Source organism: Haliotis rubra, unplaced genomic scaffold (assembly GCF_003918875.1).
Source record: "Haliotis rubra isolate DU_JTF1 unplaced genomic scaffold, ASM391887v1 Scf323, whole genome shotgun sequence".
Classification (NCBI taxonomy): Eukaryota; Metazoa; Mollusca; class Gastropoda; order Lepetellida; family Haliotidae; genus Haliotis; species Haliotis rubra.
The window spans coordinates 1-72,089 of NW_025766995.1; the positions used below are offsets into that span (position 1 = coordinate 1).

A 72,089-nucleotide genomic window follows, 5' to 3' on the forward strand; every position below is an offset into this window, starting at 1 on the left:
TTCTTCCATTTCCTTCCATTCTTCATTCCATTCATTCCATTCTTCTTCTTCCTTCCTTCACTGTCACTATTGTCTTGTCCTTGGTCCCGTCTCCTCCTGCCCATCCAAACTGTTCCATGTCCTTCCTTCATTCCACTACTACTATTCCATATTAACAAGTCTTCTTTCCTTCCCACCCCTAATTCGTTAGATGTGTGTGGTGTCTCATTCCTTTCCACCTCCATTCCGTCCATATCCACCCTCCATGCTATCCATTTCCATTGTCATCTTCCACTATTTATCCATCCTTTCCTTCCTTGTTCCTTCCATTCCTATATACTATTTCTTTCATTCCTCCATTCCATTCCATGTCTTCCTTCATTCCATTCGTGTGTGTCCATGTCTTTCCATTCCTTTTCCTTTTTATATCCATTTCCATAGGCTTCCATGCCCACAAGATATTTCTTTCCATTATCTATTCCATTCTTTTCTTCCATCTTTTCTTCTTCATATCTCCTTTCCCTTCCGTTGTTCTTCCTTCCTCAAATACCATCTTCCTTCATCCATCATCTATACTATTCCACCTTCCAGTCCTTCCTGTCCTACTCCATTCCTTTCTCATCTATTGGCTTCCACTACCATTACAAGTGTCTCCATATTCCATTCCCTAGTCCTTCTTCCATCCTCCTTCCTTGGCTTGGTCTCCATTTTTATTTTATTCTTTTTCCTTCATGTCTCCACATTCCTTGTTCTCCATATTCCTCCGTTTCCATGTCCATTTATATTCATGTCCATGCTTTCCATTTCCATTCATTACCACTTTCCTTTCATTCTATCTTTCGTTCTTCAGACCTTTTCCTTTTCATTCCATTCCTGTTATTTTCCTCAAGTCCTTTTTCGTCGTGTTCTTTGTTGTCCATTGTGTTTATACCACTTCTCTGTCAGTGGTGTGTGTGTTTCCTCCGTGTAATTATCCATTCCGTTCATGTGTCCTTCTGTGTTCCTCCTGCCTGGGCCTGTGTGTTCGTGTGTGTCTCCATGTCTGTCGTTGGTCATCCGTGTCCTTTTCCATTCTGTGTCAGTGGGGATCCTGGTGTGTGTGTGTGGTCTGTGTCATTCCGTGGTGTGTCCATGTTTTCCTCTCGGGTCCATCTCCTGTCTGTCCATTTCTTGTTGGGTCCATGTCTTCGGTCTGTGGGGATTCCTTCCATGTGTGGTCCTGTGTGGTCCTGGGTCCAGTGATCCTTTCTGTCTGTTCAGTGTCCATCCTGTCCATTTCCTGTGTGTCTCTGGTCCGTTCCGTGTGTGGCCACTGGGTCGTTCCTTCCTGTTGGTCTTCCGTGTGGGGTTTCCTCCATGTCTCCTTGTCAGTGTTCGTTCAATGTCCTTGTGTGATAAGTCAGTGGCTGATCCTGGTCCTCTGTCTTCCATTGTGTGTTCACTGTCTCCGTGTGTGTGGTCAGTTCTGTCCTGGTCCACTGTGGTGTGGGCAGTTCCATGTTGTGTGTCATGTGTCTCTCGGTCTTCCTGTCGTGTCAGTCCAGTGGTCAAGTTCTGGTCCTCCAGTCGTTCAGTGTGTGTTCCTGTCCTCCACTCACCTCCTTCCTCCTCCGTTTTCAGTGCCTCCATGTGTGCCTCCGGGTTGTGCCTCCTCCACTCGGTGCCTCTGTGTTCCTCCACCTCTCCTCTCCTCCTTGTCTCCATGCCTCATCTGGCTCATGCCTCTCATCCACTCCATATCTCACTCCAGTTAGGTCTTCCTCCATGCCTCATCCTGGCTGTTGCTTCCTCTACTCCTTCCACCTCTCCTCCCAGCTCATTACTTCCTCCTACTCCTTACCTCTCCTCCCAGCTCAAGTATTCCAGGTCCAGCTCGTGGGGTCTCGATGTGGTGGCTGGTGAAAGCGAAGTGAGGCACCAGCAATAAGAGTTCTTCCTGCCTCTTCGTCACCTGTGCTTTGATGGCCTGCGTCTGTCTCGAGGGCTCAGCGGCCATCGCAATGGCCCCACCTGCAAATTAGGATTTTTATGGCATCTGCACCATTTTCAGCTTCTCAGAGACTGTGAAATTTATCAGTATGGTTTATCAAATTTACCTTGGGGAATAATTCAGCTATATGGATGGTCTGAAATGCCTGATTGTGGACCAGGCAATGCAGTGATTGACTGGCTGAGAATTAGAGATTCAACACATTTATCAGAGTCCCCAGGTCTGACTGTGAGATCCTGGTAGTTTATAAGCCTACCATAGATCATGTGTTGCTGAACAATTTGTTCAAAGCAATATCTTTCATGCTATTCAATTAAAGAGAGCAGAATATTCAGGAGTGACAAATGTCTTCCAGCCCTCGAAATAGCCCGGAGTCCACGCATTGGAGTCTTATAACCCCCCACTTTGGCATTACTGTGACATGCCTACTGCCTATCATGGACTGCCATATAAGTGTAGGCCTGGCTGTGACATGCCTACTGCCTACCTTGGACTGCCACACCAGTCTGTACATGTGACCAATATGCCTACCGCAGCGACTGGTTGCCACGGCTGATCGCCAATGGATTGACTGCCACACTTGTCTGTATGGGTGACTGTGACATTACCACTGCCTGGCTTTGACCGGTTACACCAGTCGATTTACATGCTTGACATGCCTGCGGCTTACCTTGGACTGCCAAGCATTAGTCCGTACATGTGACTGTGACATGCCTATAACCTGCTGGTTTTGACCGCCACACCGAAGTGCGATGCATGTAACATGCCTATTGCTTGCAGCGGACTGCTGCACTAGTCTGTACGTGCATGTGACTGTGACATGCCTCATTTACTGCTTTGGACTGCCACACCAGTCGAGTACGCCGCTGACATGCCTGCCTGTACCTTGACCGGACTGCTGCACTGGTGTGTAGTGTTACGTGATCGTAACATGCCTACTGCTTACAGCCCGGACTGTTTCGCTACACTGGTCTGTACGTAGCTGACTGTGACTGTGCTGCACCTGCTTACACCAATGGACTGCCACACCAGTCGGTCATACAGGCGTAACCTGCTATTTACCGCTTTTACCTTTGGACTGCCACACTGAGTCTGTACTTTCGTGATCAGACGACATTATTTACTGCCTCACCTTTGACCGTTCACACTAGTCTGTACTTGTGACTGTGACATGCCTACTGCCTATCATGGACTGCCACATAAGTGCGGTCCCTGGCTGTAACTGTCACATACTGCTCTACTTTGGACTGCCACACCAGTCTGTTGTAATGCATGACTGCTTATTTATGCCTACTACCACCATGGACTGCCCGCATAAGTGCGGAAGCGGCTGTGACATGCCTACCTTGCCTACCATGGACTGCCGCACTAGTCTGCCGCCGAAGTGACAGTGCCTACTGCTCATCTTGGACCGTCACACTAGAACGTATTGATCAAAGTATGCCTACCATTGCGTTGGATCACACTGGTCGTACACATAAGTGTAGGGCTTACCAGATGATAAGTTTCACCTGCCTACGTTGGACGCCACACCAGTTCGTACACATGATCAGGAGACATTACCTACTGCTTACCTTGGATTGCCACCAGTCTTCGAAGCCAGGCATGACTGTGACCCAGGTCATCCATGACGCTGTGGTAACGCAGCTGATGCGCTTCGAGGTGCTGTATGGATTCTCCGCGATTCACAACCTGAATAACACCAAAATTGGTTGCACTGACGTATGTCGCTGCCAAAAACCCCAATAAATACTGAAAACTACCAAACTCAGCGACAGGTGTACTCAGAAAGGTGGATTAAGATGACAGCTCTAGTAAGGAAAGAATTTTTAGCACCTTGTGAATGATGAAAGGCTGTGTAGAAAGCTATTTTAAGCCACAACTTACGCCTTATTTAGGTACATACAGTGAAGAAGTTTTCACACCTTGTGAACGAGGAAAGGCACTGTAGGGAAAACTATAATCCACACAGCTACTTATATTTGGTACATACCAGTGAAGAAGTTTTCCCACCTGAAATCGAATGAGGAAAGGCACTGTTGGGGGAAAACTATTTTCCCGCACAACTTCACTTATATTTAGTACATACAGGAAAGAAGTTTTCCGCAGCGGATGAATGAGGCACTGGGCATGTAGGAAGCCTTTTTCCACACAACTACTTATATTTAGTACATACAGGAAAGAAGTTTTCCACCTTGTGAACCAGAAAAAGGCGCAATTGAAAACTATTTGCCACACAACTTCCTTCTATTTAGTACATACAGGAAAGAAGTTTTCCCCACCCAGAATGGATATGAGGAAAGGCACCTGCTGAAACCATTGTTTGCCAATAACTACTTATGATTTAATTTTATACAGGAAAAGAAGCTTTCCCACACCCAGATGATGACAAAGGATATAAAAATTAAGGGGTCAATGTAAAGCCACAAGACAAATTGTTTATTCAGTTTCAGGTGAACATGTTAAAGCTGATGATTTTTGAGAGAGATTGTGTGACGACTAATGAGTGACTAAAAGCCTGTGTTGCACACACTGGGTGTCTTAGGTTCAGAGAGTGAGATTGTGAATGGGTCCAAATAGCACTGTTTTAAACATAATCCAAATCATTTTAAAGAACCTATCAGATTAACTAGCATCAACATTTGATTGAACTGTGAAGGACAATATTGGGTGAAACACTTGAAATCTAAGACAACAAAATGTTTATGACAGGAGACAGAAGGAGAACAATGCTCCAGCGACTATCTCTACACAATCCTTACCTTTAAATTGGCGGAGGGCAGTGAATACACGGGGGAGGAGAAGAGAATAGAATAACAATGAATGGGCGAGGAGCGACTATCTCTACACAATCCTTACCTTTAAGGGCAGTGAATGGGCGGAGAGAAGAGAATAACAATGTCGCGACTATCTAGCACAATGTCGCACAATCCCTCCTTACCTTTAAGGGCAGTGAATAACAATGTCGTGGGGAAGGGAGAATGGGCGGAGAGAATAACAATGTAAGACCCCATCTGACTATCTGGGCTAACAATATTAGCAATACACAATCCTTACCTTTAAGGGCAGTCGCGACTATCTCTACACAATCCTTACCTTTAAGGGGCAGTGAATGGAAGAGGAGAAAGAGAATAACAATGTCATCCCTATCCTCTTCTGAGGAATCTGGCAATCCTTCGTCTCTAATGTTTTGAGCAAAAAGCCTGGAAGAAGAAGAGCGAAAAGATTTACAAAAATACTTTTAGCATAAGCCTTACCTTGGTTTACCTAAGTGAGTCAGTATGATTTTCGCCACTTTTAGAGTCTTTATTGCTGACCCGGCTGTATTTCAGCAATATCCGCGGCAGGAGAGATCAGAAATGGGCTTCAAACATTTTACTCAGTGGGAATCGAACCTGGGTCTTCGGTGACAAGTGAAGCGCTTTAACCATTAGGCTACCCACTGCCACTACTTTACTTGAAAGAACCTGCTTTGTTCCAACTCATTTCCTCCAGCTAGAATATTGCTAAAGGTGGCGTAAAAACTATACTCATTCACTCACTTCTCTCTGCAGGAATATCTAAAATTACAGATGCAAACTCTCCTCTCAGGCGGTCAGCACAAAGACTTCAAAGTCTCAGAAAACCTGATCACAACATTCAAAACATCATGTTTGATTTCTGTATCTTAAAATGAGTGTAAATGGGCAGTTCAGATGCACATTGCCAGAGCCATTCTTCACAACACCCTAAAATATGTCCAGTTTATTTTTACACGTTTTGTACTTTGGTATTTACCGTGTGAGACAAACTTTCAGAAACCAGGGGTGTGAGGTGAGGGAGTGAGTATGGTTTACGCCGCTTTTAGCAATAGTCCAGGAATATCCGGCATGGAAGACCAGAAATAGGCTTCACACAATTTACTTGCGTCGGGGAATCGAACCCGGGTCTTCAGCATGCCAACCAATGCACTGACCACTGAACCCTAGGACTGAGGTTGTGAAGAACTATGGCCATTTTGGTCTGAGAGTGAGAATGGTTTTCGCTGCTTTTTAGCAGTACTTCAGTATTACCACATCAGAAGTTTTACTCCTTTTTCACTTGCGACAAATTCAACACTGGGTTTCAGTGTGATAAGAGAATGAATAAATCATCAGCCAACCCAACTGCCCTTTCAGCTGACACCTGACGGTTCAGATACAATACACCCTTTCGCATTGATTGAGGAGTCAAGAGACAGCAGGATTTTCTGCTTGACGCACAAAGTTAGTGAATGGACAGCAGAAAATCCCAAACACTGCGTCTGGAGAGACAGAAAAATACCTACAGCACATCAAGAGAAGTTATCTGTGTCTGGTAGTGGCAGTCCGATTAACTGAAATAATCGAAGATTGGTGCAGTGACTAAAGCGACCAAGCAATCGATCATGTTTTCTCATAATCGAACACAAACAATTCTGGAACACTTTTGCATTAACAATTGTTTTCACAAGGTTGGTTTTATCAGTTACATTTCATGAGCACTACAAGCTCGTTCCAAGTCATGATTGAATTTATCTTAAAGGCCCAAAGAAAGTTATGTTCCTAACATATTAGTCATCCTTTCAAGATGTGAAATTTGAAAAAACCCACTTAAGAACTACATGTTTTTTCTTTATGTTTTTGTGCATTAACAAAATAACCAGGAAAAATCATAAATGGCCGCTAACCAATTATTTTCGATAATTGATTCGGTTGTAATGAAGCAATCATCAATTATAAGATTTTAACCAATTTCCAACACTAGTGTCTGGTATTCCACCCATCAGTCCACATGACCACTGTCTATATGATCATTGATTCATTCCAGGCTCTAAGTAAGTATCTGAATGTACAGTACACTACAACATTTCTATACTTTACAGTACCCTCACATTACCAACAAGGACCTGTAAAATGTATTGATGGGGTCCCCTGGACCTGCGCTCCAGTTCAAGGTAAAACCCTGGTTAGAGTGAGCTCTTATAAACGACTTGTCAGACCTTGATGCAGGGGGATACTCATCAAAGAGTAAGATACAGTTGTAATGCAGTTGAACACACACATGGGCAAATATTTACCAAAGGGAGATAATCCATGTTTTTATCAAATTACCTCCCTTTGATGGTCGCCTGAAGGTTTGACTACATTAAGTTCAGAATCAGTTGTTTGGTCATCAGTTTTTGTGGAGATGATTGAATACAGATTTAGAAATCAGGCAGCTGTGAGTGAGTGAGTGAGTGAGTGAGTGAGTGAGTGAATATGGTTTTACGCCGCTTTTAGCAATATTCCAGCAAAATCACGGTGGGGTACACCAGAAATGGTCCGGCAGCTGTGACTGGATCATATTGTGTAAGTATATCCAGTAATTATTGCTAGCCATCATTTTCAAAAAAGGGGCATGCAGTGACAGATTTCCAGGTATTATGTTAAGTTATCCATGTATAGCGATTCCTGAAGCCTTAAAGTGCACTGTTATTTCACTTACCTTCAAAATGAAATAGAAACTAAAAAACACCAAGTGTTAATATCAATTATTGTATTAAAAAGGTCAGATCCATAGAGCAGAGTTATTTCACTTAACTTCAACATGAAATAGAAACTAAAAACACCAAGTGTTAATATCAAAGTATTGTATTAAAAAGGTCAGATCCTTAAAGTCTCAAAGAGCAGAGTTCTTTCACTTAACTTCAACATGAAATAGAAACGAAGATCCACAAGTTTTAAAATCAATTATTGCAATCAAGTGAAGGGCAGGGCACCAACTAATACGGGCAGGGTGCTGCCGAATGGAAACAATGACATGACATTTTTGGTAGAAGTGTGGACGGTGTGAAGCTTGAGAAAGGAAATGACTACATTCAACTAACATGTTGTATTTTTACACCTTCAAGCCCTGACTGAGTACAAGTGTAATAGCTATTGAAATGGCAAGGCATTAAAAAACAACATAACATTTTTTTAACTACTGAAATTGAAGAGAAAAGATTGATATGTATCTATACCGAAACGTCGCTATTGTACAATAAAGAAGTTGATCATCCACAAAGACTTGTCATTCCTATTACTTACAACTGCTATAATGCCTCTCAAACAGTTCAGAAAACATTTCAGTGTTGTTTAATGTTTAGGGTTCAGATTAAGTCCAGGACTTTCCTTCACTTGCACAAAAACAATCGCATCTACAATCAATTGTAGGCATTTGCAATTGAAATTACAATCGCGATCGTAACTCTTACAACTCTTGCACAAAAGCGATTGTAGCACAGTTGTAACTCATCTCATTTTACAATTGCGCGTCGTGTAGTTACAATCGTAATCTTCTGTGCTGAAATGGGGTAAACATGTGGTTAAAGTCATCAACATACTTATGAGTGTTTAGCTTTCGCCGCTTTTAGCAATATTCAAGCAATATCAATGCAAGGGACACCAGAAATAGGCTTCGCGACACTGTACACATGTGGGAAATCGAACCCAGTCCTTCACCATGACGAGCTTATCGCTTTAACCAGTAATTATTGCTAGCCATCATTTTCAAAAAAGGGGCATGCAGTGACAGATTTCCAGGTATTATGTTAAGTTATCCATGTATAGCGATTCCTGAAGCCTTAAAGTGCACTGTTATTTCACTTACCTTCAAAATGAAATAGAAACTAAAAAACACCAAGTGTTAATATCAATTATTGTATTAAAAAGGTCAGATCCATAGAGCAGAGTTATTTCACTTAACTTCAACATGAAATAGAAACTAAAAAACACCAAGTGTTAATATCAAGTATTGTATTAAAAAGGTCAGATCCTTAAAGTCTCAAAGAGCAGAGTTCTTTCACTTAACTTCAACATGAAATAGAAACGAAGATCCACAAGTTTTAAAATCAATTATTGCAATCAAGTGAAGGGCAGGGCACCAACTAATACGGGCAGGGTGCTGCCGAATGGAAACAATGACATGACATTTTTGGTAGAAGTGTGGACGGTGTGAAGCTTGAGAAAGGAAATGACTACACCAACTAACATGTTGTATTTTTACACCTTCAAGCCCTGACTGAGTACAAGTGTAATAGCTATTGAAATGGCAAGGCATTAAAAAACAACATAACATTTTTTTAACTACTGAAATTGAAGAGAAAAGATTGATATGTATCTATACGAAACGTCGCTATTGTACAATAAAGAAGTTGATCATCCACAAAGACTTGTCATTCCTATTACTTACAACTGCTATAATGCCTCTCAAACAGTTCAGAAAACATTTCAGTGTTGTTTAATGTTTAGGGTTCAGATTAAGTCCAGGACTTTCCTTCACTTGCACAAAAACAATCGCATCTACAATCAATTGTAGGCATTTGCAATTGAAATTACAATCGCGATCGTAACTCTTACAACTCTTGCACAAAAGCGATTGTAGCACAGTTGTAACTCATCTCATTTTACAATTGCGATCGTAAGTTACAATCGTAATCTTCTGTGCTGAAATGGGGGTAAACATGTGGTTAAAGTCATCAACATACTTATGAGTGTTTAGCTTTACGCCGCTTTTAGCAATATTCAAGCAATATCACGGCAAGGGACACCAGAAATAGGCTTCGCACACTGTACACATGTGGGAAATCGAACCCAGTCCTTCACCATGACGAGCGATCGCTTTAACCACTATACTACCCCAACGCCCAACATACTTTTGAATCTATGTGCAGGTGAGGTGAGGTGAGGTGAAATTGGGTTTAACGTTGTGCTTGAGAATATTTCGCTCATATGACGACGTGCATGCGTTTGTATGTGTATGTGCAGCTGCTTGTACTAGCCTAGACTGAAACTGGTTTAGTACTAGCCCACTGAGATACCATGCCGCAGTGAAGCATGAATACCCCACTCAGACACATTATACTGACTCCGAGCCGACCAGTCCTTGTTGTACCCATTAATGCCGAGAGCTAGACAGGGACCAACAAGTACCATACTTTACCGTCTTTTGGTATGACGTGGTTGGGGATCGAACCCCCGACCTTCCGCTCTCCGGGCGGACGCTCTAACCAGTACACCACGGGGTCAGTCGAAGCCATGTGTATACATGTTTGTGTGGCAGTTTGAACTAGTTGGGAATAGTACAGGTTTTATACAGCTAATGCTCTCAGGTACATGGACACCAACACACACACCTACTTGACACAGTGTACCAACACTGAGCCGACCAGTTCTGGTTTCATTTGGTTATACTTACAACCAAGTAGGGAAACAACAAACATAACCTTATAACACAGTGGGGTAGCCTAGTGGTTAAAACATACAAATGTCAAGTTGTTCAATTTCCCACACAGGTTCAATGAGCAGCTTTCACATCTTCCCATGGACCTGTGGAGATCCGAGTTAGAACTGATCTTCAGCAACCCATGCTTGTAGTAAGAGGTGACTAACAGGATCGGGTGGTCAGGTTCGCTGACTTGGTTGACACATGTCATCGTATCCCAATTGCGTAGATCGATCCTCATGCTATTGATCACTTGACTGTCTGGTCTAGACTCGATTATTTACAGACCGTCGCCATATAGCTGGAATATTGCTGAGTGTGATGTAAACTAAACTCACTCGTTCTTCTCGTATGACGAGGATGGGGATTGAACCATTGACCTGTCACCTGAAATATACCACTTACATCGCTCATGGTTTGTGCTAGAAACATCAATAAGCATACCTTAACAAGCCCTTTGTGTGTTGGCCAGCGGTCGATGACGCTCCACACCAGATTGCTGGGGCTTCGTCGTGTCATGTAGTGGCGGTAAATGGCATTCAGACTACTTCCTGTCGTAGAACAGCTGTATTGTGGGTACTGGGTGAAGGCAACAGCTCGCTCTATACCATCCCTGATGGAAACATAAAATGATGTCTAACATTTAATAAGGTGAATACAGAAACGAATTTAGTCTTAAACCAATAAATATTTTCCAACAATACACTCTCTATACATTCACTGAAAGTGTGAATGTTAACCAAAATGCTGTGATGAATATCTTCCCGATAATGGAAGAGATTTCAAACTACTAACCGCTAACTGGAGAACTATGGATGTCTTTGTCCCTCAGCGATCATAATTAAAGTGACGATGTTAAGCTGTCAAACGTTGTCGTCATGAGGTACAAATCACAAGATTCACAAAGCCACACGCACACTGAATAGTGACGGGTGTATTTGGGCGGCTGACCCCCTAAAAAACCAAGAACAGTTGTTTCCTTCTGTTCATTCAGTTAACATCAAACTTGATCCAGAACCCAGCACATAAACAGCAAAGTCGGAACCATACGAACCAGTGAGTGAGTGAGTGAGTGAGTACTTTTAGCAATATTCCAGGGATATCATGGCGGGGGACACCAGAAAATGGGCTTCACACAATTGTACCCATCTGGGGAATCGAACGCGGGTCTTCAGCGTGACGAGCCCACGCTTTACCCACTACGCTACCCCATCGCCCGGACTGAGCATGAGAATTTTCACCCTTCAGAAATGGAACTGGAGTATGAAAATATCAAATTTGATTTGATACAAGTGAAATGGGACTTTTCTTGGATTCCAGGAAGTGCAGTAACCTGGTGGTTGAAGCGTTCTAAGCTGTCTAATATAGATGGAATACTGCAGAGTGCAAATTTAAACAACAAGACACAAACAAAATAACAATTGCTCCACTCTTGAAAATATTCTAAAAGCACTTATCCCAGTGTCTGAGATGAAAATATGGTATTAAAACAATATTTTATTATCATTACTAAACTAACATTTGTATAGTGCTGACATCCAGCTCAGCTGCTCAAAGGCACTTTGTTTTTCCCTCGATCACTGGATGTCGATCTCTATGGCACGGCCTATTATCAATCTCAACTCCCTGGGGAACATACAACTCTTGCAGCCACTAGGCACACTGAGTTAGTGTGGCTTTCCCATCCTTATGAGGTACCCATTCACAGCTGGGTGGACTGGGACACATAGTCACAGTACTTTGTCCAAGTTCACTGCACGTTGCTGAACCGCAACTAGGTGTTTCCACGTATTCATGTGGCCACCATCTGGTCATTTACCAACAGATTTGTGGGTTCTTTTAAGTGCACAGGGTTGTGTACTGTACACTAGGGGTTGTGACAACACTGAAATAATCTGCACACAAAGTTGAATCCAAGGTTTTTACACTCGGTCACTGGTGGGCTCGTTCCTGTCACTTCAAGCTTGTGGGATCACTAGCCTGGCACCTTACCCAGCTCGCCCACTATGACGTGTTACATTATTTCTGAACAATAAGAACTTACTCCTCCATCTGCTCAATGGCATCTTCCGTCAGAGGGTTGGCGTATCGAAAACCCACATAGAACTTGTGAGGAGCTGAAAAAGACACGACAAATTCCAGTTCACCAGTGTGAGAAATAGCCACTGGCCCTCTAGCCCATGGCTCGAAAAAATCCAGCTGGGCCAATAAATCTCCACAGTCACTAACCCGGCTAGCAAAATTTGGAAACTATTTCGCACAATGCAGTATACAGACAGTTTGAAATACCACACTAAACATAAAATGTTTCCAAACACTTCTACATATATTCTGTATTTTGTTTTCTATAATTCTCTATACTTCCATTATATTCTATTTGCAAAATCTACTTAATTTAAGGAGGGAGTTTGTCTTCAATTTTGTACACATGCACTAGGGGCACTTACATTGTACATGCTTCTCTATATATAGACCTGTTGATCTTCAGCAACCCATGCTTGTCGTAAGAGGTGACTAAAGGGATTGGGTGGTCAGGCTCGCTGACTTGGTTGTCACATGTCATTGGTTCCCAATTGCGCAGATTGATGCTCATGCTGTTGATCACTGGATTGTCTGGTCCAGACTCGATTATTTACATACTGCCCCCATATAGCTGGAATATTGCTGAGTGCGGCGTAAAACTAAGCTCACTCACTTCTCTATAAAAATCATCATCACCTCCCCAAGCCATAAATTACGTACAGTCCCTTACCAAACGACCGCCTCCATGGTGTAGTGGTTAGAGCGTCCGCCTGGAAAGCGGAAGGTCGCAGGTTCGATCCCTGACCGCGTCATACCAAAAGACATTAAAATATGGTACTTGTTGGTCCCTTCTGGCATTAATGGGTACAACAAGGACTGGTCAACTCGGAGTCAGTATAATGTGTCTGAGTGGGGTATTCATGCTTCACTACGGCATGGTATCTCAGTGGGCTAGCACTATAAAACCAGCTGCCGCACATACACATACACACGCTTGCACGTCGTCATATGAGCGAAATATTCTCAAGCACGACGTAAAACTCAATTTCACCTCACCTCACCCTTACCAAAATATCAATTCATCAAAAGGGTAAAAGTACGAGCCAAGATTCAGTTTCCTCACGCTGTAAATTTTGTGGAACAATCCAGTTATCTACAACATGGGCATGGTTATGGTTGCACACAATTCATGACATGTAATCCCAAGCTGCCTCTTACAACAAGCACTCTAACCCATATCTTCAAAAATGGCTGCTGAAGTAGATCAAATTCAAAACAGTTGACAAACTGGTGAGACCAAGCATCGAAAACATAAGTGGTTTGTCAGTTTCCTAGGAGATGATGCTTATAATACAAGGGTATTAAGGAATGTGTGAAAACCAAATTCAGATTCAGATGGTAAATATTGTGAAAAGCAGACCAAATGAGTCGTTTACTTTAATAATTTGTCAGGTTTTAGAACAAAATACAAGTGAGTGCTACAACACTGGCAGGGAAGATGGTGGTATCAATGGCGGTATTTGCGCTACAAGCTCCTGTGATTCAGACAACGACACAAACTCACCTGTTTCTGGGCTGATTTTATCAAGGATGTCTACCATTCCTTGTCCCTGTGTCTCGGTCCATCTCTTGATGGGTGAGCCGCCTCCAATCTTACGGTACTGAGTCTGTATGCTGGGTGTTCTCCGCTTGGCGATGTAGGGGGCCAGTTTACTGTAAAACACAACCAATATTTACTGACACCTTGCGATGTAGGGGGCCAGTTTACTGTAAACACAACCAATATTTACTGACACCTTGCGATGTAGGGGGCCAGTTTACTGTAAAAACACAACCAATATTTACTGACACCTTTGCGATGTAGGGGCCAGCTTACTGTAAAAACACAACCAATATTTACTGACACCATGCGATGTAGGGGGCCAGTTTACTGTAAAACACAACCAATATTTACTGACACCTTGCGATGTAGGGGGCCAGTTTACTGTAAAACACAACCAATGTTTACTGACACCTTGCGATGTAGGGGGCCAGTTTACTGTAAAACACAACCAATCTTTACTGACACCTTGCGATGTAGGGGGCCAGTTTACTGTAAAACACAACCAATATTTACTGACACCTTGCCATGTAGGGGGCCAGTTTACTGTAAAACACAACCAATATTTACTGACACCTTGCGATGTAGGGGCCAGTTTACTGTAAAACACAACCAATATTTACTGACACCTTGCCATGTAGGGGGCCAGTTTACTGTAAAACACAACCAATATTTACTGACACCTTGCCATGTAGGGGCCAGTTTACTGTAAAACACAACCAATATTTACTGACACCTTGCATGTAGGGGCCAGTTTACTGTAAAACACAACCAATATTTACTGACACCTTGCCATGTAGGGGCCAGTTTACTGTAAAACACAACCAATATTTACTGACACCATGCGATGTAGGGGCCAGCTTACTGTAAACACAACCAATATTTACTGACACCTTGCGATGTAGGGGCCAGTTTACTGTAAAAAACACAACCAATATTTACTGACACCTTGCCATGTAGGGGCCAGTTTACTGTAAAACACAACCAATATTTACTGACACCATGCGATGTAGGGGCCAGCTTACTGTAAAACACAACCAATATTTACTGACACCTTATGATGTAGGGGCCAGTTTACTGTAAAACACAACCAATATTTACTGACACCTTGCGATGTAGGGGCCAGTTTACTGTAAAACACAACCAATATTTACTGACACCTTGACACCATGTAGGGGGCCAGTTTACTGTAAAACACAACCAATATATACTGACACCTTGCGATGTAGGGGGCCAGTTTACTGTAAAACACAACCAATATTTACTGACACCTTGCATGTAGGGGCCAGTTTACTGTAAAAACACAACCAATATTTACTGACACCTTGCGCGATTTTAGGGCCAGTTTACTGTAAACACAACCAATATTTACTGACACCATGCGATGTAGGGGGCCAGTTTACTGTAAAACACAACCAATATTTACTGACACCTTGCGATGTAGGGGGCCAGTTTACTGTAAAACACAACCAATATTTACTGACACCTTGCGATGTAGGGGCCAGTTTACTGTAAAACACAACCAATATTTACTGACACCTTGCGATGTAGGGGCCAGTTTACTGTAAAACACAACCAATATTTACTGACACCTTGCGATGTAGGGGGCCAGTTTACTGTAAAACACAACCAATATTTACTGACACCTTGCCATGTAGGGGGCCAGTTTACTGTAAAACACAACCAATATTTACTGACACCTTGTGATGTAGGGGGCCAGTTTACTGTAAAACACAACCAATATTTACTGACACCATGCCATGCCGATGTAGGGGCCAGTTTACTGTAAAACACAACCAATATTTACTGACACCTTGCGCATGTAGGGGCCAGTTTACTGTAAAACACAACCAATATTTACTGACACCTTGCGATGTAGGGGCCAGTTTACTGTAAAAACACAACCAATATTTACTGACACCTTGCCATGTAGGGGCCAGTTTACTGTAAAACACAACCAATATTTACTGACACCTTGCATGTAGGGGCCAGTTTACTGTAAAACACAACCAATATTTACTGACACCTTGCCATGTAGGGGCCAGTTTACTGTAAAACACAACCAATATTTACTGACACCTTGCGATGTAGGGGCCAGTTTACTGTAAACACAACCAATATTTACTGACACCTTGCGATGTAGGGGGCCAGTTTACTGTAAAACACAACCAATATTTACTGACACCTTGCCATGTAGGGGGCCAGTTTACTGTAAAACACAACCAATATTTACTGACACCTTGCGATGTAGGGGGCCAGTTTACTGTAAAACACAACCAATATTTACTGACACCTTGAGATGTAGGGGGCCAGTTTACTGTAAAACACAACCAATATTTACTGACACCTTGCGTTGTTGGGGGACAGCTTACTGTAAAACACCAATATGTACTGAACCCTTCAGAACTCATTCGGGGTTTAGCTATTTTCCCCCCAATATCCCAATATGTTTGTGCCGGTGTGTTTGTTTTTGTGCATGTGTTTGTGTGTGCAGGTGATTGGGTATGCAGGTGTTTGGGTGTGCAGGTGTTTGTGTGTGCAGGTGATTGGGTATGCAGGTGTTTGGGTGTGAAGGTGTTTGGGTGTGCAGGTGATTGGGTATGCAGGTGTTTGGGTGTGCAGGTGTTGGTGTTGGTTGGTGTCTATGTGTGCGAGTGTGTTAGTCTGCATGTTTCTGTGCATGAGTGTGTGTTAGTGTGAGTAAATGTGTGTGAGAGTGAGTGTTGGTGTGTGCAACACAGAGAGAGAGAGAGTGGAACACTCTCTTACAGAGAGAGAGAGAGAGAGAGAGAGAGAGAGAGAGAGAGAGAGAGAGAGAGAGAGAGAGAGAGAGAGAGAGAGAGAGAGAGAGAGAGAGAGAGAGAGAGAGAGAGAGAGAGAGAGAGAGTGTGTGTTAGCGTTGGTGGTTGGGTGTTTGTGTGTGTTAGTATGTGAGTGGGGGATTCTGCATTAGGGTGGGAGGGGTGTGGGAGAGGAGGAGGGGAAGGTTACTGAGATCACTAGTTACCTCTGTGCAGGCAGGGGAATCAGGTCCTTGTCCAGGAACAGACGCAGGAGAAAGTCGTGAACATCTTCTGTCTTCTCCGGACCGCCCAGATTCAACATGAGTATACCAGTCTTGGGCTTGCCACTGAAAGTGAGGAAACTAAAAGTAAACTAAATGTTTATTAAAGCACAACAGATAATACACACAAGAAACGCTCCATTCACTAAAAACATGAATCAAGGTATATATTTTTTATCTCCCCCTCTGAACCTTTAACATGAGTTAGATAGTCTTCATCACAATACTGATATTGTAACACAGTTTTTCACAAATCACACAAGACTAATGCATTGGTATTTTGTTGATGTCAGGGATAGAAATGTAAAATTCAGGTGTGCCCTAACACATTGAAGTGTGCCAAGGATCATGATGACACTGTAATAAAGATTTATCAATATAAACAATACAGAAAATGACTTTGATGTTCTTTTTAATTAAACACTGTCACATAAAGCTTTTGTACTCCACAGGGATTGTTAATTTTGCATCAAGTTTAGTTACTCACTGACTTGACTCTTCAACATCAATACTAGAGCTATTACTTAAGCTGACACTTCTAGCCTAGGGCCATAAGCAGGGGTCCATCTCCTTTACCCCCCTCATCCATCTTGCTATAGCCCCTCTGGGGTTGTATCCTGCAAGTGGGGTCTGGCACTGGGCAACTGTCATGAGTTGAGAGAGGGTGGAGGGCTTCAGATCTCCAGTCTGTTTTTACTCTGCTCATCATGGAGAACCCTCTCTCACACTCAGCAGAGGACACAGCAAGAACAAGAGATATCTGTACAAGGGACAGTATGTTACTGTACCTCTTGTACACTTTGTCCTGTCTCATCACTTTAGATGACCAAAGATCTATGTAGGAAATGTCTGGAGTTCTCTTGAAGAGATGAGGCCTCCATGCGAACATCTGGCATTTCAGTGAGGCATGACTCCTTGGATATATCATTCTTCATGAGGTATTCTGTGAGGTGGTTTGTGATTTGTTTTACTGCTTCCTTCCCAAACGAAGCAAACCCATCTTTATTCTGTGGCCAACTTACAGGAGTGAAGATGTGGAAGGCCTCCATCACACCAATATTGCCTTCAAACTCTGCAATCCTACCATGCAAGGCTTCAGCTGTGTTTTTGGTTAGTGTTTTGAACTCTGTCTTGACTTTTTTTATGACAGTAGCTTCAGTGGAACAGCCCCTCTTCTTGTTTTCAAGTTGTACAGTCTTGTATTTACCATCAACTACATCCTCTTTGAGAAAATCTACAGCCATCTTATCCACATCAGTTTCTGTCATCTTGGCACATGCAGCATGCATCCTGGCTGGGATGAGATCAATGAAGGTGTCATTGTCCTGGAAAACATCTGATAACATGGCACACGCAGCAAATTAAAACAGCATCATGTGCGTGAATAGGACAAACTCTAGTGACTTCAAACGATCCAATATGTGCCTTACTTTGGCTCCGGAGTCACCTCTGTTGGTCATGCTCACTTGAGTACAGTGTGTGTAGACAGCTATATAGTCAGTGTTCAATGCCATCAGGGCTCTGTGTCTATGCCCTGTCCACTTTGTACCATATATGTTCACTGGCCTAATCACCTTAATGCTAAGGGCTTCTCCTGTTTCCTGTAGTCCAGTCCAGTTTAGTGGAGAATAATGGTAGAACCTATAGACGTCCTCCATGAGCTTGTCAAGAGAACTCAACAAGGACAGATCTATCCAAGCATTCTTCATGGCCAGCTCCAATCGGTGTGCGATACATAATTGTGTCTGTACTGTCTTGTGCAATAAACTTCACAAATGTTCTTGACTGTTTATCACTACAATAGTTTTTCATAAGATCTACATCAAAATTCACGGTCTGAAGTCTCAAAAGTTCAACAAACTCTGTAAAGGTCATTTCACGTTGTGCGAGGTGGAAAGCTGTTACAAATAGTTTGCTTAATTTTGCTGTCTCTCTTTCATTAAGATGTATCATCCCCTTTTCAATTTCTGACTGGCCTGGTTTAATTTCTGAAGCATACTGGGCACTTAGTGCAAGTATGTGTTCATCATTTGCCACATGGTTTTACAGTTTACTTGTTCTAAATCCCCGTGAACCTGTCACAAAGTGATTAGGCTTTCCATCTATTCCAACCGGACGGCCAAACTCCATGCAAACTTTGCAAAATAGCAGATTCCTTTCCCTGTCACAAATAAGCCATTTACTGTATTTTGGCGGAGGCCAGCTTTGGGGAATGCCTCGTGTCTGTTTCTTGTCATCTTCGGTCTTACATGTTTGGACACATTCAGCATCGCTATCGGCAGTTTCAGTTTCATTAGTGGCAGATACGTTACACTAACTACAAAGTGCCTGTCGGCTCTGTTCAAGGCCAGTTAACACTTTCAGAGGTTTCATTTATTTTGGCCTGCCTGGGCTTGAAGAAATTTAAAATTGTTTTGTATTTCTTCTCGGACATTTTAGCTAGATCTATTGTCTGCTTCATCGCATGGTGTAAACATCCTGTCCCAGAATGCAAAGAATGACGTCATGTTACCTCCTGTCATACGCAATTGAAACCAAAATGGTGGCGCCCATGAGAATAACAAATAACAGACGCTGCAAGATTTCATTTTGGGATATGTTTTGAATGTCAGAATGTCAAAAGTAAACATTTTATCAGTTTTATTGAAAAATGAAGACAGTAAGGTGAATTTTAAGCGTGCCATTATGGCACATCTGAGTAATTGTATCCGTGCCATTTTCAAATTACCGTGCCCTCGGCACGCAAATAAGGGGAATTTCGATCCCCGGATGTTGATACTGTATTGATACAAATTTATGGATATAGCTAATACATTCAGTGTTTCCATTATCCGGTATATACCAGGCTTTGACCGGTTAGAATGTCCAGTTATTTCAAAGGTTGTCGGTCATCGTGTCAGGCGAATTTGAAATCAATTTTCTAATTACCTCTTTCAATTTTATTTCTATTAGCTATACCACAGCCCCCCACTAATTGACTAAGACCGCCTCCATGGTGTAGTGGTTAGAGCGTCTGCCCGGAGAGCGGAAGGTCGCGGGTTCGATCCCCGGCCGTGTCAAACAAAAAGACGTTAAAATATGGTACTTGTTGGTCCCTGCCTGGCGATCGGCATTAATGGGTACAAGGACTGGTTGACTCGGAGTCAGTATAATGTGTCTGAGTGGGGTATTCATGCTTCACTACGGCATGGTATCTCAGTGGGCTAGCACTATAAAACCAGCTTAAGTCTGGGCTAGTACAAGCAGCCGCACATACACATACACATGCATGCACGTCGTCATATGAGCAAAATATTCTCAAGCATGACGTAAAACCCAATTTCACCTCACCTCACTACTAATTGACTAGATTTGGCTAATTACCCTGGAATATTTTCTTTATTCGTATACTACAGAAAAACTATTGTATCCTTTTCAGTTATTTGTGATCTGAGGAATATAAGTATCTAAAACCATTATTTTACCAACAGAAATAAATTCTAACATTGTGCCATTTTAAAATTACAGGTTCTCTTGCATAATTGTAAAATATTTATAATCATAACTAAGTTTATGCGGCAGCAATTTGGTGTTATGTCGGATAGTTTTTACGCATGGAACATGTCCTGAATTAAAAAATTCGTAATTTTTTAATGTTATCGTAGTCGCGTACTTAGTGTTTATATTTCCTATCGCATCTCTGCGATACATAAGTTTCATGAATCGATACGTATCACAATACCCATGTCACAATTCGATATGTATCACGATACCCATTTTCGCTGCATTATTGTGTAAATTTAGTTACATTTTGAACATTAATATTTCATATTTTATAATTGTCCATGAAAAGATCAACATTTTTGATTCGCAGATATTAAAAAGTTCGAACTAACCTGTAGAGGTTTAAGATTCTTTGAATATATTCCTCCTTGGGGTACTTATAAGCATTTAAATGTCCATTTAAAATCCCTACGACAGTTGTAACAATATTTTGAATAAAATATTTACAAAACAAAAACTACGTTTTGTCTTGTGAGACCACCCTTACAGGGCCCTCTGGCCCCCTACAGCCAAGAGCAGGTAACTCCAGACCGTGAACCCTCAGCATCTCACTTTCCATGCTGAACGAAGTCAGACAGAATGCGGGGGAGGTGGGTGAAATTCTGGCAAGGAGGAATATATTCAAAGAATCTTAAACCTCTACAGGTTAGTTCGATTCTTTTATATATTCCTCCTTGGGGTACTTATAAGCATAAGACAGACTCCTAAAGACGGATCTCAGGAGCTGCATTCTGTCTGCTTAAACACCCCGACAAGAAGTGGAATTTCCCAAGCTAATTATAGCAGAAAAGGCACACTTACCCGTCACGGTCCACCAAAGCCAATCAGGCGGGGCATGAGCCAGGGTCAGGGGTAAACGATGCAAATTTTGTCCAGCGAAACCTCGCTAATGCAACGAACGAGACACACCTCCCTCCTTCCCGTAATCTACTCGAAGTGAAGATAAGGGTCCCATAATAAACCCAGAAACGAAATGCCGTGAACAGCAAAGTTTCCAAGGGCAGTTTAGTCTATCGCTTCTCGTTAGAAAGCAAGAGACATGGGAATAAAAAACCATCACCACATAAAACCCATCACCAAGGGGAAATGTAACAAGATTTGTAAAACCCAACACCAGTGTTAAAAAATTGGCAGATAACGGTTCACACAATAAAACCTCGAAGCTCAATCGGCAATCGGCTAGAGAGGTGGAACCATGCCCACTGGAGAGAACTGACTGACCGAACCGAGCACGCCACTGGAGAGTCTGTCAAGTTGGTAATGACGGATGAACGTACTTCCTCGGACGGCTCCAAATAGCCGCTGAGCAGATCTCCTCAATGGGCAGGGCTGCAGCGTAAGCTGTCGATGTAGCCACTGCCCTAACCGAATGAGCCTTCAACCCTACAGGCGGGATGCGCCCTGTTTGAGTATAGCTCATGTGTATGGCAGAGACAAGCCACCTAGAAATGGTTTGCTTGGTCGCCGAAGACCAGCCTGAACCCCGCCATAACAACAAAACAATTGGTTACCCTTTACGGGTACCCCTTTGTTCGTTTGATATAAGCCTTAAGTGTCTTTACGGACATCTAAGACGTGAGCACGCCGTCGGAGAGGTACCGGACAGGGAAGGCTGAGTGAAAGCTGGGAGCTCAATAGGCCGCCACATGGAAGGGACTATCCTTCTTAGGACGGTAAGTATCAGGCAGCCGTATGCTAACTCTGTCTTTGTGAAAACAGTAAGCTGGATCGGCCGACATTGCGTGAATATCGCCAACCCGCCTGCCTGAAGTCACCGCCATTAAGAAACGCCGCCTTCCACGTCAACAGCTGGAGTGAAAGAACCGACAGATTGTGAAACAGTGGACCGGACAGCCAATCAAGAACGATTGACAAGTCCCATCGGGGACTAATCCGCCCGGACAAACGGACGGATTCTGTCCACGCCTGCTAAAAAACGCTGTACCAGAGGGTGCTGCCCCAAGAGAGCACCGCCAACAGGAATGTGAAACGCAGAAATAGCTGTAGAATATCCTCGAACAGTTGAAGCAGCTAGACCGGCTTCCAACGAGACTGGAGGAATTCTAACACACAGACTAAATCTGTAGAAAAGGGATCAAGAATCCCCTGTTGACACACCAGCGAATAACAGGCCCATCTATCCTCATATTGAACGTTTGTCGAATCCCTCCGCGGGGCCAGAATTGTGTCTGCAACTGGTGCAGGAATTCGGCCGCATGGAGGCGATCCCTGATAGCGCCAAGCCACCCACTGAATCCTGGGATTCGGGTGCGCCCGCTCTGGGATAGGAGGTCCGGTCCGAAAAGGTAATAGAACAGGAGGCTGAGCCAGAAACCTGAGAATTACCGAAACCAGCTTTGTGCCCGACCAAAGGTGCCAGAAGCACAAGTAGCCGAGCTGGTTACAGCGGTCAGCCGCGACAGGACCCTGGAAATCAGTGGTATCGGGGAACGCCCACAGTACCCTGTCCGCCCAATCTAGCTGAAAGGCTGCGTTATTAACGCACCCGGATCCGAATCGGGGAGCAAAACACAGGAATCTGGTTCGTCACCCCAGACGCATGAAACAGATCCACCTGGAACGACCGAACAACTGGGAGATAATCCCGAATATCTCCCGGTCGAGCATCCACTGCGTGTGGGGCTAGTATCGCCGTGAGCAAACCCCGGGCGTCTACCCCGGGAGATAAACAGGCAAAACCGAATGTTGAACTGATCAGCACCACAGTAGAAACTGCCACCTCCTGAAGGGCGACGGAGACACTGTGCCGCCTTGCTTGAGAATGTAAGTCATGGCGCTTGATTGTCCATTTCTAGAGCGAACCACACGCCCTGCACCAACACCGAAGCTTTTCGAACACCTTGCGGACTGCTCTCAGTTCTAACACATTGATGTGTAGGCTGACCTCCCGCTCCGACCAGAGGCCGGAGGCTGAGTGTTTTCACCAGGACCCCCAACCTATGGGGGAGGTCCGTCTGAACTGAGAGGGAAGGTGTCGGGTGTCGAGGGGATCCCCTGGACAAATTCCGACTTCCGGCCCACCATCGCAAAGTGAGGGATTAACCACTCTGGCGGTATGAGCATAATCTCGTAGCCCTGCGAGTGGGACCACAGCTGAGCTAATGCTTGCTGAATTGGTCGCATCCTCAGGCAGCGACGCCAAACCACGCCCACTGTCACGCCATGTTGCCGAGGAGCAACCGAAGCCATGTTGAGGGCCGACGCAGCGGGGACTGGAGGAACTGTAACACAGTCCCTCGGACTTTGACGATGCGGTCGAGCAAGGGAAACAATCCCTAGCGCCGTGTTGAATCTGGCTCCCAAGAATATCAGATCCCGCGTCCGGAGCGAGTTCTGATTTCTTGAGATTGATAATCCAGCCCAGTGACACCAGAGTATCCAGCACGCATAGTGTGGAGGCTCTGCTTAACTGAGGCCCTAAGGCCCGTAGAAGCCAATCGTCCAGGAGGCACGGGTGACAACACCTGCCCTGAGACCTGGCTAACTGAGCTGGGATTAGCATAAGTTTGGTGAACACCCTTGGCGTGGAGATGCGAGAAGGGAACGCGAAACTGGTAGCACGCCCCGTCGAAGGAGAACCGAGGTACTTCTTGAATTCGGTGCATTGGAACATGGAGGTATCGTCTTTGAGATCGATTGGCGTAAGCCAATCCCTGTCTCGGCCGGAGGAGATCACTGACCTGAGTGTCTCCATCCTGAAGAGCGGCACCTCCAGTAATTTGTTCAGCCCTCTGAGATTCAGAATGGGTCTGAACCCTCCGGCCCTTCTTGCTCACGAGGAAGTAGGTGGAATAAAACCCCTCTTCTCGCTGACTCACAGGAACCACCTCGATGGCTGCCTTGGTCAGTAAAGACTGAACCTCGGCACGGAGGACTTCCGCCTTGTCGCGGGAGGTCGGCACAGGCGTGTGCCGAACCCCGGAGAAGGACGGAGGATCGCGCCTCCACTGTGGCAAATGGCCATCCCTGAGCGTGGACAGGACCCAGGGATTTGAGGTGGCTGCCTCCCACTCCCGGAGGAATAGGGACAGCACGGCCGCCGACAGGGGCGTGGTGGCAGAGGCAGTGCACCCCGTCGGCTGCAAGTCTCCGCTATGCGTGAGTGGGGGCAACAAAGGGCTCTGGGGCATGAATCAGTGGGAAGCGGGGCTGGCTTCCCTTGCCCCGGAAAAGACTGCTGCGCTGGCGCAGGCCTGCCCTTGCCTCTCGATCGCCTGCTCCGCTTGGACTGCAAAGGGGCAGCCCACTTAACAACATCCTTCGCCGGAGCCGAAGGGTAAGCGGATGCAAGCGGGGAGGGCCGATGGCGAGGAGCGGAGGGCTGCTCCAACAAAGGCTTTGAGTCCTTAAAAGTAGAGACAGCCTCCGCGGCCTCCCTAACCACCTGCAATGCCCCAGGGAACAGGGAAGATCCCATGGTATAGGGCAATGAAAGTAGAGCTTGCTGTGTGGCCGGCGAATACCGTGCCACAGACAGCCACAGGCGGCGCAAGCCCATGACTGCACCCATCATCTGGCTGGCACAGCACCTAATGCTGTCCCGAGCCAGATGTGAGTGTACATCCGTTAGTTGCCGCGCGAGCACCGACTCCGATGAATCGGCACCGCCAGCGCTGTGGGCCACCAGCTGTCCCTGCAATGCAGACAGGTAGGCTGAATGGACGGCCACTTTAAGCTGCTGAGCCGCGCACCGGTAACATTCTTCAAATGACCGGTAGGCAGACTTCAGCGGTAGTGATGTACTAGCCGGAAAAGGGGGGAGGCGCCTGCCCTGCCTGGCCGAGGCCAGGGAAGACGAAGACGACCCTCCTAATGTAACCGAGGCAAATACGCACTCGTCCACCACTGGTGGTTCGAAGAGCGTCTCCTCACCTAACTGGTACCGCCTGCCCACGTCAGGCAAATCAAAGCGCGAGCGAGTACCAGCAAGGAGCGGATTCACCACTTCACTGACCAGTGATGGGAGAATGCGCAGGCGAGCCTCTGCGACCCGGTTAGGTGCGAACGCCTCCCCCGGGAGCCGAAACTCCGCGGGGTCGGGTGCCGGGACGGGAACAGCCACCTGCGGCAGGACTTCGGCGATCTTATCCCGAACCTGCCGCAGGGACGAGGCAAAGGAGTACGGTACTCCCGCCTCCGGTTCCTCCGTCCCTTCCTCCTCCTCCATATCGACCTCGGCAGAATCCTCGGCCGTCATCATCTCAGACTCCTGAGAGAACGCCGAGGAGACGCCAGAGGCAGGACCAGACAAAGTAATAAGGTCCAGAGGAGCCAGGGGAAAAACATCACCCTGCCGGGAGGAACCCGCGCCAGGTCGCCGAGTAGCCCGAGAGGAACCTGCCGCAACAGGCTTCCCGGGCAGCCCAGACTGGCTGCCAGGCGCCGAGGTATCCCCGAACTGGTCGGTGCCTAAGCGACCACCAGTCGGGACACCAGGCGATGACAGGGGCAACCCTGTCACCGCCGGCACCAGGCACCTGTGACAGCCCCGGTAAAGCCAGGTCGTCAGCAGGCGCTAGGGCATGCTATCGCCCGGCGAAGCCAGGATCAAGCCCTGGGGCGTTCTCGAGCGAGCTTCGGGGCGCATTAACCCCCAGATGTCAGCTCCCCGACGACCCGGCGCTGAGCTCCTTACGGAACCCTGCTAACGCCGTATCAATCAGGGACTTGACTGACGACATCTGCTCCTGGAAAAAAATGGTTAAGGAATCAACAGGAACATTTTGCACAGGTGCTGAATCAAGAGGGGGGGTGGCGGGTACAGAGATGGAAGCAGGAGGAGGCGCCCGAAGGGCATGAGTGCGTGACGGCCGAAGCTTGGTAGCCTTAGCTTTCTTGGGAGCCCGGCTCGGCGTGGAAGCGGCTCCCGTGGACCCCTTTTCCTACTATGGGAAGCGGGACGGGGGATCCTGCGCCCAGAGATCACCGCCGAAGCAGGTTGCTGTAAAACAGCGTGTCTATCGCGCCTCGACGACGAATGGTTTGGGCGAGAACATGGCACATGCCGCATTTACCCTCTTCCTCATGTTCCTTCTGCACTAAACGGCGTAGGCAGACCTCATGGGAATCCCCGTGCAGGGGATTGCAGCAAGGCAGGAAGTACAGGGTTTAAACTGCAACAAGTAAAAACCTGTGCAGCAATCTACCCTATACCCACATACAAATACATGTAAACAGGCGCGTAGGCGACACAACTAATGCGACAACGTGAGCATGCAGTTGACCTAGTACACACTGCAGCATAACTAACAATTACACTTTTTTAGCGTAATATAGAAAATCGCGAGCAGTTGACATACACGCTACACATTACAAAGATACAAATAAAAATCACTAAAACCACCTGTAACATTGAAAAACCACATGGGAAACCAATGAACAGGAAGGCTAGCGAAGGGACCTGTCCGCCATCTTGACACGCACTAGCGAGCCGACCGCGACAGGTACCAAGTTACAACGAGAATTTATGAATGAAAAAATTCAGAAAAAACCTCCAATTCGCCCATGCAGGGAAAAAAGAGAACCATACATACAGTTGCAGTTTCTGAAACACTCATTTCTCTTTAGTCGCAAGGAAAAACCTTCTGGTATGGACCCACGTCTTGTCGGTACAACGACAGCATGGAAAGTGAGGTACGAGGTTACGGTCTGGAGTTACCTGCTCTTGGCTGTAGGGGGCCAGAGGGCCCTGTAAGGGTGGTCTCACAAGACAAAACGTAGTTTTTGTTTTGTAAATATTTTATTCAAAATATTGTTACAACTGTCGTAGGGATTTTAAATGGACATTTAAATGCTTATAAGTACCCCAAGGAGGAATATATAAAAAAGAATCTAATTTCCATCATTGTGCATGAAAAATAATCATTTACAACTCTCATAACATAAAAAAATATGACACAAATGCAAAATGTAAATGATACATAAACATATTTAAACCGATACTTTCGAAACTAAATATCGATAGTTTTGAATGTATCGATAATTGTATCGTCATAGAAAAAGTATCAGTGCATCGATGTATCGATGTTACGTTGCCTCCCTATGTTTTACCTGCGTGAACTGGAGTGCCTCCTTGTGTCGCTGCCTTGGAGGGCGGGGACAGACACAGCTGGGGACACGCCCACATTCCTGCCACCCCCACACTTCTGAAGCCATCCTGCAACAAAGGTGAACTGACTTATCCCAGCATTCAAAACAGATTTCAGGATATGCTAGTTGATGCTGCCATGTTTGTTGGCTTCCTCAAAGTGGTAAAAGTCCAAGACATGCATAACTTCAATCTTTCCTCCCGTATCAAGCTGACATTATAAAAGAAGCACTGAAACCCACTCACTCACTCACCCACAAACTAACCCACCCACTCACCAACCAACCAACCCACCCATACTCACTCACTCACACCTAAATGTCGCTCTATGCAATACTGACTGACTGACTGAGTTTGGTTTTACGCCGCTTTTAGCAATATTCCAGCAACATCACGGCAGGGGACACCAGAAATGGGCTTCACACATTGTGCCCATGTGGGGATTCGAACCCGGGTCTTCGGCGTGACGAGCCAACCTCTATGCGATAAGTTGTTATACATAAAGTTGTAACTTTAGTTCAATGTTGAACAAACTTTATAGATAACAACTATTTGGTGAAAGCGACATTTCGACACATAGAGAACCTCACCCGAGTGTCTTTTGATATGAAATATATCCCCATGAGTTCATAAAGTTACAAATATCTGAGGCTTGAAGTGTAACTTGTGTCCCTAATGTCATGAAGTTTAGGTGAGGTGAGCGAGCTGCCTAAGATGCCGAGCTAGTAAGTGAAAGGTGCCTGGATCGATCCCCACTTGTGACTGGGTGTAAAAACCTTGGAGCAAACATTACTTGCAGGCTCTTCCAGTGTTGTCACAACCCCTAGTGTGCAGTACACAACCCTGTGCACTTAAAAGAACCCACTCATCTAATGGCCTGTGACCAGATGGTGGACACACGATCATGTGCAGACACCTAGTTGCAGGTATAGTAATGTGCAGTAACATTGGACAAAATGCTGTGACTGTGTCCCAGTTCACCCAGCTGCACATGGGTACCTTGTGAGGGTGAAGCTGTGTGATAACTCGCTGCACACCTAACAGGCTGCATGAGTTGAATACTCACCAGGGAGTTGAGTAGGTTAAAAGAGGTGAGGTGAGGTGAGGTGAGGTGAGGTGAGGTGAGGTGAAATTGGGTTTAACGTCGTGCTTGAGAATATTTCGCTCATATGACGACGTGCATGCATGTGTATGTGTATGTGCGGCTGCTTGTACTAGCCCAGACTTAAGCTGGTTTTATAGTGCTAGCCCACTGAGATACCATGCCGCAGTGAAGCATGAATACCCCACTCAGACACATTATACTGACTCCGAGCCGACCAGTCCTTGTTGTACCCATTAATGCCGAGCGCCAGGCAGGGACCAACAAGTACCATATTTTAGCGTCTTTTGATATGACGCGGCCGGGGATCGAACCCACGACCTTCCGCTCTCCGGGCGGATGCTCTAACCACTACACCACGGAGGCGGTCTAGGTTAAAAGAATGCCAGAAAAAGACATCTGTTGATCAAGGGAACACTCCAGCACCTTGAGCATGTACTAGTTGGGTGGCTACGTGCGTGTAATATCCTGTAATAATAGTATAGTTGCTTACATAACAGAGCAGCCCAGACACGCACCAGCCTGTCAGATAAACACCCTACTCAGGCCTTCTTCATAAACACACACATCTACAGTCTAAAACCACTGACTGACATCCAGTTGCCTGTCAACCACAGCACTACTTCCTGAAAATAGGCGGTGGGTTGGCTGGTGGAGCATTCACTCGTCATGCCGAAGACCCGGGTTCGATTCCCCACATTTGTACGATGTGTGAAGCCCATTGAATATTGCTGGAATATTGCTAAAAGTGGCATAAAAGCATACGCACTCACTCTTCCTGAAAAGCAGCATGTACCAAATTCGCTTCTATTAGTCTGTCAATTGGGTGACACAAAAATTTCTAGACATAGGTAAGGCTACTGTTGGCCAATTGCAATCATTTTTCTGAACAGTACTTTGCAATTCACAGAAAGCAGAATACAAAACATACCAAAAATTTCATTGGTCAAACTGATTCCAGGGATTCATCAAGGATTCCACACAAATTGCCTCAGCAAACAAATTTGAAAAAATAACCAGGATACATTGTTTGGCTTAACCACAGACCTAAATAGACATAGTATGGTTTAATAATATTCAAGACTGTAATTAACATAAATTAACTTGATTATATCATAATGTCCTAACTTCTGAGAAATAGGGAAATTGTATAATTCAAACAGGGACTGTTTCTGTTATTCGCTGTAGACTTTGGCCCAAATAATTGGCCCAGGGCAGGTAACTTCTGAGAATTTAATAAATTTCATAATTCAAATTGGGAATTTTACTGTTATTTGCTGCAAACATAAGGCTAAATATTTTACCTACACCAGGTCTAGATGTCCTGGGAGGCTACAATCTGTGCCAAGGACAGCAGTGATCAGACTGAGAGATGACCTGGAGGGGGTGTGGGGTGTGTGGGGGGGGTGTGTGTGTCATGAACCAGGCCTACTACCGCAGTGAGACAGAACGTCTGCTGTAAATCAGTCTCAAGTATATATATGTAACAGTTCCAGTTTTCAGTTTAAGACGCTGGCCCCAAGCCCGAGTCTAGAAAAACTCTGTTCTGTCATGTAAGATCAGCTAATATAATACACCCGTGACCAACCATAATTTACATGTCCTAAAAATCAAGCTCTTAGAGTCAGCTTTCCACATGTAGGACCTAAAGACCTTAATAAATGACACTTGTTACCTTGTCCAGTGCTCTGCATTGAAATGAAAACCCCCCAACCCTACATGACAGGTTATTTTTGTAATTAAATATGGGATCTGTAGTCACATTTACTGCAACTGCAACTACTACTACTACTGCTACTACTACTACTACTACTACTACTACTACTACTACTACTACTACTACTACTACTACTACTACTACATGAATGAACAAATAAATTAATGAATGAACGAATAAATGATTAAATGAATGAATGAATGAATGAATGAATGAATGAATGAATGAATGAATGAATAAATTGCATTACACTGTTGATACCTTTAATTTCATGCAGGAGAATTGGTTCAAAGTATTAAGGCTATGGTTCAAAATCATGATTGGAAAAATCTTTTTTTCTAAAGTTAAATATTTACTGTTCTGCAATATTGTTAACTCAGGGCTCCAGATAAGGGCCGTATTGGCGTATGTACGGATAGAAAATATGCATGATACGGTAGGAAATAATTTAGAAAGCGTAGCAGATACGCACCACAGCAATGGTGTATGGTCTTAGAATCATTTACAGACGTATTTATCTGAAAAAGTATTGTTTTATTGTTTATTGACCTGTTTACACAAGACTGACTGACTGACTGTGTTTGGTTCCACGCCGCTTTTAGCAATATTCCAGCAACATCACGGCAGGGGACACCAGAAATGGGCTTCACACATTGTACCCATGTGGGGAATCGAACCCGGGTCTTCGGCATGAGGAACCAACGCTTTAACCATTAGGCTACCCCACCGCCCCGTTTACACAAGAGTAGTAATGTTGTTGTGCATATATAAAACAAAACACAAGATTACTGATACGCCATTATTTTCCATTCAGTACTCTAAATGTACTTCAGTACTCCTATATTGAAAAAAAAGGAGTACGTACTCCTGATGTTGAAAAATTATTTTGGAGCCCCGGTTAACTTATTAAAGTCAGGGCTCGATTTAAGAGATGTTAACCCACTTGAGCCAGGTGCAACTTAGATAAAAACCTAGTTGCACCAGCCAAATTCCAGTTGCACTGTTTTTATTGCAATATGTCATGAAAGAAATATGCTATTGAATTATTCAGATATTTTATTCAGAAGTTTATCCACTCAAAAATTGACTTGCACCTGGTGCAAGTTAGACTAATAACTAGGTTGCACTTTGTACTGACTGACTGAGTTTGGTTTTACGCCGCTTTTAGCAATATTCCAGCAACATCACGGCGGGGGACACCAGAAATGGGCTTCACACATTGTACCCATGTGGGGATTCGAACCCGGGTCTTCGGCGTGACGAGCCAACGCTTTAACCACTAGGCTACCCCAACGCCCCTTGCACTTTGTAATATTGGGTTGCACAGTGCAAGTAACCAAGCACTAAATCGAGCCCTGTAAGTTATATAAGTGCTACTTGTAATCTAACATGGTTTCCCACACTCTAAATATCATGCACCTCTTTATTTTCATAGCACTGAAGTATTCCATACATTGATTCATGACAATGTACGTCATAGATGTGAAAAGTTGGAATTGGAAGCAAAAACGAAATTTGACTAAAAAAGGCACATATAACAGAGCCAAAAAATTACAGAAACATTCAAAGCGGGACAGGTTGATAGGCATGTAGGTCCTTAAATCAGGAAACTAATTTCAACATGTGTGATATATTTCACTAACATATGTCACTCAAAGTGACAACACATGAACAACAATGGCGGACAGCTGCTCGGGTTGTGATATTATTAACAATACACCTCCATTGTAGCTCCACAAACATCCAATGTGCAGAATGTAAAGATAAACTGCTTGATTAAATCTTTATTGCTGCTAATAGTAATACCAAATCTTATTTGCCTGATTGAAAAATAGATAGCATTGATAGAACTAATATTAGATCCTGAATGTTACTGAAACACCAAGTAATTGTGATGTGCCGTGGATATAAATATTATGGATTTTAAAAATCAATACCCAACATGAAACACGTGTTCAATTGTGATCCCTTCATTAAGTCTGGTACAGTGTTTAGTCAACAATACCCTAGTTGAACACTACTGATCTGAAATTCAAGCAACATGCTCTTGTCATTTGAAACCTCTGTTCAGATACTCAGGTAGTCTGTCTCACAGTCCCTGAACCACATTAATTTCCCTACTGCCATGCCCCTCTCTGCAGTGCTAAAGCCCTAAATAAAGCAAGTCTAGATTTCCTCAGGTTCAGGTTCTGAATCTCTGGTCTCCCTAGAGCTCCTTTTCAATATAAAAGGGCTTGTTTGTTACTCTCAAAAATTATATATATTCAGAATAAGCCTTAGTCTAATACTCAGGTTGTGGTTTGAATTAAAGCCTGAAAGGCATTGGTAGTCATACAAAAGACCTTAAGTTAAAAAATGACACTTGTTGTTGCCCTGCCTGGTGCTCAGCATTACAGGCAAAAAACCCAAACAGGATTGATCATTTTTGTGTCTCTAATTTCTAAATAGGGTATTTGTAGTCCCATTTACTAAATGATAAATAACTGGGTGAGCGGATGTAAAAACCTTGGAGCAAACATTATTACTTGCAGGCTCTTTCAGTGTTGTCACAACCACTAGTATACAGTACACAACCCTGTGCACTTAAAAGAACCCACGAATCTGTTGGTATATGACCAGATGGTGTCTACACGAATACGTGCAAACACCTAGTTGCGGGTACAGCAACGTGCAGTGAACTTGGACAAAGTACTGTGACTATGTGTCCCAGTCCACCCAGCTGTGAAAGGGTGCCTCATAAGGATGAGAAAGCCACATTAAATTGGTGCACCTGAGTTGTATGCTACCCAAGGAGATTGAAAATACAATGTGCCGTTGAAATTGACATACAATGATCGAGGAAAAAAACCCAAAGCGCTTTGAGCATGCCTGTAGGTGGGATGGACTATGGCCCTATATTATATATAGTCTGTTTGCAGTGAAAACATACCGATGAATTTCACTTTAAACAAAAAAGTAGGGTGACGAGCAAATGCTTTAACCACTAGGTTACCCACTGTCTCTGCTTGGTTGTAATATTGGCAGTAGAAACAGTAAAATTACTGACTGACTGACTGAGTTTGGTTTTATGCCACTTTTAGCAATATTCCAGCAATATCACGGCGGGGGACACCAGAAATGGGCTTCACTCATTGTACCTATGTGGGGATTCGAACCCGGGTCTTTGGCGTAACGAGCTAACGCTTTAACCACTAGACTACCCCACCGCCCCCAGTAAAATGACATGGGGATGTTTTTTCAGGTCACACAGGAAAGGTGCCAAATTATCTATTTATATATCATCATTGAATGTCACTTTAAACCAAAAAGTAAAACAAATAAAGTGAAATTAAGACTGCGAATCCTCATGATTTTACCTTGCCAACTGAACATTTAAATCTCAAAATTTTATTCGACTTAGGATAAAAGTCGTTTAACAAACGATAATAGATTCAAATCGCTATTACTAGTTTGTATTACAAGGGGGTAAGCGCAGTAGTTGGAACATTGAAACAAATGCATGTGCGGTATGTGAAGAGCGTTAACTTATAACCCTTGTCGTCTTCAGTGTTTCATTTGATGCATACCCCCTTGATACCATGTTTGCAACTGAGTACACTCGTTTCCATCATAACGCAATTGAATGCATCTCATGGAATAGTAGAATAGTTTAGCCAAGAGCACAGTCCAGAATGGGGTTATCCATGTGTCTGTAATATTATTTTGGGATACATATATATGTAGTATCTTTGTCGACAATGGCTCCATCAGCCATATTTCCCACTTGACTACACAGAAATCATGAACAGATGTTGATTGTTAATGTTAAAAATAATTCCTAAAGTCTTGGATGAAACTTTAATTATCATTAATATATTATATAACTGTTTGGAATCTGTTTATTCATTCAAGTCAAAGGCCACAGGCCCATAGGACGTACATCAACCGCATATATACACATTTTGTTATACATAACTGTTATATAACTGTGGCTGTAGCTAAATTTCAACGTTTATAACGGATAGGTGATTCATGACCTTGTAAATTGTCAGGTTAAAAGAAGGACAGATTGCTTGGGTCATAATAAGGAACTCTTCAATATAACGCTGTCTGACTTGAACACATCACCACATTTTCTACTGTAGGTCATATTGTGGAACGTGTGAGCTCAACCATGACAGGTGCATGTGACGTTGTTCCCTGGGAATATGTCGACAGGATTAAATAGCAAGGCATTTACTGACCTATCTTCGGTTTGCGGTCAAAACCATGATAAGTGCCTCCTGTTCCTAAAATCAGGCAAACATAAAATTTTGCAAAATCATGTTTCACACACTCACCTGTCAACCCCCGTCTCACGTACTTCGCCATGCTCAACCGGTGTTTATGTCAACACTGCGCCCTCTGGTGAGTGTGCAAGGAACGATAATCTCGACTCACAGAGTTAGTTCCCCTACACCAAAACGCGACGAATAATTTTATTGTCTGTAAGGATTTTACTGGGGATGCAACGAATACACACGTGGGTGGGTACGATAGGTGTCATCCCAGTTGTGAGAACTCCCAGTTGTGAGACACATTAATTAATGGTTCAGTGCACATAGGTGGTGTTTCCACAATGTCATCCCTACAATGAAAGTGGGATCAGCCCAGCCTAGTACCCACAGGAGGCATAGTTCATTGATAAGTTGATTAATGAAATAGATTATCAAAGATTATAGTTACACAGAAGAAATAGTTCATTGAATATTTTATTTATGCAGAAGAATATGTAATTATGATAACACATTTTTATTGACTATTATGAAGTTTGGAAGTCATTTTTGTTTAAACATATTTAAATATTATTTATAAAAATGAATTGGGATTGGTGAAGTATTACTGCTTATGTTAACACCGCTCCCATGCAATATAAAATATAAAATGAAATGGAGGATGAGACGTCATCGATATTGACTATTGCATAAATATATCGGCGTTTGGGTCGCTAGATCCGAGCCTGAGGCAGCAATGAACGATTTGACAAAAACAAGAGCCATAATTAAGATCAATATAAATCTTGTTTTCGGTTTTTGTAATTAGGTTTTAAAATTCTTTGAGACTGCATGACTCTTTGGTATTTGGTAGGGCATTCCATAAAGTTATTGTGTCGGGTAGGAAGGGTTTGGCATAAGGGGCATTTCGACTGTAAATTTCAGAGTTATTTCTTAAACTATAGTTTGTAGTTTCGGAGACGGAGTAAATCTGAGTACTAGGTAAATTAATTTCTCTTTGATCACGAAGTTACCTACACAAAGTGTTTAATTATTAAAGACATTTACCTGAGTATGTTAATCAATTTATCTTATAAAGTTGCATTAAGTTACCTCCACAAGATTCAGTTACATAGCAAATCAGTAATTAGCTAGGGTGAATCCATTCTATCAGACAGGGGAGTATGGTGTGTTTTCGTTGTTAATTACCTACTCCACTGTCTCATAACTGAGAATCTCACAACTGGGAGTTCTCACAAATGGGAGTAGACCGTACGATATGTTCGTGCTATTGCTGGAATATTGCTAAAAGCGGCGCAAAACTAAACTAAACTCACTCATTTCGTTGCTTTCAGAAGTTAATTGCCTGCACATATTGATCGAAATTATAAAGTTGATGTTAAGTTAAAAAATTAATACAAAGGCTTACTGAATATCCCCACAGCTCCTCATGAAACAAATACAAATATACATACTAGTACAAATACAAACAACGAAAACAACTGTAAGAAACGAACGACAGCACCACCCGGCTCCGCCCTCAACACACAAATAATAGATACATTAATTAAATGAATAATTAACACACCCCCTCCCAACAACAACAACAAAACATCTCCCCTCCCCCACTCTAAAAGAAAGAAAAAAACACCTAAAACAAACCCCAGAGCAACAACTACAAAGGAAAAAAACAAAAACAAAACAACAACCCAGAAACAAAAAAACCAAAACAACCAACATTTAAGCAAAACAAAAAACAAATCGTAGATGAAAAAATTACAAAAACGAAAACAATAGTTGAAAGGAACACGCAAATTCTATCTCAGTCTTATTAGAGATGATATGACATTGTCATAAGAGAGTTGTTTTCTGATCATTTGTGTGCGTTCGTTTGATTTGTTTGATACACCGGGACGTGTACACACGTGTGTTTTTGTCCCTTTACAATTGAAACAGAACTTTCGCAATGAACGGGGGTTGTGCGACTCCATAAGTTGTGTTGAATGTTCACCCCGTATGCGTCACTTCAAAACACAAGTTGGAAGATACCACAAAAAAGCGCCAAGTCCTTGTAAACGTCTGTTCTAAAAAGAATGTCTCGGTATGACGTCATCGAGTCAATGACGTCATGAATTGAACATCTTCAAAGCATACGGAGTTGACTGTGGAGCTCCTACCTCTGAATGTCAAGTAGGTATTTATGCATGTCGAACAAATAAATTTTACTGTTCCGGAATATTAACATTAATTCAGATGAGTGACACTGTCGATATCTAATCGTTTTGACATTTCATCACATTTCATACATTTCAGTTGATGACGTCACATGTCCATGGCTAATTCACTATTCCCGCCAAATGACGATTGTGCCACATGCGGTTACTGTCTCTCGTTTGTTTTGTATCGGGTAAGTATACTGACTGACTGACTGACTGACTGACTGACTGAGTTTAGTTTTACGCCGCTTTTAGCAATATTCCAGCAACATCACGGCGGGGGACACCAGAAATGGGCTTCACACATTGTGCCCATGTGGGGATTCAAACCCGGATCTTTGGCGTGACGAGCCAACGCTTTAACCATTATTAGGCTACTTCATCATGTATACACATACACGCATGTTATTGCAATATATTGACCATATATTGAGCATAGCATACCCCTCGGTCGAGATCAAATCAAACATCATTTCTAGAATACCAGAGGGGCGGTGGGGTAGCCTTGTTGTTCAATCGTTCGCTCGTCACGCCGAAGACCCGGGTTCGATTCCCCACATGGGTACAATGTGTGAATCCCATTTCTGGTGTCTCCCGCCGTGATATTGCTGGAATATTGCTAAAAGCGGCGTAAAAACACACTCACTCACTCACTATAATACTAAAGGTGAGATTGTCTCCCTTGCAACCGAAACAAATAAAAACAAACTTATATAACCAAATATACCATATATAACCAAATATACCATATATAACCAAATATACCATATATAACCAAAGCACAACACTGCGATAATGCCAACTTCTCACCACCTCTCTTTCTCCGCTTGAGGTTGGACATGAGAAAAATAAAATAATGACCCAACAAGCAAGTAAATGGATCTTTCAGTGTTGTCACAACCCCAAGTATACAGTACACAACCCTGTGCACTTAAAAGAACCCACGAATCCTTTGGTATATGACCAGATGGTGTCTACATGAATACGTGCAAACACCTAGTTGCGGGTACAGCAACGTGCAGTGAACATGGACAAAGTACTGTGACTATGTGTCCCAGTCCACCCAGCTATGAATGGGTACTTCGTTAGGATGACAGTGCAATAACTCGGTGCGCCTAGTGGCTGCAAGAGTTGTATACTCCCCAGGGAGTTGAGATTGATAATACGACGTGCCGTAGAGATTGATATCCAATGATCGAGGGAAAAGAAATACCAGCGCCTTGAGCATGCACTAGTTGCGTGAATATGTGCGCTGTATAAATATCCAATAATAATAATAATAATAATCAGGGTGTCAGATTAGTTGACTTGTTTGAGGTCGTGTCATCGTTCGAAAACTGCGAGGGTCGTTGTTCATAATATCAATCACTGGACTAGTTACAGACTATGGTTGTAATATCGTTAGTGCGGCGTTAAACAATTGACAATCAATATCAACAAATGTTGTCATTTGGTTAACTCTTCAACATATATTTCTTTAACAGGCGTCTCTCTCTGCTTCACTGATACTCGAAGACCACTGATGAATTTGTTTGGTAAGTGATTAAATTGGTTTAACATAGCTTTGAATGGATTACCACCTGATTGTCTGGGGGCTGTGGGGTAGCCTAGTGGTTAAAGCGTTCGCTCGTCACGCCGAAGACCCGGGTTCGATTCCCCACGTGGGTTCAATGTGTTAAGCCCATTTCTGGTGTCCCCCCGCCGTGATATTGCTGGAATATTGCTAAAAGCGGCGTAAAACTAAAGTCACTCACTCACCTGATTGTCTGATATTTGAGGAAAGTTCGATGTGATGACTGCCTTCCACGTTCAACAGCTTTGGTAAACTCCGGAATGGTGCTAAAAAAACCTGGAAACACAACTAAGGCTACCCAGATTCGAACCGCCACCTTACACCACTTGCCCACCAATGCCCCATGTTAAGCCGTGCACATGCACGAATATTTTGTTCATGCATCTCACATTGAAACTTTCGGAAATATTTTTCGGATGATCTTTTCTCGCGTGAGATGTACTCGATTTTGAATAACATTTTGTTTGATCGAAATATTTATTATTTTATTAAAAGATGTACCGTCGTAAATGGGTCATGGATCCTTATGATGGATCATGGTATATATTGTTATAGAATTGAGGTCTTGCATCTTCTGTTTATATATATTTATGTTACAAGAGGTGAGGTGAAATTGGATTTAACGTCGTGCTTGAGAATATTTCGCTCATATGACGAGGTGCATGCGTGTGTATGTGTGTAGGTGCGGCTGCTTGTACTAGCCCAGACTGAAGCTGGTTTTATAGTGCTAGCCCACTGAGATACCATGCCGCAGTGAAGCATGGATACCCCACTCAGACACATTATACTGACTCCGAGCCGACCAGTCCTTGATGTACCCATTAATGCCGAGCGCCAGGCAGGGACCAACAAGTACCATATTTTAACGTCTTTTGGTATGACGCGGTCGGGCATCGAACCCGCGACCTTCCACTCTCCGGGCGGACGCTCTAGCCACTACACCACGGAGGCGGTCCTGTGTGATTTAGTATGGCAACATACGTGGTGTAGTGGTTAGAGCGTCCGCCCGGAGAGCGGAAGGTCGCGGGTTCGATCCCCGACCGCGTCATACCAATAGACGTTAAAATATGGTACTTGTGGGTCACTGCCTGGCGCTCGGCATTAATGGGTACAAGAAGAACTGGTCGGCTCGGGAGTCGGTATAATGTGTCTGAGTGGGGTATTTATGCTTCACTGCGGCATGGTATCTCAGTGGGCTAGCACTATAAAAATACCAGCTTCAGTCTGGGCTAGTACAAGCAGCCGCACATACACATACACACGCATGTACGTCGTCATATGAGCCAAATATTCTCAAGCACGACATTAAACCCAATTTCACCTCACCTCACTGCGCGTACCCCCTTGAAATACAATGCTGACATTACTTAGCTAAATAATTGCAAAATAGTGTACGATTATGGCAGACATAATTTGGGTGAATATGGGATTAAAACTCTATATCAGCGCATCTGTCTTCAGGAAAAACAGTTTGAGACCCCATGTCAAATAATGGTTGATTGCTGCCTTGAGTTTATCGGCACCGGATAAAACCAAAACAAAATGCAGATCATTCACAGTAAAGGTTTTGAAAAGCATGTGTTTGATCGTTTGTTTGCCCGTTACCACAAATAACGGCGAATGTCGGGACTCTTGTGAAGATCAGTCGGTTTGCATGTCATCGCATCCTTCTTGCGTCGATGTTCATGATGTCAGTCACTGGATTGTGTGCTGTAGTTTACTTGCAGACGACTTTAAGCATTGCTGAAATATTCTGTTCATGAACACTTCATAGGTTCATGTACGGCTATTGATCTATATATCCAGGCGTTAACATTTCTAGATAAAAAATTAAAATGTTTATTTTATCAGGACCTACTGACCAATCAGCGAGACATGAAACGCCACTCACACAGCAGCCGAGGAACATGCGCAGTAAGAGAAGTGCACATCTTCAAGGCTTGGCAAACAAAGATTGGGAGGTGTCGTGGACATCGCCGACGCCTAAAGCTTCGGATTCATCAGACTCATACGATATTGACGACTTTCAGGTGCCAGTTTGAATTTGTTAACACGCCATGCCAAATGCCAGAGGAATTACGATCTAATTTAAACATCAAACTTCTACGTAAATACAATGAACCAAAATACGGAATAGTTAGGTAATTTCTTATCATTAAGTTTAAAAACATAAACGACATCCTCTTCTTAACTTGCCTTTGGCATATTGGTCTTGAGAATCCGCTGTCAAAACTATGAGCCTGAACATTGTTTTAGGTCACTTCAAGTAGTATTCAGTTACATTTGCGCTGAACACCAAACCGGGTTGCATACATATTACCTAAGCTAGAATCGAACCCGGGCCTCCTGCGGGATGAACGAGCTCTTGGAAATCAAGGCTATCCCACTACACCAACACCCGTGAGGTGAAATTGGGTTTAACGTCGTGCTTGAGAATATTTCGCTCATATGACGACGTGCATGCGTGTGTATGTGTATGTGCGGCTGCTTGTACTAGCCCTGACTGAAGCTGGTTTTATAGTGCTAGCCCACTGAGATACCATGCCGCAGTGAAGCATGAATACCCCACTCAGACACATTATACTGACTCCGAGCCGACCAGTCCTTGTTGGACCCATTAATGCCGAGCGCCAGGCAGGGACCAACGCCCTTACAATGATGTAATGAAAATTATGAAATGTTGTGTGTTTGTATGTGGCATACATGTCAGTTTTACTTACACTTATTTCCTTGACAGGTCATTAACCGCGAGGAGATTCTCCGCGCCAAGCACCTCTACATGAAGAACATTTTGATGTATGTTGGAATAACACTGGGTGCAGTATTTCTATTTGTCGTCATAGCTTTCTGCTTTCTTGTAAATCCTAAACAATGCATTATCGCCTTCGGAACAGGAAGCCCATGCTGTCTGATTATCTCCCCTTGTATTTTGAAATGTGTTGAAAAGTTCCTTGACCCTGGAAAAATAGTTCAAGGTCAAATGAACCGATACGTGCCAGGCGTAGTTATCGATGAGAAGGGCAAGGTCGCAGAGACATACGAGCCGACACCGGAGGAACTACAGGCGCTGCAGGAACTTGTTGAAGAGGTCATGGACATGGTGTAGGTCAAGGTCATAGGGTGGCATGACGCGTAGATCAGATTTATATTTATGTACTTGAAATGTATCAATCTATACAATCATAATGTGAAGGCCGTCTTATTGAGGCCAGTCTCCAGTTTGCCGTTATTCATTTGTGCCTTTTATGAAAGAAATATAATATCAGAACATTTAATTCTATTTGACTGCCACTGTGTACTGTTGTTTAAAAAGTGATGCATATTTTGGACGTTTACCATTTTTGTGAACCCCACGTGCATTGTATCTGACAATCCAAGAAATAAAACCAAGACAAAACTAGGATTCAAACCACAATTATTATTTCTAGCATATAGTTGACTTAAAAAAACATTTGTGTCGAACTTTGATGTGACGAACATACGGTCGTGTCGAAGTAAAAACGTCTTCACTGCGTACTCTGGTTTTAGTGATCGCATAGGATAGTTCGAAGTATTTAAGGAGGTCCATTAAACATCGACACTGAGGTGTTTGAATGTATATGTAACTGTAGCTTCGAGGGTATTTAGGACGGAGCTCTGCACAGGTAGCAGTAACACCCTTTTTGAAGCGGTCGGTGGGGTAGCCTAGTGGTTACAGCGTTCGCTCGTCACGCCGAAGGCCCGGGTTCGAATCCCCACATGGGTACAATGTGTGAAGCCCATTTCTGGTGTCGGGGCGGTGGGGTAGCCTAGTGGTTAAAGTGTTGGCTCGTCACGCCGAAGACCCGGGTTCGAATCCCTACATGGGTACAATGTGTGAAGCCCATTTCTGGTGTTCCCCGCCGTGATGTTGCTGGAATATTGCTAAAAGCGGCGTAAAACCATACTCAGTCAGTCAGCCTTTTTGAAGCCGTCGACAACGTCACGTGATGTGTTTCCATGAGCAACATTCAGCCTGTAGACATTTATTGTGATTTATGATGTTTGCTGGATGTCGGGTCGGGGATAATATCAAGGAACTTTCTTTCATGCTTCTTTGTCATCTCCGTCAGAGATAACCCAATGTTAATGGATTCTTCTCACGCATTTTCCAATCCACGTGTGGTAAGCTTTTCAAGTATAGCTATATTATTATTTATTCAAAATACAATATTAAGATCTATTGTTACGACTTCGTTTGTATTTAAAGAATCTTCACCGAACAGCTTCTTCAATGTAATGTCTCAATGACATTGTGTTTTAGAAACATTCTTACCAGCTTCTGCTCTGAGGACGGAATGTCGGGGAATAGGATATGGTACTTGCTTTAGTTCTGCCTTACCTTTAGACTCGGGTCGGATTCAGTACACTGTGCCTGGATTTTGCATCCATGTACAACGGAGTAATGGTATCTTAGTGAGCGAATACTAGAACATCTCGGTGCACAATGAGCAATTTTCACAGTTTTAGGAGACATCTGTGTTTGTAAATTAGAGTATAAAATCACGGCCCACTTGCACAGAACGATCTTAGCACTACAATTATTGTAAATCCTTAAGATCGCGATCTTAGGCTTCGGCTACAACCGCCATCCAATTGCACAAATCAGTTGTACGCTAAGATCATTGTAAGTTACAATCAAAACTAACAATTGGTCCGGACCAATTGTAAGAAGCTACGATCATTGTAATCTGTGACAAAATGGCGTTCAAATTAGTGTCTGTTACACGCAAATAATCAGCTTTACGTTTGGAGATTTCCTCTATATTGCATAAAACTGTATGATCTTTACAAATCTATTACTTGTGGGATATATTTGGGATTTTACTCCAAATCTCCTGAACAGATGCGTCCTAAACAATATTATATATCATAAGGAAATTTTGTTTATATTATATGTTTTTATTTTCATAATTATTAAGTCACTAAATCTAGATCCATATTTATTCATGCATTTTTTCGTATTTCAGTATTTTCATAAAACCTGAGTAGGTATTTATGTGGTTGCAATATCACATTATTAGTTCATTAATCAAGACAGTTAGAATGAAGAAAAATATATGTTATCTTTCACATAATCTTTTCCTTGAAATATTTGTGGGATTATTTTCATGAAATTTCTGCAAGGTGCGATTGAGGGAGGTATGTGTTGTGTGCAGTAACCAGTTCTATTATTTGCGCAGCATGCTATGCGCACTTGCAGACAACCGTAGACAGGAGTCGAGTTTAAGAAATTCATACCTCCACCGTTGAAGAGTACGATCTTAGCTAAGATCGCGATCTTAAATACATGCCGTCTTACAATCGTGCTAAGATCGGCTTTGTGCAAGTGGATTAAGGCAATTCTATGTTGATTGTAAAGTTGATTGTAGGGGCCTGCGATTGATTGTAACACTTGTTCTATACAAGTGGGCCCTGATAGTATGTAATCTGGGCCACGAGGAGGCTATCTGTTTTTCGATCTGTTTTTCGTGTCGTTATTCTTCAAAATGGTAGTACCCGTGAATACCCGTATTATAATTTGTCTTCAACCATCCCTATTGGGGATCCATACGAAAGATTCGGGTTGCCTGGCAGGCTCGCTGGCAAAAGCTCATGATGCCAATCACTGGTTTGTTTTGTCCAAACTCAATTATTTACAGACCGTAGTCATATAGCCGGAATTGGTAATTATTTAATTAATTACAATGTTGATGTTTTATGCCTCTTCCAGCCAAATACATAGCGATCAAAACAGTCATCCTTATGTAACGAAGTGATTTTCGTGTGTTGCTTTTTAATAAAGACAGAATTCAGTGGACTTGGGTCACTCGGCTGGATAGTGAATGCTCGTATTCATCTGACGTCACACGTGTAAAGTTCTAAACTGTCGGGTTAGAGGAACGCTTAAACATTACAGGGGTGTGAACAATTGCATGTTGTAATGCATGTAATATAGCCTAAAGTACCTGTATCAAATGTATAGCCATGAATTGTATTGGCTGTACTCAAACATGGGTTTGTACTTCCTATAGACCTTGCTGTTCAGAGGACCCAGTCAGTATAATTTTAGTTACACGGCGTTTTCAAAGGGTGTACAGAACTGGAGACCCTTGTAAATTCATAAAGGGAGATAACTCGGGATAACTTAGTTAAGAAATACAGTTCGCCCTACCACCATGTATTTCAATCAATCTTTATTCAATCTTTATTCATACTGAATGCCACAGGCCCATAGTATACAAGAACATAGTACACAATATCATAGAAAAGAATAAAAATAGTCAAATCACAATATGTCATATCGCATCAAAATGTATCACATCATATAACATCGCATTACACATACAGTAGAACATGGTTATAGCGAACACGGATATAGCGTACAAACGGATATAGCGAACTAAATTTCTTGGTCCCTTGGAGTTCGTTATATTCGTGTTCTACTGTACTTTACATCTGTGATTAACGTAAACCATATGGGGCAATATGAACGTCGCATTTCTACTACCAACGTAAGTTTAGATCAGTACATCCAGATGAAGCTGAGTTGTCAAGCGACATTTCACGATTGCATTGTGGGAATGTAAACATTGCGAACGTTACCGTGTCGCTGAAACCTTTTGAGTTGAAATGAGACATTTTAACCGTCGGAAAACATAACGTGATGTTAGCTGCGTGAAGCAACTGCAATCCAAGAAACGGGATGCAACGGAGTAGCTACTGTAGGAGGCTGTACGAGGCGATGACAACTGGCATGCATCGTGACGTCGCTTACATTGTGACGTAATGCAAAATTGATGTCTTTCAGTCGCATTTAGAAGTTGTACGTTGATGTCCAAAATAGTTTTATAGATTAAACTTCTTTTTAATTTCCCTCACGACGTTTCGAGACCATTCCAGGATCTAGATTTTCGGAGCTCTCTTAGCGCTAAGATAGTCGTAAGTGCCATACATTAACATTACCTTGCGACTATCTTAGCGCTAAGAGAGCTTCGAAAATCTAGGCCCAGGTCCCTTCATCAGGTGGACTGACAGTTAGGACTATGACGTCGTCACTATGACGTCATAACAGTACCCTAGGGAGAGTACAGTATAAGTGAGGTGGAAGTGTTAATTACATAATGATGAAAATTCATGCTAGATAACAGAGTTGAAAGTTGAATTGTCGATACACAGCAACTGCTAATTACACAAAAGTTACTTGATAGCAGGCTTTCCGAAAAGTAAAAAGTAGGCTTTTTTATTTATCTAAAGTTCATCAAAAGTTAATCAAGAGATCCCAAGCTTGGCAGGTAGACACCTTGATCACGATTCATTGCCGGTTTATGTCTCCTTATCTCAACAACTTCCTGTAGTTTTCTCCGACGCCAGTCGTTGTTATTTCTCGAAAGCACCCTGGTGTCATTCCACATGATTACATGACATGGTTATTTGCCTTGTGCTCTGATATAGCTGACTTATCATTTTGTTTGCATACTGACGACTTGTATTCAGCAACCCGGGTGTTGATGGGCCTGAGGGTCTCGCCAATATATTGATCGCCACAGCTGCATGGTATTTGGTATACACATCCTCTAGGGTTGGGGCTTCCATTGCTAGATCCTCTTCCATTTGCCCGGAGGAGAGCAATATGAACGATGACGTCATAGTCCTAACTGTCAGTTCACCTGATGAAGGGACCTGGGCCTATATTTTCGAAGCTCTCTTAGCGCTAAGATAGTCGTAAATTAATGTTAATGTATGGCACTTACGACTATCTTTGCGCTAAGAGAGCTTCGAAAATATAGGCCCTGGAATGGTCTCGAAACATCGTGAGGGAAATTTAAAAAAGAAGTTTAATCCATAAAAAAATATCTTGGTAATGCAAAATTGTTCGATTACGAGGGGGCAGACTAGAATGGCGCAGTGACGCCAATACACTGTGACGAACTGCAAAAAGTGCACATTATCGTCTGACAAAGTACTGTCGGCGTCTCACACTCCGGCGCAGTGATGACTTAGCATAACATCACTGCCACAGGCTAATTTGCATATCACGTGACCGGACTTTTATCTTGTTTGTAAACATACGCGCATGTTCATAATAAGAAGAAACTGGCCTTACGCAAGCTTTTCGGCGCGCTCTACACAATGTTTTACATTGTTACATATATATTCTTCGACAACTACGATAATAAAGTTTATGACAGTACATATTTAGATATCAAACTGGCTGCATCGTTTGCTCGATGACAGCACGTGGAGCTGTACAACCTATATGTAAACAAAGGATCGTCACGCAAATCGAAATATTGTTACATGTTTTAGGATATTTTCTCAGTGAAACTAAACCATTATATCAAAGATGTTTAATTAGATGTGTAGACTCGTCAAAAATAAAAGAGTTAAGAAATAGGTACATTATTTTGAATGGACTGTGTAAGATGTGACGAATCGTCACATCTTTCTGGCCTGTGGCAGAGGTACTATGCTGGCTGGCCGCATGGAACTCTGGGTAGGAGAGTGTCGGCGCCTTTGATCTTTCACCGAAGCATTTTAGGACTTATGATAACAATGATCGAATTTGAGGTTTCGTTAAAAGGCAAGTGAAATACAGAAACATTATATGTTGTTTATATTTTTATTGACACAAACAAATAAGAGATTATGGCGAGAATTTTATTATTCTGTTTATACACATAACTGTATACGCCTACTGTAAAAATTCGAAGCGATCAGCCGTTTGGAAGCCACATTCCATCTAAGGTCAAGGCCATTTGTACAACCTGTGTAGAGTGTCATTTGACGCGGTGTATGTCAAATCCACCTACATGGTTTGGTATGCTTTGGCTATTGACCAATCAGAATTCGACAAATTTATCTTAAGAGCAGTGTATGAAATAAGCCAAAAACCCAGCCAGTCATCAGGGCTGGTAACTTCAAAATGTTACCAGACCAGACACCAGGATATGGTGAATTTACTGAGATGTGTGGAACATCTAAATATGTTATCAGACAATCGGGCTGGCTAGCTATAAATTCCGTCAGAAATCTAGAGCGTCTCGGGCGGTCGGACGTGCCTTATTTCATACCCTGCTTAAGAGTAATAAATCACTATATAATAGCAACAATTCATGAGATATCTTAATTCCACAGTTGGCACAAATTACGCCTCGTCTCTCACCTTCACGTTCATTAACCTACATTTAGAAAACTCTAATGACATTCGTCATCTCCAACAGTTGGGATGTTTAATATGGCTTCACACACTACTGGTTTCTCACATTGTACCAATGTTTGGAATCGAACCCGGGCCCTTGGCATGACGAGCCCACGCTAATATCAACCGGCTTCCCACCGTTTCCAAATGTGCGACAAACGCTCATATAAAACCACATCTTCATCAGCCACGATTCATTCAAAACAGACACTCAAAGTGTCATTACGAACTCTTTCAATATTTACTTACAGGGACATGGTGTCCCGGTTTCTTAATTATGATTGGTATTTCTGTCGACAAGATGCTCGATTTGAGTGATTATTTCATTCAGCCAACACTCCAAGTCTCCACTTACAAAGACCACTCGCCTAGACAAGTGTTAGCTAAACACTGTCATGTTGGGCCGTATTAGCTCGTATTATATCGAGTGTCTCTTGAGAACCTGTTGACAGACACGGGAAAGGACCAATTAGCGACTGGCCAGGGGATGGACAAGGGAGGTAAGTAGTTGGATACGACGGAGTTGTTATTTCACGCTGTCCAGGGCGTCGAGTTCCGTGGTCATTTGCAAAATTAATCGATTAGTTGGAGTTGGCTGCTGCGAGTTTCGGGGAATTCACCTGGCGATGTCACGGTGTTGATGAAATATTGTCAGAAGGGTCTAGAGGGTTGGGTGTCGTGTCGTGTCTTGCCGGCATGTCATGATCATGTCCAAGAATGCCATGTGTTCTCAGCCGAATGGCAGCGTTGTGTTATCTGCTTGTAAACCGGTTCATTGTAGAGTAAATGGCGTTAGTCTGACGGCTAATAGCATTAGGTGTTGACATGATCTTTGTTTGTTGTTTAACGCCACATCTGCTATACATTTACCACGCCCCTTCTATTCATCTATCACGCCCCTTCTCCTATTCACATATAACGCCCCTTCTCCAATTCATATACCACGCTCCTTCTATTAACCACCACGCCCTTCTCCTATTCATCTATCACGCGCCTTCTCCTATTCGTCTACCACATCCCATCTGTTTTTCATGCTTCATCTACCACACCCCTTCTCCTATTCAACCACCACGCCCCTTCTCCTATTCATCTATCTATTTCCTATTCGTCAACCATATCCCATCTGCTATTCATCGACCACGCCCCTTCTATTCATTTACCACGACCCTTCTACTCGTCTACCACATCCAATCCGTTATTAATCTACCACGCCCCTTCTCCTACTCATCTATCACGTGCCATCTACTATTCATCTACCATGCCCCTTCTCCTATTCATCTATCACGTGCCATCTACTATTCATCTACCATGCCCCTTCACCTATTCATCTATCACGTGCCATCTACTATTCATCTACCCTGACCCTTCTCCTATTCATCTATCACGTGCCATCTACTATTCATCTACCATGACCCTGCTCCTTGTCAACCACCACGCCCCTTCTATTCTTCTATCACGCCCGTTTCTGATTCATCGACAACGATCCTTCTCCCATTCATCTATCACGCTCTTTCTCTTGTTCATCTACCACATCTCATCTGCCATTCATCGACCACGCCCCTTCTCCTATTCATCCACCACGCCCCTTCTCCTATTCATCCACCCGACCCTTCTCTATTCATCTACCACTTGACATCTGTTATTCATTTACCACGACAACCACAGTTATTTTGCGACTTGCATCTATTATCAGCCTGATCTTGGACCAATAAACCTCAGATACTATACCTCTCTGTAACCCTCTCCTGCTCTGTATCTTTATCAACTACGCGGTGTTCCTCAACAACTCCCCTTACCTTCTCCCGAACCCCTTCCTCTTGTCTCTCGGTATTAACTATGTTCTATTCTCCAGCATCTCCCCAGGCACCCCACCCCCTTCTCTCTAACCTATCTCCCCTTGTCTATCGGCATTAACTGTGTTCTATTCTTCAGTGTCATCATCCATCCACTCCTGTCAAAGACTTGTACAACACAGGAATCCAAAATTGTCTGACCTTTAAGTTTTGTAAGTTAAGGAGGCAAAACCCATAATGTCGCATCTTTCCCAAGGTTTTTTATTTGCTTTTTGTCTTAATCTCTTTATTGTTCGACAAGGAGCAATTGGGAGTCAAAACCTCTACAATGAGAACTTCTTTCTCATATCAATCATCATAATCTCCTTACGTACAATCGATAATGTAAAGCTTTCGTGTGCTCGGAAAATCAAATTGCAATTAATGGTGTTGACAGCTTGAAACCAAAACAAGCACTTCAATGCATGTTACCGGAGGCTTTATCAGAATCTTATTGTTGATGGCGAAGTCGTTATGCGACCACGTCGATGTTTGATGGCTGAGGGGACGGATATATTACCGTCGATGATGTCGTAATTTGTTCTCCGAAAAGCCTGCGCATCTTGTGGCAGAGGATCTCTTGTCTTCTCATCGATTTTGTACGGATCGTATGGACGTCATTCAAAACGTTTTGCAATGAATGTAAATAAAAAATAATTCGAATCTGCGATGTTGATGTAGCAGTCACGGTCGGTGAGGGGCCCAGTGGTTACAGCTCTCTCTCTTGGCTGAAGTCCCATGTTCCATTCTACACATCGACACAGCCCATTTCTTGTGTCAACCGCCGCGATATGGCTTGAATAGTTATAAGCGACGTAAAATCTCACTCACTCACTTACTTTGAGTGAACTTTAACACCCCAGTGAGGGTAAATGAACTGATCCGTTAACACCCCAGAACCGGTCTCAAGCAACCCATGCTTGTCGTAAGAGGCGACTAACGGGATCTGGTGGTCAGAGTCGCTGATTTGGTTTTGCACATATCGTGGTATCCCAAATGCAAAGACCGATGCTCATGATGTTGACCTCTGGATTGGCTGGCAGCGTAGTTTCAGATCACCACCCTATAGTTTGAATATTGCTGAGTGCGGCGTTAACCAACATAAAAACCCAAACAAACAAAAAACAACAGCAAACAAACAACAACAAAAACAAAACGAAACACACACACACACACACACACACACACAAAATGAAAGTGTTTAGTCTGCTTTTTTATTTGAATGTCAACCTTCTGATATGATTCGGATACACTTCTGCAACACACTGTTTCTGAAATTCCGAGCTTAACAAACGAAAAGCTTGGCAGAACGAAGCTATTCGACGGAACACCTCGTTTCGACGTACATTCCATGGCAAATATCAAATAATAATATTAATGATAATAATACAAGGGACTGTATTATATATTTTCAGAGTGTCCAATAAATTCTTTGCTGGCTCACAGGCGATTTAGAAATCTCCCCACATCTTATCTAAACTCTCTGTTTCCAGGTTGTTACATCTCGTCTAGACTCACTGTTGTTTCCAAGGTGTCCACACATCTGTTGATGAACACCGAATTCATTCTTGGCGTAACTAATGACTCGCCATTCTGACATTCTCCGACAAGCCAGGATTGAAGATAAGTAGCTTCATTCCCATTCTGCGGGGACGGGCCAGACAAAAGCGTATTTCACCCGCAGACATTTATTTGAACTAAGCCGGTATTTGCCATTATTGATGCACTTTGTGTGTACATTTGACTCAGGTCCGACCCAGTGTTTAATATTGTCAGAGCGTGATAGCATAATAAAAGCATAGCCGACAGGTTCCTCAATACAGATAATTTACTTAATGTAGTCCTCATGGCGTGAATGAATAGCTGATAATTAATGGATCTCGTTTTTGAAGAACGGAACCCAGCTAAATCTGAGCCTTGCATGAGTTGTCAGGGCCCGCGACTAAATCTTCCTCCACATCTCGTGCCAAGGAAGCAGGGCCGACCTGCTCACTCACTCAGCGATTCAATTATGTCTCCTGCCGCGGTAACTGACACGGTTAAAATAGTTCCTGATATATTGGGGCCTGATTTGGGCTGACTCGTGCCTCAGCTTGAAAAAGCAACTTATATTTTCCTGTACAGTGTTCTTAGTGTCTTAGATGCAGTAGCTGTAGAGATGGTGTATCGTCTGTCGCAGTGGAAAGAACAGGAACGCATCTGAGTGCGTGAGGTTAGTTTTCGCCGCTTTTAGAAATATTCCAGCAATATCACGGTGGAGGACACTGGGCTTTACACACTGTACTCATCGGGAATTGAACCCGGGTCTTAGGGGTGTCACTTTAACCGCCAGGCTACCCTACCGCCCCGAACTGATCTGAACAAAAGCATCACTCAAGTTACGGTGACCCTATATTTTAAAGATACCATGCATTCCGTGTAGAGGGCTGTGTACATGGTGTTTGACCCGTGAAGGGCCGGGTTAGAATTGGTCTTCAGTAACCCATGCTTGTCGTAAGCGACGACTAACGGAATCGGGTGGTCAGGCTCGCTGACTTGGTTGACACGGGCCATCGTATCCCAATTGCGTAGACACTGTTGATCACTGGATTGTCTGGTCCACACTCGATTATTTACAGACTGCCGCCATATATACTACCCGTCAAAAGACTCACTAGTGTAAATGTAGCCACTTACTTCAGTCAACTGTTCTAAACTAGATTTTGCAAAATATTCCATACTATTTAAAGGTACTGTTTACAGATGAATTGATGTATTGTAAAACAAATTGTAACGTTGAAAAGATTATTGTCATGTGTTCAATAAATGATGAAACTCAGTGAAAATTGTAGAATTCTTAACAAACATTTACACCAAAACGCAGCTGTTCTCATGCATATTTGCACGTGCTTTTCAGCAATTTGATGCACGATCCTTGTTCAATTTATCTGCATAAGGTTTGCAGTTGGTTTCCCAAGTTAGTGGAGACATTCATCTTCGACGTAAATACATATACATATATATATATAGTGAGTCTAAACTTTGATGGGTAGTATAGTTGGAATATTGCTGAGTGCAGCGTAGAACTAAACTCACTCACTCACTACAGACAACTGCCATATAGCTGGAATATGGCTGAGTGCGGCTTTAAACAACACACCAACCAACGTGATGGTTAATTAAGAAACAACAAACTTAAAGTCCTCATGAAGGAGAAGTATGGCATTCGTACCGTGTGGAACCTCGGATAACTCGCCCTTGACGTTTGTCCCTTGAACTTCGACACAACGGTGTTGGACGGTGTGTCGTTTATTAGCACGGGCACTAGAACCCCAGTCATCCAATAAGCTGTGTTAAGTAATAGGATGAGGTCGAAACGTTTTTCTTAGGTTCGAGTACGAGTTAAACATACCTAATACCGGTATCAAATACAGTAAACTTTCGCTTCTTAAATTATCTAACTGTTTAAACCTAGCAACACAATTGATGCAGAGGTACTCTGAAGGAGGTAGAAGGAGTTCTTTCATATATATTTTTAAAGTTTCAGATCTGTCAATTTGTCAGTATGATTTCCCCAAACATCTGAGTGGTACTGCGAACAAACCTTCCCGACTGCTACCGCTATCTTTGTTCACACTGCAAGGATGTAACGGCGGCTTAGCTGATTGGCTACTGTGAGAATGCGGAGCCAGCCAAGGGAGATCATAAAATATCGGGCCAAGGCCGTGGATGCATCCAGGGTATAGTGGAGAGTGATCGTAACGTATATCCTGGAGATTATCGAGATTTATTCCCTGGAAAAAAGATGGAAAACAAGTTCGTTATAAGCGTGTTCGTTATAAACGTATTTTACTATACATCACCATCGAGTAACTGTTTCTTGCTTGTCTCAGTTCTGTCCATCGTCAGACATAGGTGTATACTTTCTTTTGGTCGTCAGTTCAACTGAGGCGCTGTTCACTGTGGTATTTGGATGACTCGCTGGTTCAGTCAGTATGTGTGACAACTCATCCAAACTCTTTTCAAAGGTTCGTACCACCCGTGAAGATCACAGATAATATTGGTCTTCAAGCAACCCATGCTTGTCGAAAGAGGCGACTAAAGGGATCGGGTGGTCAGGCTCGCTGATGCGTGTCATCGGTTCCCAATTGCGTAGATCGATGCTCATGATGTCAGTCACTTGACTGACTAGGCCAGGCTCGATTATTTATATATCAGCGTCGTATAGCTGGAATATTGCAGAGTGTGGCGTTAAACAAACAAAAACAAACTTGTGCTTGCTCGACAGTTTCTAATTGAGACTGTTCCTGGCGGCGCTCAGGTGTCTCGCTCGCGTTGTAGGGACTTCAGAATGTAAGTATGGCTCCCAACTGCAAAGTCTGTTTACAAGAAGGTACGACCACGGGAGCGGGCAATTCGATCTGCTAGTTCATTATTTGGATCTTTAACGTCTTTGAATGGAAATCGCTACCAGATCCCCAATATGTTTGGACATTTAGAGTCAAATGACTTAAGCCTCCACATCCGTGATTTCGTTCAGATAGCATGTGGTTACAAATCCACTGTGATCGATCTCATTGAATGACGGAACATTCAATTACAAGGCCCCCGGGATTCCATTTCACGTCGATTTAAACAAATCAGCTGGCGATGAAAATAAAAAAGTATTTCAATTCGAAATTAAGCGTCGGATCGCTGGGTAGAAATTACGTTAACTTCACATGTACGCACAACGATCAAGCTGAAATACGGTCGGGGATGTAAAATTGGGGGTCACGATTCATCGACGTAGTCCATCAATGTCTCCTCGGTATTAAAGCTGTGCTCAAAGTTCAGAAATTATAAAATTGTATAGCTCCGTAAATGCCATCCTGTTGAATAATTCAGCCAGAAAATGTGAATGAGTGAGGGAGATGGTTTAACGCCTGTTTTGATCAATATTTCAGTTATATCAAGGCGTGTCTGCTCCATGTGGGAGGGAGACCCGAAGTGCTGAAGGTCCGAGGTCTTTTTCCACGTCGGTGTAACTCACGAAACAGTGTGGTGCAGAAAAACCCAGAAAGATAATCGTGCGAAACGGGATTAAAACCCACCATCCCTGTTTTCTGTCGTATCTGACGGATCATGTAGAGCTGACAGCGTCGCCTTGGGCCTCCTCGGGGTGTCAGTCAGTCGGTGTTAAAGTTTTGGAGTTACGATCAACTTAGCTTTACGACTGTCGTATGTCAGTGTTATGGTATGGGAGTTACGATCACCTTAGCCTTACGACTATCGTAAGTCAGTGTTATGGTATGGGAGTTACGATCACCTTAGCCTTACGACTTCGTATGTCAGTGTTATGCTATGGGAGATACGATCATCCTAGCGCTACAACATTCATAAATTTATGTTATGGCATACGGGTTACGATCAACTTAGCACTACGACTGTCGTAAATCCATCTTGGTATGGGAGTTACGATCACCTTAGCACTGCGAACGCCGTAAGGCTCTCCTATGGCATGCCAGCTACGATAACCAAAGCGCTACGCCTGCTTTGTACATCGAAACCCTGATACAAGTCGCCCCTCACAACCAGTAGAGCTGCTTATCTGATCCAATTAAGACAGAAAACGCATAATATGCTTGTCCTGACATGTGTATCCCATTTAAAACAATCGAAGCAGATAGCGGATAAATTCTGTGGTGATCTGAAATACTTCCTTATTGACTGCCATCACGACACATCTCAAACTCGGTAGAAATGTCTTCAAGGAAACAGACGTGCCACGCCATCCGTCAAACAAAAATATTCATTAATCTTTTAGATTATACTCCCTAAAAACACACATGTAAGCTGGCAATAACTGTGCTTTCTTGCGCCGGAGCCCACTATTCCCTTGCGAATAAAATAAACTCTCCGTGCACGAAATTAAATCAACTAACTAGCAATTGGTCCCCGTTTCAGAGGGCGCATACAACACCGTGACCATCGAGCCCTTGTTGGAGTATGGAAATTCCGACAGACATAGCGCTTGAGTCGCTAAATGAACAAGGACCGGGAAGCAACCAACTCGCAGGTGTTCTGCGTTATGGCTCGCCCGAAGCGAGAATCACGTGCAGTCTGCCAATATCCCGAACAAAACTTCAGCGCTATCTATGCACTGTCGTGCTTTTTTTTGATTCATTTTCGTGAGATACGTTGTACATTTCACCACAGTGACATTGATTGACAGTTGAAATTGAAATTTGATGCTGAGATGTTTCTGATGGACAAAATAAGCGCGGTTGAAAACTAGAATTTTCAGCACCCTATCAGATGAAACACTCATTTCTACTTTGTGATCGATTAAATATTCCACAATATACCCGATGGGCAAAAAGCTGTACACGGATTCATTTGGTTCGAGTGAGTTAGTGAGTGAGTGAGTGTTTTGTTTGTGTATTGTTTAACGCCGCAGTCAGCAATATTCCAGCTATATGACGGCTGTCTGTGTATGATCGAGTCTGGACCGGACAATCCTGTGACTGATATCATGAGTACCGATCTGCTAGATCCCGTTAGGCGCCTTTATGACAACATCTCGATGTGTTACTGAATACCAATTTTACCCTGAACTTGACGGGTGGAGGGGGCTAGCGCGAGAGGGTGAGCGTGTGAGTAGGTGAGTCAGTGGAAATCATATGACACCATAACCGGTACATTATTGAGTCCAGTCTAGATAAACCAGAGGGTGATAGCATGACAACGCTCAACTTCGTTGAATAAGGCATTTTTTGAGTGGATGGGTGTCTTGTGGTGTGTGTGTGCTGGTGTGTGTGTGTGTGTGCTGTGTGTGTGTGTGTGTGAGAGAGAGAGAGGGTTATCCAGGTATCTTGTTTTGATCGGATTGAGTCAGGTGGCGGTCTTTAAATAATCGAGTGAGTGAGTGACCAGACAATCCAGTGATCAACAGCATGAGCATCGATCTACGTAATTAGTGAACCGATGACATGTGTCAACCAAGTCAGCGAGCCTGTCCACCCGATCCCGTTAGTCACCACCCAGAGGAAGAAACTTCGCTTGTTTGTTTACGCAGTCACTCTGCATCCGTTGGATCTACTATGGAAGATGTTTAAATCCACCCGTGGTGTAGAGGATACAGCGGGGAGTGAATATTATTTAACGCCGCATCAGGTATTTCAGCAGCTATTCGCGGCGAGAGATGTATTTTGCTTTTATAGTATATTAGATCATTAAAGTGATGATGAAATTCAGTGACATTTCAGTCAAATATCACATTCAAAAGTGTGTTCAGGTAAATTCAGATTAGGCATGAACACTGTCATAAAAACGATGTCTGGTAAGAGCAAAATTTCAAATCAACACATTCAAGAAAAATGTGGATGCATAAAGGTGCATATTCACCTTTCAATTAAAATAAGATATGAATAATTGTTGATTGTCATCGAGGATTATTATGTGCAGACTTTGATAGTTTGGAGAGAGCGGGTGGATAGTGCTTCCGTCAGCCCAGATCCCCGGGGGAGGGGCGGCCGGGTAGCGTAATTGTTAAAGCGTCCGCTTGTCACGCCGAAGACCCGGATTCGATTCCCCACATGAGTACATTGTGTGAAACCCATTTCTGGTGTCCCCCTCCGATATTGCTGGAATATTGCTAAAAGCGGCGTAAATCGTAACTCACTCACACCCCGGAGGAGGGGCTGACTGAGGGTCATCACTACTGACACAGGCCACAGCAAGACATGAGACGAGTGTCGGGACGTTTTGTATGTGCCAGAGATTTGACTGCCTTTCTAGTCTGCTCTTCGACGGGTTGATGTGAAGCTATTGATTAATGTCCCTGACTTCCTTGTTACTTAACCGCCTCGTCCAATCAGCTGTTTCAGGTAGACGTGCATATGATAACTCCAAGATGTCCAAGGATAATGCCATTTGCCTATCACTCGTGATATATGCCGTGCCAGTCTTGTAATCCAGTATTCATGATCTAGACACACGTATCGTGTATATATGGAAATGTTCCTTTAGTTGATGTCACATCCATGAACAGCGAGCCACTTAATCAATACGTAGTGACAAAGGGGAGATAAGTCATGTTGTGATTATGCAAATACCGAGATTTTACCACACGATGACATACGACAGACAACTAACTATAGGTCCAAACGTCTGTTTACAGACACTTGACTGGCATCAAACACAGTCTGGGCTATTTCAAGCCGTCCGTATTTTGCATAACATATTTTATAGACCATAGAATAGAGTGGGATACGGGCTACACTGCCCCCACTGGTCACTGAAGAGGACTGGAGGCTTGTGATAGTTCTGGTTTCTGGTCAACATCTGGCCAGCAGTAACCCGAGCAGTAAACCCGAGTAGAGTTTGTTCGTATGGGTTGAAAGACCGATCACATAATCATCTTTCGCATCACCAAGTCCCGGACTTGAGTCAGTTTAGGATTACGCCGAATTTAGCAATATTTCAGCATTATCACGTCGGGGGACACCAGAAATGGTCTTCACACTTTGTACCCATGTGGGGAATCGAACCCCGGTGTTCGGCGTGACGAGCCAATGGTTTAACCACTAGGCTATCCCACACACGTGATAGCTCTATTTTCGAAAGCATATGTGTATATAGTGACCACTTCCTACTCGCAGGTCCAAAGCGTAATTTAATCCGTTTCTGAGGACCATGATTTTGACAACGAGGGCATAGATATACATCTCATAAACATATTTGCAGCACATTATTCTTCTAAAATATATTAGTTTTTAGTAGGGCTGCGCAATATAACCGGTTTACCGGTATTTACCGGTTCAGACATGAACACGATACGTATTGCGATATGCTGATCAAAAACCGGTATGTTGACATGCATTCGGAAAACTTCGTAACACTCGGAAATCTTCGGATATTTCCGTTTTTTAAATCATTCCTTTCATTGTTTCATTTGTGCCAAACATTATTTACATTTATATTTTGTCATCATTAAAAGTTTTTATCAAATCCTAGTCAAGCATAGTGATTTTGTTCTGTTTTTGCTTTATAAATCAAGCATTAACTCGATAATAAGTAGTTTTTGTTAACAAAAACCTTCTTGCAATATATTGCAATACATATCGCAAATATGCTTTCGCATCGCAATATATCGCAATATAAAAATTCTATGCAATACCCACCCCTAGTTTTTAGACCCAAATTACTCAACCATAAGTAATTCCTCCCAATTTGTTACTTCCAGGATTGTATTTATGGAATGACTGTGTACAGTTAAGGAGGATAACAGATGTGATCCTGCCGTTCATGAACCACCCCTCATCAGTTATTTCAGTTTATGGCGTGTCTCGGAGGGAAACATGTATGGACTCTCAGTTTAATTAACACCACAAGAATGAAACAAGAAAGAAACATCAACAATTCTGTGACAAAAAACACTTTGTTTCTTCATGCATTAAACCTCAAAGTCGTAACCATTTTATTAAACTATAACAAAATTGCTTGAATCCCGTGTCAGAACACGTTCGAGAAGACATCCACCGTACCATTTCCGATGAACTTTTTGTGAGTTCACAAACGTTAAACTGACAGGGTTGGGAGAAGTGTATCATAGACCGCCATTCTGAAGACGCGGAGTATTGAGATGGTCCATTCGTGTGTGAAGCATCACTTAAAGGTCGACCACGATGGAGCGAATGTCGTGCCTCAAAGCAGACTTGATCATTACTCCAGTATCGATGAATCAGCGGGACAGAGAGGAACTATTACATCACAGGGAGAGGGATAGAGAGGGGGGCTATTATCACCGCCAGTCCAGATCCCCGGGGGGAGGGGCAGACTGAGGGCCATCACTACCGACACAGACCACAGCAGGTCAGAAAACAAGGGTCGGGACGTTCTGTATGCTCCAGATATCTGACCGCCTTTCTAGCCTGCTTTCAGAAGTTTATATAGACGGGGATGCTATTGATTAATGTCCCTGACTTCCGTGTTACTTAATGGCCGTCCATTCAGCTGTTTCAAATTGACATGCATAACTGGGTTCGTCGGTTGCTGTGTGGTTTAATACCGCACTCAGCAACATTCTAGCTATATAATCGAGTCTGGACAATCCAATGCTTAACAATCCAGTGATCAAAAGCATGAGCATCGATCTACGCAGTTGGGATACGATGACATATGTCAACCATGTCAGCGAACCTGACCACCCGATCCCGCTAGTCGCCTCTTACAACAAGCATGGGTTACTGAAGATCAATTCTAACCCGGATCTTCAGGGGTTAACTGAAGCGTTAAATTAACCCCCAAATGTACCTGCAAATGAATTCCGTGTGAACCTAACAAACAACGATAAAAATACTATAAAGTTAACAATTGTATTATAAATTTAACTAAGTATTCACATGATTCAAATAACTGCAAAAGAAATACATATGCTGTTCACAATAGATCGAGAATACAACATCCAATGACAGTACAATTACAATAGCAACCTAAGATGTAACAGAGGTTGTAATAATCATTGATAATAACAACCAGGTTTAAAAAAAGTGGTCAGATTCCAAAGTCGTCCTTTGGGCTGATATTTAGGAGGTAATTGATGGTTAACCCTGTAACGTAAAGTAACGGGAATTCAGTGTGAACCTACGAAACAACAAAGAAAAAAGGCATAACATTAACAACGGTATCAACAAATTGACTGTACAGACTAGACTGAGAGTACAAAGTACACAAGCGATATACTGCAGTGGTTCCAAAGTAGGTCCAGGCTTGTCAACAGTGGAAAGTATGATTACCAAACTGCATAAGGTGCAAATAAAGCAACACCATTTATACATTATTTGAAATGCTATGGAGTTTAAGACCGCCTCCGTGGTGTAGTGGTTAGAGCGTCCGCCCGGAGAGCGGAAGGTCGTGGGTTCGATGCCCGACCGCGTCATACCAAAAGACGTTAAAATATGGTACTTGTTGGTCCCTGCCTGGCGCTCGGCATTAATGGGTACAACAAGGACTGGTCGGCTCGGAGTCAGTATAATGTGTCTGAGTGGGGTATTCATGCTTCACTGCGGCATGGTATCTCAGTGGGCTAGCACTATAAAACCAGCTTCAGTCTGGGCTAGTACAAGCAGTCGCACATACACATACACACGCATGCACGTCGTCATATGAGCGAAATATTCTCAAGCACGACGTAAAACCCAATTTCACATCACCTCACCTATGGAGTTTAACACATGGGCGTTCTGATGACAACCGAATTCAGCTTTGCCCTTGACTGTTTCCGGCAGTTAAGGTAACAAGTACTATCTCCGTCGACGGGTATCTACCACCGACCACGGTGCCCTTGCACAAAACGATCTTAGCGCTGAGGTGACCGTAACTCCTATACCTTAACATAGACTTTCGACTGACGTAGCGCAAAGGTTGTTTTGTACAACGGCACCGAGGGCGACCACTATCTACTCACTAGACCACTGATGATACATGGAAGCACCTGCCTTCGCTCTACACTGATTCCGTAGGTTGATATGTATTCAACGCCTGACATCAATTTTTCATTGAAATGCTGTCCATTGTGATGAGAGAAATTGATCACCCGATCTTTAATGTGCCACTGAAAACGCTTTTATACAAGAACAAATCCGACCATACAATTGATTCGGTAATTCCAGTTTTTCACATCAATAAAACGTTAAGCATTGCACTTCCCATCTTTGTGATATGAATTCTAACAGAAATTGATCAAACTGTCTTTAATGACTGCCCATTAAACACACATCTACAAAATGAAATCCGGTTATAAACTTGAATTGGTAACTCCTCTCAATGAAAGAGGTCTTAACACAAGGCCGATGAAGCACTTATATGAACTATTGATGTAATACACGGCAGATAATGAAGACCTGGCACTTATGTCAGAGACGGGTCATGGCGGAGTGTTGTTAATGGTTTTCAATGGCATTCCTTGCCAAAAGACATTCATCCTTGTGACAGATTCATCTATATTTACGCCTATACACACGGAACTGTATACAACACTTTGGACTCAAATTATGATTTCAGTCCTTGAGGGATACATACACAGACACACACACACACACACACACACACACACACACACACACACACACACACACACACACACACACACACACACACACACACACACACACATATATATATAGATATCACAAGATACCATGCAAATAGCATACCAGAGTTAGAAATCCACAAAGTTAAGATAATCTGGGGGCGTTTATGAGTATGCTCGTGCCATCTAAAATGTGACATATGTGTAAGATAGATAAGATTGTTTTGGCCACTATTTCTAGATGTACACATATTTTTCCACTGAAACGTGAAGCATAGTTTTCCTTACTAAGTTTCATGATACTCTTTTTGATAAGATCCAAAATGTCAATTTTCTGACACATTCTTTAAAAGAATTATGTATATTTTGTAACTGCTGAATATTAGGTATATTTGTTTATACAGTCTCATGGCCTACGATGTTCGAATTTTCATTGCTTTAAGTGCAGGGACACACTTTAGCATGACAATGTTCTGTTCTGTGCCATTGAAAGTATATTCCTGAACTTGAAGAACTAATCCTATGTTAAACAAACGGTTCATCATTTTTTAGCTCTAAAATGGTTAGTTCGTGTGTGAGGCATTACGTAAAGGCCGACCACGATGGAGCGAATATCGTAACACTGTGCCACAAAAGATACTTGCTCATTATAACCGTAACATTGATGAAACAGTGCGTCTGAGATGAGTTATTTCCACAAATGGAGAGGGCCTATTATCACCGTCAGTCAAGATCCCTGGGGGTAGCGGCAGACTGAGGGTCATCAGTACAGACACACAGGACACAGCAGGACAGGTAAGGAGGGTAGGGACATTCGTATGTTCCATAGACTTGATCGCTTTTCCAGTCAGCTCTCGGACACATTAATCGTGACTATGGAGCTATTGATTAATGTCCCTGACTTCCTAGTTACTTACTAGCCACATCTAATCAGCTGTTTCAGGTAGACAGTGGACAATGCAAATACACATAATGAGACCATACAAAACTGGTTAATATAAGGCTTCCTGAGTTATCTCGGAACATATTTTACGACTAACCTCAATTGTACAGAATGTAAAGGTATACTCGTCATGCAAACATCTTTCAATACACAGATTCCAACACTGTCCATCATCCAACCGGAATACAAGCTAGGATAATAATAATACATTTTCTATGTAACACGAATCTGGAAAAGGGCTTATTACCAGCAGCCGGAAAGCATTATGGAAAGACTGTTGACTTGCAGGATTCCTACTAATGCATGTTCGTGATGCCTCCTGCCCTTCCGAATATGCCTTCATTATCACTGATGTTGATTTCGAAAAGCTTTTGACACAGTTTCCAAAGATTTTATCAACTCTGTTGTACAAAAAAATTACCATAGACGCAGACAACATTAAAGTAATTTTAGCACAACCCTTATGGCTGAATAATAATTTCAAAACCCAAATCACCTTATTAGGCATTGGGCTAAAATGGAATTTGAACAACTAAGGACCTTTGTAATGAAGATGGTTTTATGTGTCTTGATGATCTGAAGCTCAACTTAGAGGTACATATATGGATCTTGGATATGTTTTCTATATCCTACCTGAATCATGGAAATTGACCATAAAACAATACAGAAACATACATAACAATAATCTGGATAACAATTTTCTTCATAAAGATTTTACGGATTTGAAAAAAGGTTCAAGATTATTTCATGATAAACTCTTATCTGACAATATTAAACCTCATATTTGCCTAAAATGGGAAAAACTTATTTTATGATATTGATTTTGTTTGGCGTATGATTTTAATATATTTGCAGAAAGAATCTGAAAGATGTAAAACTTTTAGATTTTCAAATTAAATTTTGGCACAGGATTATTTATACAATAATAGAACTTATGAAAATGAAACTTGTTGACAATACAGTATGTAGCTTTTGTAATGTTGATAGTGAAACTTTAGGTCATGTATATTGGGAATGTGTTGTAACCCAAACCTTCTGGAAGGAACTTGAAAATTGGATAATCCAAAACATACAGAAATTTGAAATAACAAAGACCTTGATTGGTTTAGATTTGGTGTAGAATTTTGGGTAAAAAGCCATTACTAAATCATATAATCTTATCTGCTAAAAGATATATATATATATATATGGGATTTGTTTCTTCAAAGTGCAAGTATATACTTGAACTTTGAAGAAAAAAAATTCCAAAAGTTAATAATTTCTAAAAATCTTTGAAAGACATTTATACGGTTGAAAATTTCATATCCAGAAGGAACAATAATTTTGATAAATTTTCAGACAAATGGTTTCCTGTATTCTCAAAATTTAATTTCTGACTTAATCTTTAATCGAAGGGGAATAACTTTATACTGGATTATATTATTTCTATGCTATCAGTTGATCTATTATTTTTGTTGAACCCAGTGAACTTTGATCTTGTACTTGTGCATTTATTGCTTTACTTTATATGCTTGTACTCAATTATGTGAACAAATATAAAGATTAAATAAAAAAAATACGAGGTCAGTTGAAAAGTGACAGATCAGCATGTCTAAAATGGTTACACTTACATGGAGAAATGCATGCACATTTACTAGTCTAAGCTTTTGCCAGTTACATGGTGGTTGATCATTGAGCTGCAGTTTAAAATGGATACCCCAGTGAGATCGACCGTTCTAAGTTTCATGCCAAGAGCACCAGGCAGGGTAACAGTAATTGTGGAACACAGCAAGAGGATCCAACCAGAGGTTCAGCCTCACACACTTTGTGTCGTTATAGCGACCAAGATGGATAAGGATACTTGGTTCGCATTTATAAAAGAAAGGATGAAAAACCTATTTTGCCTCCAGTTTTTCAACAACGATAAATATATAAATAAATAAAAAAAGAAGAAGGAAAATAGTTTTTCCTTGTATATGCTGTCTGTGCTTAAATAGTTTGTAGAAACCTTGTTTGGTCTATTCTTATGGATTTATGGAAACCCCCGTAGCTACTTTGGTATATTTATCATCTTGAAATTGTGAATATCTAGCTGAATACCATTCTGTTTAGATGTTTGTTTGAGTGTGGCTTTATACGTCAAACCAACCAAAGCAATATGAGCCAGATGAACAAAACTAAATATTGTATGGCCTTACTGAGATAATTCATCAGAAAATCAAACACTAAATGTGTGGGTTTATTTTCTGAATCCGGACTGACGGTTTTTACAGGAAGCGGTATTTTATCTGAATCACTAAGCAAACTGCTAGGGTTAACCTGATTTCGCCCACCAGCTCGACTCTTAATTTCCAATTGAAATACATTTTGCCTCCATTACCAACTGATTTCAGTAAATCGATGGACAGTAGATGGCGATGTTCCTGTGGCTGACCCTTGTGTAACTGAATCAGATCAATGTTATTGCTTTCATTGTGATCGCCTTTCTACTGAACCTCAGCTGTGTACATGGGTGTTGTTTGAGGGAACAAGTTTCAGTTTGTGTCTGTGAAAGAGTGTTCAGTAATATGAAAACTGTTTATATCAGTGTGTTCGAGTAAATTCTGCTTCCCCAAACTGTGTCATAAAAGTAGATTTCTCTGAATACAAACTTCGTACCGAGACATACACATGTAGGCGTGCCTCATCCATCCTTAAGGAAAATTGTTTAAAGGTGATTCCTACAAGGGTTGATCCAAGGGTGAAAATAGTGGTGAACACATTCGATGTTGAATGTGTATTTTGAAATGTGTATTTGGTTTGACGATTGTCGAACATTGGGTTAAGAAGTCTTTGAACAGCTTCATGTGAAAGGGGAAGGTCAACGTAAAGGTGATCTTTTGTTTATTAGTGCTCAGGTTGGTAGAGTTCAGATAACATGTTCTTCAACCTGGCTCTGTGGTCTGCTGGATAGAGCGTCTGTCCGACGAGTGGAAGGCATGTGGTTCGATCCCCAGTTGCGTTAAGTTAGAAGAACATGCATGGTGCGTTAGAGAGTTAAAATAAGAAACTGGTCAGGAGATCAGGTCGCATGTTGGAGATAAATTCTTAGAGAAGAGATACTTCAAACAAAGTTACTCGCCTGAAGCGACCCCTCATGTGCAGCATGTGCTTTAGTGGGGTGGATTGCGAGGTGGGAATTGGGTGGCGGAAGTACAAGACATGTTAAGATACAATATGCTGAACATGCTCTCTTGCTCAAGGACTTTCAGAGTCCAGTAATGCTAAGATTCATTTGATTTGTGATGATGCATTGTACACAGCAAACCGTGGCACGATATGACTTCCAATATGATGGAGGTGTATTTCCTTTCATCTCCATCATTCAGATCTTCTTCCTCCATAACTGATCCAGGACACATGACAAACATGTTCGGCGACATCGCTTTGATGTATGTTGTTAACGACATTCTGAAACATGAGGCATGGAGGCACTGAACTCTTCCAATCAACGAATCTTCAAAAACGCCTACAACAAACGACTCCAAACTGTTTCTAAGATGATTCAAACAGTCCAGTATATGCCTAGATTAATAAAGACGGATCTGTCACACGGGAGAGTGCCCGTTGGCCTGAGCTGCCATTAATAACCATTAGCAACACTCCGCCATGACCCGTCTCTGACATAAGTGCCAGGTCTTCATTACCCGCTGTATATTACATTAATATCGGTGTCATTTATGTGTCTCCCCTTCTTCTTGCTGTAACCTCTTCGTGTAGTCATGTTATTAATACAACTTAACGGTCGTATATATACTCGTCTCGTTGTACAGTGTATGGGTGCGACACAGGAATACATTAAAGATAAAGCGATCAATTTCTATTACCTTTCACAGCAAATGACGGGAGGATGTTTAAAGTGTTATTGATGTCCCCGACTTAAACACAAACGTTCTAAAGTGGATAATTATATATGCATGTTATACAAAGGAGGGCTATTATTTTAAGGACGAAACACACGGGGATAATTTGATTCTATTGGGTAACCTGCACCTAAAGATGACCGTGAAATCTGTCATTTTGATTCAAGTGGTGGATGAGTGATGTGCTTTTGGTAATTGTTGGTTATTTTTGATGTTATTAAAATTGGTCTTTGTAAAAGACCAAGATAGAAGTAGTAGTACTGTCAATGTAGTTCCCATACAGATTTATGTTATTAATGGTGTACTTGTTATCAGTTGTAAAATTGTTGTAGTTATCATCGTCTACAGTACAGTAGTCACTGTACCTCTGTCTGCCGTTCATGATGTTACATCTACAATATACGCAACATGGGCACTAGTATGCCTCTTGTGTCGTTAAAACGTCATCATCATTATGATAACTACTCTATCATCAACACCACCATCAAACAACACCACCACCATCATCATCACATCATCATGATCATGATCACAGAACATGTATCTGATTATTGGTACATCACCAGGATATCATCACCATTACTACTTTCATCACCACCACCACATCGCCATCATTATCATCAACATCACCCTTAACTCTACCACCGTCATCATTATCATCATCATCACCATCATCATCATCATCATCATCATCATCACCATCACCACCACCATCATCATCACCACCACCACCACCACCATCACCACCACCAACCACCATCAATTATCACCACCACCACACCAATCAACATCATAATCAATCATCATCATCATCATCATCATCATCATCATCATCATCATCATCATCACCATACCACCACCACCATCACCAACACCACCACCACCACCATCATCATTATCACCACCACCACCACCACCATCATCATCATCATCATCATCATCATCATCATCATCATCATCATCATCATCACCACCACCACCATCATCATTATCACCACCACCACCATCATAATCAACATCATCATCGTCATCATCATCATCATCATCATCATCATCATCACATAATAGGTGTCTAACGCTGACATGGAAGCCTGTTTATACTTCGTGTAATACGCTGTCCTTCAAATAGTCGGATATACGTTCCTTTTACACTGGCGACAATGCAATCACCGTATTGGGAAACGCTTCCCGATTTATTGCCGGTCTTGGTACATTCATTTCCCATGCTGCCTGACGATATGAGGTATTCTGATTTTACAACATAGTTGAACATACTAATGTGTATACTGAGTGTATAACGTTCTAATCTGGATCGACACAGGAATGTATGTAGTTAATGGGCATATTGTCGCGGTATAACAAGACCACCACAGGCACTCAAGTTGTGCCTTGACGCAATCACTTTCAACACCAGTACATCATGTCTGAAGGGCATTAGGATAACCCTATTTACTTAATATTAGCCGATATCGCCGACGCTTAGACCGATTATACTGTATGGACTATAGATGCCTTCTTCCAGACAGATTTATGGTGGAACCATCCAGAACTTATCTTGTTTGATACTCAAGGATATTGATAAATAATAGTTTTTAGAAATCATTTGCATCTAAAACAAGTAGAATTGTAGTAATAATACATAGTAGGTGAGTTGATATTGGGTTTAACGTCGCGCTGGAGAATATTTCGCTCATATGACGACGTGCATGTGTAGGTGCGGCTGCTTGTACCAGCCCAGACTGGTTTTATAGTGCTAGCCCACTGAGATACCAAACTGCAGTAAAGCATGAATACCCCACTCAGACACATTATACTGACTCCGAGCCGACTAGTCCTTAATGTCCCAGTACCCATTAATGCCGAGCGCCAGGCAGGGACCAACAAGTACCATATTTTAATGTCTTTTGGTATGACGCGGTTGGGGATCGAACCCGCGACCTTCCGCTCTCCGGGCGGACGCTCTAACCACTACTGCACGGAGACGGTCAATAATACATAGTAAACAAAAACAGAATAGCTGTGAAATAGAAATATAAGCTGGGTTACATACTACCCACTTAGCGATTAGAACAAAGTCTTCCTCTAGTCAGTGAAATACAGTTACTACAATGTAAGTCAGTCGCTGTAACTGTGTTCCGTCTTTGACAACCGGGGGGTACGTGTGGTGGTTAGGGGGTGGGACTTGCACGGGGAAATGGGGGAAGAGTGGCAATTAAATCTTTCGTCCCTCACGCCAAAGATCTCGGGTTGATTCATACCATATCGTGAAGCTCTGGCACCCCTACAGGTTTTTTTGAAAGAATATTGCTTATGCGTCGTAAATCCATACTCATTCACTGTTGCTGACCAGCCAATCAAACACTGAGAAATCGTTGTCAATTATTTCCTGTAACAAACTCGTTTCATTGTCAAGTACTTACAATTAGACTCCCACATGGATACATTTACTGTAACTTTGATAGGTCGTAGTCAGTTACTGTAACAATGTCCCGACCCTCTTGCACTTCTACAGTTTTATGCAAGAATGTTGCTTATGCCTCGTTAATCCATACTCACTCGCTGTTGTTGACCAGTGCATGTGAAACACAGAGAAATCGCCGTTACTTCTAGCAGTTACTTGCCCTCACTTCCTGACCTGCCTTTGTTGATGGAGATCTTGAGCCCGTTTCATATTGTGTTGTAAAATTGTAGTTATTGTCATACTTGCTCTCTAGTTTTATATAATATGTGATATTCTTTTTGTCGACGACAGGATTGTATACCATTTAAGTATATTACTCATAACTGTAAAATATTCTCTTGTAACGTTATGGCTGAAATATTTCCGATAAGAGTGAGTACGTACTAATTGACTCACTCACCCCGTCCTGCTGTGTTCTGTGTCAGTTGTGATGACCCTCAGTTTTCCCTCTCCCTGGGATCTAGACTGACGGTGACTCTCTGTCTGCCCCTCCGCCTGTGATGTAAAGCGCCTCTCAGACCCGCAGTTTCATCAATGCTAGATTAATGAGCAAGTCTGCTTTGTGGCACAGTGTTACGCCAAGACCTCCATCTTGGTCGATAGTTAAGTGAAGCCTCACGCACCAAATGAACCATTTTAAAGCAATACATCTACAGATATAATATAGCTCTCTCGAGGATGGTTATTACATATACTCTCGCAAAAACGAAACGCATAATGAAAATAGCAATTTCTGGTAGCAATGAATTAAAACGTAATTCATTTTACAAAAGGTTTTGCTCTGTTTATGAGTCCTATGGTGTTTATGTTTTGAAACATCACAACAAAAAGCACCATCCGTACAATACCCGTATTTAACAGCATGATTTTCAATTTCGACGTGTAGTGTCACAGAATACACAATTCACATGCAATGCACGTGAAAGTTGGGGATCAAATAGTCTCAATGATGGGTATAAAAGGTTGATCGCTGTCTGTCGATTATTCACTGTATTTGGAATATTGTTTACGAACGCAATAAGTGATGTGAAGCCAACCGTCATATCGTCATTGGTTTGCTTGAAGCTGGCCAGTGTCAACGTGCAGTTGCCCGAAGCATGAATGTTCACCAAAGCACCATTTCACGGCTCTGGGAGAGATATCGCCGGCAGAATTCGGTAGCAGATGCTCCTCGTAGTGGGCGACCCCGAGCGACCACTGCGGCGCAGGATCGCTACATCCGGGTACATCGCCTGCCTGTTCGAACAGCTATGGCGACCAGTACCGCTCGACAAATACCCGGATTGAGGAGGTTTTCTGCACAGACCGTCAGGAACAGGTTGAGAGAGGCTGGTTTACGTGCCAGAAGACCTTATTTTGGCCCTGTGCTTCGACAACAACATCGTCGACATCGAGTTCAATGGTGCACCAACTTTCAGGCCTGGAACCTACCGAATTGGCGTAGAATCTGGTTCAGTGATGAATCACGATTTCTATTGGAACAACACGATGGAAGAATGCGGATGTACAGACGTCGACGTGAACGTTTCGCCGAGGCTTGCGTTCCCCAGGTGGACAGATTCGGCCGGGGCAGTGCTATGATGTGGGGAGCGATCACCTGCCGTAGGAGAATGATTTGGTGATGATCTAGGGCAACCTGACAGCTCAACGGTACTGTGACGAAATCCTACGCCCACACCTCCTTCCAATCATTGATCGCCAGAGGGAGTTGTTTCAACAGGACAATGCCAGGCCCCACACAGCACGTCACACTAGAGACTTCCTCCAGAACCACAACATCAATGTGCTCCCCTGGCCTTCAAGATCACCGGACTTAAACCCGATCGAACATCTGTGGGATGCCCTGGACAGACGGGTACGACGCCGTAACCCTCAGCCCCAGACACTTCAGCAACTCGCACAGGCACTACAGGCAGAGTGGGCTGCGATTGGGCAACACGAGATTCTGAGGCTTATTCGTTCAATGCCGAGGCGATGCCTTGCAGTTCTGGATGCCCACGGTGGTCACACGAGGTATTGACTTCAGCGCCACCACACGTCTCCATGTGACACTCAAACTGACTTTCCTCGAGTTGGTGCCAAAGACGGATAAGTCTGCATTCCCAGTGTGCAATTTCGCTATATTTCATTGACTCATAAAGCCTACAAGATGTTTCAAAATGAACATAAAATACAATTGAAATTCCTATATGCGTTTCTTTTTGGGGAGAGTATATATTGGTTTCATCAAGTCTCTCATGCAATGTTGAAGTTTCGCTTTTGTCTTGACATTTTAAACACAGGGTGTTACAAATGTCCTTCTACAAGGTCAGACTGCTTTGGTGTCACAAGTGTCACGACACCTGCCCTGTGAGTGAGTTTAGTTATATGCCACTTTTAGCAATATTCCAGCAATATGGGCTTCACCCACTGTACCCATGTGGGGAATCGAACCCGGGTCCTCGGCGACTGCCCCGTCGAGATCAAATGATGCCCCAAACACTGTGACTACAGAAATATTAAACCGTTGGTTTAACCTGAATGGCGTATTTACGTTCTTGTTAGCTCTGCCGAATCTGAGTTAAATATTAGTTGCTTGATCAGGGTACAACATTCAAGTCCTCAGTTAAGCTTCCAAAACGGCTATTGGTCGACATGTGGAGGACATATCAACATGTGGCACAAGAGTGACAAAATGATGGACCCTATAATTCCTTACTCAAAAATGAACCCTAAGCTCCCTTACGTCTTTCCATGTGAACAATTGACTTGTCATTGCATGTATTTGTAACGGGTATGATGAATGGTGCAGGAACCTTCTAACCTATATTTGATATTATCACTGCCTGATAGTGGTTCAGAAACACAGGCCATGCTACCTCACTTCCATTCACCTTCTAACTCTGTAAGCCACATCACCAATACACCATTGGTGTTTCAATAACCTGTCTTTAATGTTATGCTAATATGACTGTGATAAAAGGCTTGCGAGTCCCCTTTAAACCAGCAAAATAAAACACAAACGAGTCAATAATATTCGAGTGTATATTGAATAAAAGATAAACAAGGTTACAATGAATAGCAGTACAGATTTCTAAAACAATATGATTGGGTCACAAATCTAAAATATTAAGTAAATATCAATAGTAACCAAAGTCCTGATCCTTGTAGACATACTGATGTTGCAGTTCGATGTAGACGAGGCCTCTTGAGTGGTAGGTCTTGAAACGTTAATGTTGGCAGATAGATGAGCGTCCGGACTAGCTGTTATAAATGGAGCAGGATGGAGCGAATGTCGTACCTCAAAGCAGACTTGCCCATTACTCTAGCATTGATGAAAGATCGAATCTGA

The 72,089-nt window shown here is 42.7% G+C and overlaps 2 protein-coding genes across 2 annotated transcripts; one reads left to right on the plus strand and one right to left on the minus strand.

Annotated features, from left to right (window-relative positions):
- Positions 1–1,798: 1,798 nt before the first annotated feature.
- On the minus strand, positions 1,799–34,755 carry LOC124283862 (ferrochelatase, mitochondrial-like). The gene is given in 11 exon segments (XM_046719885.1): positions 1,799–1,957; positions 1,960–1,989; positions 2,457–2,496; positions 4,898–4,964; positions 5,066–5,172; positions 10,644–10,826; positions 12,258–12,330; positions 13,800–13,948; positions 16,843–16,965; positions 27,514–27,619; positions 34,689–34,755. Coding segments are annotated over 11 exon segments (1,068 nt in total). The 5' UTR covers positions 34,720–34,755.
- Positions 34,756–36,709: 1,954 nt separating this feature from the next.
- Positions 36,710–41,581, plus strand: LOC124283869. The gene is made up of 5 exons (XM_046719891.1): positions 36,710–36,791; positions 36,915–37,008; positions 38,302–38,352; positions 40,242–40,420; positions 41,128–41,581. Exons 2-5 carry the CDS (start codon positions 36,975–36,977, stop codon positions 41,494–41,496), a joined length of 633 nt encoding a protein of 210 aa, XP_046575847.1. The 5' UTR covers positions 36,710–36,791; positions 36,915–36,974; the 3' UTR covers positions 41,497–41,581.
- The last annotated feature ends 30,508 nt before the right edge of the window (positions 41,582–72,089 follow it).

Coding starts and splice junctions, on each gene's coding strand:
- LOC124283869 (XM_046719891.1), top strand. CDS start 36,975: ATGCGGTTACTGTCTCTCGTTTGTTTTGTATCGG. Junction 38,353..40,241: donor ACCACTGATGAATTTGTTTG/GTAAGTGATTAA, acceptor TTATTTTATCAG/GACCTACTGACCAATCAGCG. Junction 40,421..41,127: donor ACGATATTGACGACTTTCAG/GTGCCAGTTTGA, acceptor TTTCCTTGACAG/GTCATTAACCGCGAGGAGAT.